Consider the following 72,089-nt stretch of genomic DNA (forward strand, 5'->3'; position numbering starts at 1 on the left):
ACTTTTCTGCCACCAATACTCTAACCGTCTCTTACTTATTTCTATCGCGGGCGTGTTCAGCTTTCCATTGTTGTCCCTAAAACCCAAGGCTTCATGTAGACTCGTGCCCACACGTATACCTGGGTGAATATCGCCACATTCAATCAGTACATGTTCCATCGTTTCCTTAGTTCCCCCGCAGCATGTACATTGTTCTTCTTCGTTACTGAATCTCGCTTTATAACTACGCGTTCTCAGGCAGCCCGACCTTGCCTCAAACAGCAAAGCGCTTCCCCTCGAATTATCATAAAACCTTTCCCTCCTTATTTCGTTTTTTCCTTTTCGGTAGTTACTTAGAGCCGGCTTCTTTTCCATCGCTGTCATCCAATAAGTCTTCTCCGCCTCTCTGACCTTCCGCTTAATGCTCCTTGTTGTCATATCGCCCGCACTGCCAGCCGTATATTTACTGGTGAGCCTCCTAGTTCTTTTTCTCCACTGCGTGTCAACGCTTTTTCTATACAAATACCTAAAAACCTTCTCTGCCCATCTACTCTTCTTCATTTTCCTCAGCCTCTCTTCGAATCTCATTTTGCTCTGCGCTTCCCTCACTTCAAAGCCTGTCCATCCCATATCACCCTTCACCGCCTCATTTGTCGTCTTCCCGTGAGCGCCCAAGGCGAGGCGGCCCACCGTCCTTTGATTTACATCCATTCCTGATTGCACCTCTGACTTCATGCACACCACTGAGTTCCCAAATGTAAGCCCCGGAACCATCACACCCTTCCACAGCCCTCGAAGCACCTCGTACCTATTGTATCCCCATAAAGCTCTGTGCTTCATAATTGCAGCATTCCTCTTTCCCTTTGCTACCGATGCTTTCTCTTGTACCTCCATATATCTATCCCCCTCATTTACCCATACTCCGAGGTACTTGTACTCGCTTACCCTCGGTATTTTTTGGCCCTGTATTAAGACCGTATGGTCTCCGTGATCATTGAATATCATCAATCCACATTTTGTTGCACTAAATCCTAGTCCTAGAGCCTCACACTCCCTTCCGCATATATCTGCCAGTCGCTGTATATCATCTTGACTGTCCGCAAATAAGACAATATCATCAGCATAAAATAGACCTGGAAGCTTCTGCTCAACCATCGCTCCGACCTGTTTGTGTGACAAATTAAATCCAATGTTGCTACCTTCTAGCGCTTTTTCCATCCTCGCCATGTACAGCATGAATAACAGCGGGGACAAAGGGCATCCCTGTCTCAGCCCCTTGCTAATTTCAACGCTGTCCTTGCTACTTATTCCTTCCCATTCTATACAAACTGTATTTTCTCGGTATAATTCTCTCAAAAGCTGTACACAGTCGTCACCTATGCCCACTTCCTTCAATATATCCCACAAAATTTCCTGATTAACGTTGTCATACGCCCCGGTGATATCTAGATAAGCTACGTATAAGGGCCTGTTTTCTATTTTAGATATTTCTATACACTGGGTAAGAACAAACAGATTATCGTCTAACCGCCTGTCGATTCGAAATCCATTCTGAAGTTCTCCCAAAATATCATTTTGTTCTACCCACGCTTCTATTTTTAATTTTACTGCCTGCATCGCCAACCTGTATAGCACCGATGTAATTGTTAGGGGTCTATACGAGCGAATGTTATCTTTTTCTCCCTTGCCTTTATAGATTAAGTTCATTCTACTTTTTCGCCAACTGTCTGGTATTTCCCTCTTCTGCAAGCACTTTTCTACGGCTTTCAGCAGTGCTTCTTTAGTGTTATGTCCGAGTTCGTTAATGAGGCTGACGGGAACCCCATCTAAGCCCGGAGTAGTGCGCTTAGGAATTTTTCCTTCGGCCTTCTTCCAATTGAAATTCTCTAGTACTACATCTTCGTCGGTTGCTCTCCTTTGCGTACTTTTACTCACCGGGGGAATCCCCTGGGGGACCTTTTTAAACGAATCGGCTGTTATCTTTCGAATGTAACCTAGCGCTTCATATCCTTCGAATTTATTTCCTCCTTCATCTACCATATGTTGTTGCATTGTGACAGACTTCCTACCCAGCGCTTTTAGGTGGCTCCAAAATATCCTAGGCGCGGCCTTCTTCTTTTCGCGAATCTCTGTCATCCAGCGTTCACTTTCACCTTTAATTTTTGCCTCGACTAATTTCTGCACAATGGATTTTTGCTCTAAATATATTTCCCATATTTGGTTAACTTCGTCCTGTGGCCGCTTCTCCTTTTTTGCCTGTCTGTGCTCCCGTGATGCCTGACGTCGCATCTCGATCGCTTCCCGGATTTCTTTGTTCCACCAACTTTTTGGCTTTTTCTTTCCTTTCCAACAAATAGTTTTCTTCTCTATTTCCATTTCTTTCGTGATTACATGTAGCAGCTCACTATACTTCCAGTCTTTGCCTGGTAGTTCGTCTACTTTTTCCTCGACTCTTGCGGCTATATTTGTTATTTGTTTGTCATTTAGATACGAGCTGCCAAACTTTGATTCTATGTTCTTATTTTCAGTTTTATATCCCATTTGTAATATTATGCGTTTATGATCACTACCCAAGCTGTTAATGCCTTCTTCGTCTATTCTCATGTCTCTAAGTTTGTCATATATTCCTTCTGTCATGAGACAGTAATCAATGCTCGATTGCCTGTTTCCGACTTCCCACGTGATCTGCCCCTCACACTTAGGCCCCACGTTAACTATCTCAAGACTATGTTGCTCGCAGAGATCTAGCAATAACTTGCCATTGGTGTCTGAATATCCGTCAAGGTCATGAATGTGAGCGTTCATGTCCCCTAGAAGGATTATTTCGGCATCATGACCAAATTCTTTAATATCGGTGCTTATGCATTTCACTATCTCCAGGTTCTTTTCTCTGCAGTTATTCCCCGTCCACAAGTAAGCTACACCTAGCCACGTTTTCTTTCCACCTAATGTGCCCGAAACCCATATGTGCTCTGAACACGTTTGTTTCACTCTCTCCCATTTTGTTCTGCTATGAATTAGCATTCCAACCCCCCCACCTCTCCTTTCTGATGTGATCCTGTTACATCCTTCCCAAACATAATTTTCAATATGTGGTGGCTCTTCCAAGTCTCTAAGGTGTGTTTCTGTAACCGCATAAACACCTATCTGTTCCTTGTTTAACTGTCTCTCAATCTCTAACCATTTTGCCTTTTTTCTGCCACCCTGCATGTTAATGTAACTAATTGCAACACGCGCCTTCTCCCTTCTTTTACCTTTTCTCTGTTTTTTCGCTATACTACCTGTCAAAGAGTCCCCCTGGTTGTTTTCCTCATTACAAGCTACCTTGGGCACCGAAGGGCCCGCGTGCCCCCCAAAAAAGCTACCGCGCGTCCTGCAAGACGCCAACCCACCTCATGGCCAAGCCTCCTATCGAAGTGTATTCCGTCTCTTCGAAAACCACCCCACCTGTGCACCTCTCTGTTTATTTCCACTACCTCGATGCCTTTCTCTCTACTCATCTGCCATATCTCTTTGTTTGCGACGACAACCGCTCTTTGCAAGCTGATATTTCGCACTGGTACTTCCGGTATTGTGCATACCACTATCTGCACCTGAGGGGAAATGGCGCGCATGTCATCGACCCCTTTCGCCAATGTGGTCGCTAGTTCGGCTGATTCTTTACTCAAGACGTCGTTTAGACCTCCCGCGATTATCACGAGGTTACGTCCATTAGACTTAGTTGCGAGTTCTGCGCTAGCTTGTCTCATCACTGATCCCAGCCTATGTCCCGGGAACTTCCCTATTAAAACTCGTTTGTCGCCTCTCACCCTTTCCTCGATTGCTTCTGCGCATGTAGCTAAATTCGAGTCCCCGGCGATTATCACGTGATCCGACTTTTCTGCTGGACTCTCCCGCACCTGGCCACTGCCCCCGTTACTAGCGCGTGCTACTGCTGTTGTTTTGTCCCCTCCCGTTCCCAAGACTACTTCGCGGAAAGTGGGTCCTGTGACCCTTGCACCTGTCTTTTCCAAACCTGTTTCCCCCTTCGCGCCTACTACTGTCGGGGTCGATGCCCCATTGTTGCCGCTGTCGCTTGCTACCTTTGCTGGCATGGCTACCTTTGCTAATCCCTCCTCGGCTGACTTAAGCCTTTCCGCCATAGCCATCGTTTTTTCCCGCTCTGTCGCTACCGCTTTCTCCAGCTCGGAGATTCTCGCCATGAGCTCATTCTGGGCGGCCATCATTATTTCCATTTTCGCCTCTAACTCGCATTGCTTACACTTGGCGTCCGCTGTCTCTGTCGTCTCATCCTCACAAACCTCTATTTTCCGCCCCATTCCGCATCCTGAACACTTTACGGTCTTTTTGACCATGGCTATAGATCGTTCACACGGTGGATTAGATATACTTAAAGCCAAATGATATCACAAAACTCCGCAAGTACGTTACACGTCAAAGCACCTGTGCACCTTTCAGCCACGTGGTGGCCGAACAAACAAATATTAAAAAAAAAAAACACCCGAGGCGACTGTCACACCCCTTTGTACCAACAGTACAAAGTTGTAAGCTCTATTAAGATGCAATCTAGTGGATTAACTAAAAAAACAAGCTCGAATCATGCAAAAAAAAAGACACTTATCTGACGCTGTCATTCCGGAGCCCACGAAAAACACGTCCGTCCTCTAGCAGCACCAAACACGAAAGCCCCAAAAAGAGGAATCTCGAGAGATGACGTCATCGCGCTTGGCCATTTTAGCGCGCCTGACGCCAAATCTGGATCTCCGCAGCTGTCTCAACTTCCATCTCTTCTTAGCGGGCCTTTTCGATTTCTTAGGCCCAACCTGGATCTTGGCGTCTCGACAGATGACGTCATCGCGCCTAGCCACTTTAGTGCGCTTAACGCCACTCGTCGCTCTCGCGTTTGCCTTCACGCGTTTTCGCCTACGCCTTTTCCTTTCGGTACTGCTCGGAATGCCCGCAGCATCGGCACTCGTACTCGCAAGTACGCCGCATTCAATTTGCTTTGCCAAAGCACGAGACGGCTCAACTAACTGATTCTCGGGGCCGCGGCTAGGTGTCTGTGCGTCTGGAGCGAGCGCCATCAACGCCATCTAGTGAGCACATCGCGTACTAGAGGTGGCTGCTACAAACAAACAAACGGAGGATGGACAGACCCACGGCATAAGGAGCTTCGCCCCTAAAATACTTACGCCAATTATTTCGCACAACCAAATTTGTTTAAAGAAGCCGCTGATCTTCCTCTGTTGCCCGTTGCTTTGAAGGAGCTTTACGGCTCGAGCCTCGCAGCTTAATAAGTTTGTTTGTTTGTTTTGCCTTCTGTCCTATGGCACGTACCCACTCTGGGGGATGGGCCAAGAATAAGCTCTGCATAGCTTCGTCGTCGTCGTGGGCGCCGGACTTACTCTTTTTAATAGGAGGCGGCATCTTTCCGAAAGGCCAAACACTGCACGTAAGCAAAGCGCGGGAGATCTGGGCGTGCACACGGAGAGGCGCGCGGCAGCAAGCAGCTACGCAGTCTGCAGAATGTCTGTCGGCATGACGTCACTTTCGTGGGTGTCGTCACTTGAAACATCAAGTGCCAACGTAGCTGCCAAAAGAAGCGTTAGCAAAAAAAAAAAAGAAAAAAAAAACAGTTCTCAGCAAAAGGAAGAAGCCTTGTTGCTATCATCATCATTCGAACGAATGTAAGCAGCAATGGTCGCACGGATTCTGGTTGGCGGAAACGTGAGTGCGACGTATCGAATGAGCGGTGTTGCAATTTTCGAACTTCTGAGTTCTAACCGAACTAGCTCATGGGTTGAAAAAAATGTTGTGGATGACTACCTGAAACTTTCGTTATTTTGGGAGTGTTCTTACAGCTAAGCCGTATATGGCTAGCGAAACGAAATTACGTCTGTCCTCATGTTCCTAGAAACTTCTTCATTTGCTGCGCCGTCAGTGACGTCGTTCTTTCCGTGGTACCCAAGCGCGCGGGCCATTGGAATGACGTCAGTGACGTCGTTCATTCCGCCGCAGCCGTGCCGCCAAGCTCGCGCGCAGCACTTTCCACTTACAACTTCAACATAGGCAGGCCATGGAGCGTACGAACTCCCAAACAGCAGACAGCACCGACAGAACAGCGCCGACAGCAGAACCGTGAAAGAACTGGTGTTCGCTAGGCCAATGCTGCAGTCCGGGCACTAGTACAGACCCGGGTGGCCAAGCGCAAGCAGCGACTGCGCACCGAAGATCCGGCAGCCTGCCAAGCCGCGCTAAATGGTGGGTGGATGCTGCTAACCACGGCGCCAAGCTAACTCGAGAGATCGAACGCAAGCGACAACGGCGAGCCGAGGAGACGGCGGTGCAGGCAGATCAGCGTCGACGGGGCAATGGCGCGAACACGTTCGCCGGAGCCAACGCCAGCTTTCGGCGGGAGTTTCTCGAGCGGTACTTTGGCTCCGTCGGGATTAACCCACTGCTAAACGCCGGGGCCGCCCTTTTCAGCTTCGCTCGTTAACAATCTGTACAGAGTGCTTGGCCGGTTATTTAAAAAAAAAATCTCTTCGCTATCCAGAGGGGGCAAATGCATTGAACTCTATGGACGTTCGCCGGGGACGCCAGGTTTCTTCGTTGCCGCGAGAATTTTGTTCTCGAGGGCATTCGTTATTGAGGGGTTCAAGTGTAACTGAATACGGAAAGCATATCAGAATCACAGATATAAGGAAAACGTTGGTACGCTCATGATACGCTTACATATTAAGCGTATTTTGTTGTACGTTTTATGGGTATACAATTTATTTCAGTGCTTTTAGATAAGAGGTCAATTGTGAAGGTAATTTTATTTCTTGCTGCTTCACTTTTCTGATGAAGGAAGCGGGCACCGAGGGACGTTGAGTGCACTTGCATGAACGTACAGACCGATCTCAAATAACAAGTTAAACTAACACAACTTAGTTTAGCCACGATCATTGCTTATTTACCAAGAACTATTGTGGAAAAGACTAATTTACTGGACTCAACGGAGAGCAGTCTTTTTATTGCATTCCTTTATCACTCCGCACCACAGGATTTTTTTTTTCATTAAAACGGCCGGTTTGAAAGAAAGTTTGATATCATCACCAGTGATTCCTGTGCTTTGTCCATGGGAACCATGTGGCCGGCGCCCTGGAGTGATCAAGCATGTTGTTGTAGGAACAAAGATAACAATGCGATACCATCCAATATTTGCTATTGCCACTTGGTTGCCTTAACCACCACATTGAAATATATCTTTAAATATATCTTTAAAATATATTTTGAAATATATATTTAATGAGGTCCCGCAGGACCTCATTAAAGTTATTTCAATCAATGAATACACTCTTCAACGAAGATGTCAAAAATTGCGTCTCACTATGGGGTTGGGAATCGGTGCTGTCGCAGCTGAATGACATCGGCAAAAATACAGCAAGCGCAGCAGGCTATCAAGACTACGCTTTAATAAGATTGCCGGCAATCTTGCACCTCCAACGGGTATGTACGCCAGCTGTGGTGTACACAAACGTTGTCTTACAAAACCACGAATAACTCTCTTCCTAGAAATTACAATTCGTACCTTCGACAAATATTATCTCTTAAACATTAACTACAATGAAAGAAGGAATGAATGAAAGAAAGTAAAAATACTGAAGATGTCCACCTTTACACACCAAGGTAAAACAAAAACAGTTAACCCATACCTATTTTTTTTTTTTCAGGAATATCGCCTAATGGAGGAAAAGAAGAACGATTTTAACCGTCAAATATGGCAGATGCGGGGAATCACAGGTCGTGCGTGGTAGAAAAATGCAAGAGCATAGAAATGCTCTTGCATTTCTATGCTCACACACTGGACAAGTGACAACTACGTAGCACGAACCACCTACATAACACGAACCACATAAAAACTCACTTTACAAACTCGCCTTTGGTTTTTGTTTGCTTTTGTTGGTTACTGTTAAACCTGGATGTGAATGTGTGTGTGTGTGTGTGGGAGGAGAGAGGGGGAGTAATGGTGTGTATTGAGGTGGTTGGGCAAGACCGCCGATCCTCCTTAATGAGCAAGTTTTTGCTGGCTATAGAAGTTCTGACTGTGGAACGTTAAACCCCAGATATCATTATTATTATCTATAGAAGTTCTGACTGCTGACACAGTACCGCTGGGTATATGATAATTAGGTTTTTTGTTGTTGTTGTTGCTGTTGTTGTGACCAGGTGTGTCCAAAGAGTGCCATGTCTTTTTTTGTGGTCTAACGGGCGAATAATGATTTAAAGGATGGGATGTAATATGGCTGCAAAGAGGCCTAAAATTATGCGCGATATCGAAGCGTAAGATAATATATAGTATAAATTAATGGTAGTGAGACGAGTATGAGACTGTATGTGTTATGTGGTTATCACTGTATATATCATAATCGTCACCCAGCACCTGGAGTAGCATGTCAGGCGAACAGCCAGGCAAACATATCCAGCTTCATTAAAATGTTTATCTCTATCCCTATATGGGTGTTGAATGACAGGCAGGTGATCATGATTTCAACACGTGAAAAAGTGTAAATAGCACGAATGCCTCGTCAAGATGTTTGAGTCCAAAGGCCGGGAAGATGGTGCTACCGCTAGGCATATGCAGCCGCGGATTCTTAACAATCACAGCGATGTCTAAGGTCAGCCATTATATTGTCGTTAACACGCTTGCATACTTCAAGTTGCTTTATACAAATTAATGAATGAAGAGACGTCATTAAGGTAAAGGAAAGAACCACCTTCACGGTGACGAAAGTGATGTTGTTAGCGAAGGTCTGCACGAAACCGGCAATGATTGGTCCAACGTGCCACATCTTGTACTGCGAGGTGGTCTGTCAAGAAAAGTAAGAGATACGACGTATAATTAATAGTTTCAAAATACAATTCAACACGACTTAGTGAGATGAATGATCTTGCTAAGGAATGAATGTCTCGTCAATTGGTTGGCTTCAGCATGAGATCCGCGAGAAAAATCAGGAGCCAACGACCGTCCATGTCTAGCGCATGAAGCTGTCTCCTTTTTTTGCGTGGTACGTTGAGTGACTTCCATAAGATTGCCATAGGTTGCCACATTACGTCATGTTGTCTAACATTTCGTTCTGTCACCCTTGCTGATTTCACAGGTAAGACGTGTGATAAACGATGTGTTCTTGCAGGATCTGTTCATTGCAACGCAATTCCCTAAAGCTTATTAAGCGCCTAGTCCCCTAAGAGGGGGTGGAGTGGCGCAAGGTCTGCTCCATGCTTTGACCAAATAAGGGGGGGGGGGACTGCAATGAATCTTCGCACCCCCCCCCCACCCCTAAAGGGGAACCTTGCCCACGCCTATGAATGCGGGCACCACGTAGGCAGCAGACACCATTCAAAGTATATGTTCCTCTATGATGCTTCGGAAGAGGCTTAAGAAGACCTAATAATAACACTTCCAGAGCGCTGGTCACTGGTGAAGTATATGCTTCGTAGGCCGATTTGAAGGTATGTCCCTCGTTGCTCATATGGTACCAAAGTCTCCGACTAAATTATGAGCACGAAGGCAGCTGAAAACCTCAAAGACAAGATTAGTACAGATTTTGTTTTGTAAGAGCGATATAGTTCACATAAGCAGCGCCGAGAACCACTGTGGCTTTGGAAGTAGGCTACTAAATTTGCAAACGCTTACGTCCGATGAGAGCTGACGTAAACCTATGGAACGCACATCAATACACACCGAATACGGTCGAGATGTTGTAACGTTCCTTATCAAGAAGCTCTTACCTCATATCCCAAGCTGCGAGTGAACCATTCGCCTCCTTGGAATGGACAGGCCATGTCTACGTCACCGTGGTATATCAGGCCTTTGAGATGGCCAGATTCGGCCAGTTGTTGGACTACCTCCCGCATAGTCGTGTGCTGCTGGGTGAAGTTTAGGATTGTTCTGTAACGCAGCACGAAGAAAACTGGTAGTTTTCTTCAAATGACGCCGTTGTCATTTGAAACTTCTTTTTTTTTGTCATACGTATGCAGCCATCGCTGTGCAAGGAATAAAAACATGCATTAAAAAAAATTACGGCAGTTTCTCACTAATGGTGCCAAGCCTGAAGGAAGTGCGGAGCTGCGTGGCTTGCCTTGTTTCTCTTTATTTCTTCCTCTCTTTCTTTTTCTCTCTTTCTCTCTGCCTTGTCTATCACCTTTTCTCTGTGTTTATTTATTTCTCTCTATCTATTTATTTCTATCTCTTTCTCGCTATTTCTACCTTTATCTTTCTTCCCTTTCTTTCTCTGTCTATTTCTTGCTTCATCTTTCTTTCTCTCGCTTTCTTTGAATTCGCCCTGCATTGACGACAAGTTTTCTCAAAATGTCATTTCTCGGCCAGAAACGTTCCCACAGGTTTAATTTTTCGCTTCGTAGGTATTGTCATTCGACAGACTGGCAGTACCAACGTATCCGGATTCCGGACTAGACGCGTCTGCCAACGGCTAAAATAGATTCTCTACTCCGTAGCCGTTTCAGCAACTTCGTATTTTACATATGCTGATTAGGTTGGATTCAGCCGAACATACTTACGAGCACGGCACCCACACATGAGGAGATTGCTCAACGTGCAGTGCTTCGATGACGTCACGTCTATTGTAGTAGAGCAGCAAGTTGTCCTGGTTGTAGCAGTTATGGTCTACGACAGTGTCCTAGGAAGGACAAACCAAGGTGAGGTGTTAGACCATTGTTGCGAATCAATACTGAGATTGGATCAATAAGCACAGCAGTAATACTACCACTGAATTTGCCCGCAGACTGACGCTCGGTCGAGGCGCCTAGCGCCGTGGCTGCAGTAGACTATAAGGCCATGGCACAGTAAACCCAGCTTTAAGAATAGCGGTAAACTTAGCACTATTACAAATGTCAGGAAAGCTTTCCTGTAAATATGTACGGCACGAGTTCGAACTATACATCGTATGCATGCACTTACTATATATGTTAATATTTATTTAGGATAAAGTAAACAACATTACGTTTGATTTAAAAAAACGTGTGCCAAATGTTATCTCCTCTGACGTGTCTTTAGACAGGAGATGCCAAGCCAAACGTTCCTTTAAACACCAGATGCACCCATGTCTCACCGAGGTTTGCAGACCAAGCATCTTGGTCAGAAGCTGCAAAGTTGCGTATTGGCTGGTGATCTCCGGATGACGTCTCGAGAGCAGTTCCCGCGGTAGTGTTTTAATGTCGCATGGCACGTACAGGTTGTACAAGTTCAGCCCTCTCCCGAGAATTATTTCGTACGCGATGTTCACCTTAAAAGTAAAAAAAAAGCAAACCTTGTAGTGCCCATGTCAATGAACTGGGCAGCTTCAAGAAAAAGACAGTAAAGAATACTAACGCAACCTGAGTAACGATGCCTAACAAACGGACGTTTCTGATCCGTTGTTCGAAATGGCGGAATTTAGAAGGACAAGCAAAAAAAAATATGAGTAATACAACAGTGAAGGCAATAAAACGTTGAGCAACGCTGGCGTTGGAAGAATATAACATCCATTCAGCATACACGAGGAGCACACGCGTCAAGGTTACATAATGTTTTTCAGAACATTACCGCGATGGTGAAAGCGACGACACAAACTTGTCTAGAACGATCGTATGATCTCTATTACAATAAAGCAGCTAACGTGGTTGGCCAGTAGACTTAACTTCCTTGACTCCTGTTTTTTTCTATGCGCAGTAACACATAAGCTTTTGGCTGGAAGCGATAACATATTCCTAAGGTGCGCACTGACACATCGGCGCCTACAGTTAAGATAGCACATGAGTGCGGCAGCTGGTCCTTTTTTTTCAATTACGCATTATATATATATATATATATATATATATATATATATATATATATATATATATATATATATATATTGCATAACGCTTAATTACAAAGTTTCTCTTCAAGGAAAAAATGTTTCGTAGGCACGGGATCTGCCGGAGAAAGAAGAAAGGTATAATTACAAACGCATGATTAATTTTTTAAACTTACGACAATCTTTCCGAAATGTAGACGGACCGAATAAAGCTTCCTGTCGAGAGATCCCGTGTTCGCTCCCTTCTCAGGAGTTAGGCAGAGTTAGGCAAACATTAATAATGTGCGCAGTTTTACGTGCAAACCCCGATTTGGTTAGGAGGTCCGTAATTTCGACCATCTGGTGTTCTTTTACGGGGAATGACACCATAGCGCACACGGGAATCGGGCATTTAGCCTCTGTCGAAATGCAACTGCAGTGGCCGGCATCGAACTGGCGATTTTCGAGTCAGCAGTCGAGCACCATAATAACTGTACCACCGTGGCGGATAGACGCAAACATTCAGACTGGGGGCAAAGCACAGAGGAGCATCCAGAGAACGTGGACGATACATTACAGTTCGATAAGTAAATGTCACCAGTAGTCAAGAAGCGAGAATGTACCGGGTCAACACAGGCAGGGTCATGGGTGTACCACGCGAAGTCGCACGTCTCTTTCGAGACAGTACCGTTGCAGCAGTTCGATGTGACTTCGTTCCAAAGGCTGCAAGAAAAGAAAATGCATCGAACATTGCATTTGGGAAAGCTACACCTTAAGGCAATCTCAGAGGGACTGGTTGAATCCCCGTAATCGATAAGGGTGGCGAAACGGAAACCGGAATGATCGAAGGCTTACTCGTCTCCGAATAGGCCGTGGTAGTAGCCGAAAAACATGATCGCCTTGCCGTGAAGCTCGAAATCCACCGCTCCGTTGCCGATGGCGTAACCCTTGGCAAAGAAATGGTATGGGTTAACTCGGCAGCAAATTCGATTAATGGCGTAATGACTCCTGAAGCTTCGTAAAAATAAAATATGTACCAGTATGGTCTGTATCGGTTATGGATCAGTAGATGTATGCAGTATGAAGAGCACGGTGTTGCAATTTTCTCGGACCAAAATATAACAAGACCTGTTTTACCCGCTTCACATTTTACACGTCAATTAGTGATTTCTTCTTATAACCAATGTCAACTTCAATGGGAAGTATTCGAATTTCCTCACACAACTACGTGCTTAGGCAGAAACCTAGCCCATTAAAAGCAATAGAATTGGTCGGTCTTCTTATGTCTCGGATTCCTCGCATGCAATAACGCTGCGCGATGAATCCGAGCAGATGATGTTTTAAATTAATTAGGGACAAGCGGCGCTAATGCGTTTCGAAGCAGATTGGAACGGCCAAGGTTTCAAAAAAGTGCTAGTTTTCGAATGTCCAATCTGAAGACATGGCTTCACCAATGATCGAATGTAATTCCTAAACATCCATGTGTTAGCCAGAGTGATTATCGAGATATTAATTAGTAAATCTTAAATAGGCATTCACATTTCTCGCCACTTTAGAGAAGCAAACCCGCCTGAAAAAACTGTGAAACATTGTACTGGCTAACATGGACAGGATAGGAAGAGACACACCAGACTTCAACGCAGTTGAAGTCTCGTGTTGAAATCTGGGTATGCACCAGAATGAGCTAGGTCAGCTGTGAACGCTTAGTGTAAAGATTGCACTGAACTGAATAGTCTGAACTGAAGGAAATACATGCGGTTTATGCCATAACATTCGTCCGTGTAAAACTACGTATACCTTAAGGTTTATTCCGTGGGGCTGATCGAGAAGGCGTTGAGCTAGCAGAGGAACGAAAACGCCGGCGTAGCTCTCGCCAGTCACGTAAAAATCGTTCTGCCTGAACTGCGGGAAGTTGTCGAAGAACTCCAGTACGGCCCGGTAGTTGTCTTCGGTGGCGTTGTAGTCGTCAGTAGAGTTGCTTCCGGAGGGGTCGTACGAGTAACCCACGCCCGCCGGCGCCTCAAGGAATATCACGTTCGCAATCTGCATGTAGGAAGATTACGCGACCGTAAGAGTTCTCGTTGCGGCAATCGGAATCAAACCCACAGCGGAAATCAGTGGCTAGCGAAGGTTGCCTCTCCGAAATTGAACTAATAGCGCATTTAAGAGTCACCTGTAGAAGGAGTTAAAGGGACACTAAAGTAAAATATAAATCATTTCGGACTGATAAATGCATCTCTAAAAACTCTACAATCGCTACTTTCACCACCACAGGTTTATTACTAACAGATAAAATAAGGGACAAAATTACATATTAACATTACGCGCCGAAATTTCCACGCATGGTTGACAGCTTGACGTCACGGATTTCAAATAGTTTCTTTTTCTTTTTCGTACTTCGGTCACAACGGCTCGGCAACATTTCCTGAAACTTGGGAAGTCTCTGACGACCAGGAAGGACAGTGTGCTTAATTTTTATAGATTAAGAACTAAATGTAGGCCCTAACAGACGTCGCCATCGTCTGTGACGTCACAGCCACTGATGCGGGAACTTCCATGTCGCGTCGCCACTTGCATTTTATTGCGTATTTTCTCGCTTACCAAGCGCCTTCTCGCAGCAAGAATTGTGCTTTTGGTACTGCAAAAGGGCGATTTAGTAATGCGAAATAGAATTGTTTATCTCCTGAGTGTCCATTTAAAGTATAAACTAGTTTGAGAAATACGACGCCTGAAATCTATCGATTGAAGAATGGTGCGCCGTGACATTAGAGCATGCGATCGTCGGCATGAAGTTGTGAAGGCATACAAGCAGCAGATGATCGCTGCTCCTTCGAGGAGAGACTCAAAGTAGCTTTAGATGCCTTTTAGAAGATTAACACGTTGTCGTGTACCGAGTTCATCAGTCAAGCAAAATGCGCACTAGCCTTGTTCCAGCTGTACGGGTTCAACGTTATGTTCACGCCTGAGGGATCGATGCGGAACGGACCCAACTCCATGGCAAGCCCAACTAGTGAGCTACATCCGGGTCCTCCGTTCATCCACAGAATCACGGGATCGTCGGATGGCGAGCGCTGGCTTTCCACAAACCTTCGCGCGAAAGACAAGGATAATGACGTTAGCCTGCATTTCAGGACAGAGCATAGTGAAGCACAGGAATAAAACATGAGAGAAGCATTGAAGCCCATCGCTATGGCTATAGACCAGGGGTCGGCAACCTTTTGAGCCGGAGGGCCGAGTTGCATGAAGCCGACACGGCGGTGGCAAATCAGAGGGGGGAGGGGGTGCTGCAGACAAAGAGAAAAAATTCAGCCAATTGACAATCATGATGTACAAAACTAGAATAGAAATCACGTTTATTTTCAGCACGCATGTTACAAGGTTGCAATTTATTAACGAAGGTTGCAAGCAAAACAAAAATGCGACTTTCTGTGCTGAACATTCTTAGCCAACTCGCAAATATCTACGTCAAGGTTGCTCATCGACAGACGAACAAAGTCATGTAGGTGTTCACTGGTTAGTAAGGGGGGTTGGGGCGGAGGCCACATAACACTGCCCCGCGGGCCGCAGGTTGTTGACACCTGGCCTAGACAGAAGTTGCGGCGTAGAAACACGCCTAGATCGAAAAATGCATGCGTTTAAAATATTGTACTCCAGACCGACTTACGGAAACACCGGCCCTACATTACCGTAAAGGTAGAGCGTACGTTCCTTCCTATATTGTTCGCAATGAATGCCGATAACGTAACGCAGACTGTGTGCGTAGGCATAATTTTGGTTTTGATGGCATCGTTATTCATTCAAATTTTAAGCACGCTGACTAAAACGCGCACACTACAGAAAAATACCGCCTGCAAATAACAATACAACTGATATAATTCATACCGACACAGTTTCACAGTATGCTAGCTACAATAAGTAACCTAACTATCGGCGATGACTGACTCCGACACAGATTGCAACATGTGTCACAGAAGAAGAAAGAAAAATTTCATTAGCTGGAAGTCAGCCCCGACAAATGTCGCTATGAGTAGCACTCTAATGTGTAAATAACACTGCCGGAAGCTTGAAAACAATGAAAAGGTTAGAGTAAAAACCGGAACTTTGAGGTGAGCATTCAACAGCCTGGTTCATGTATCACGACTGTCACCGACAGCCTTCTGTAATGCAATTTATATGGCACTTCTTTTTGCGAGACGCGCATGACGTGCGCTGCCAGGCTATTGAGGAAACCAATTTATGCACCGTTTTGCTGATTTTGTTGAATATATGGTGTCACAAATTGGCGTGTTATAAAGCACGCGCGCGGCCGCTTTCAAGCAGCTGCGCGACAGAACGGCGCGAGTCGCGCGACCAAGAAGCGCGAACGACGAAAAAACAAGCATCAAAAGACGCCGGCGCGCCGCATTCTCCTCACCCACTCGAGCCAGACGCAGTCAACACGATCGAACGCCCGGCAAAGCCTGGATCTTTCTAGAAGGAAAGGGTGACGCATCCGCGAGCGATGCCGCCGCGATTCGAACCTACGAGAAAGCTCTCGCCCTTTCTCTAGCCTCAGCTGTACTGCACGCCGAAGAAACCTCCCGACGCTTCTAGAAACTGGGGAAGAAGGGATAAAAGCGTGCAAACGACGAGGGTAAGGCAGACAGGATACAGTCGACAGTCGAGACAGGAGTCAGTGAGAGAGCGAAGGAGTGAGCGAGTCAGTCGGCCCGGTGATGGTGAAGTTATGCGAAGTGCGGCTCCGTTAGCCAAAGAAGACGTGTTTATGATGGTGTGTGGTCGGCCGATCGTCAATTTGGAAGAATCCGATGACGACACCGTGTGAGCCGTGACAAGTCACGACGACGGTTGAGCTACGACGATCAACGCTGGAGCTGGCGTGAGTGTTTCCTTGAAGAGGAGCATTCGATTACCGTCCAAGTATTGTGGACTGGATACGCCATTGTTTATTCAGGACTTTAACTGTCATTGAATAGTTGTAATGCATGCGATTGCATTTGTAGCGTGTGATCTGTTTGTTTAGCTCCCGTTGTGTAAACACCATCTGAGTAATATTGTGAAGTTGTAACTGGTATCAGCCGAGCGTGCATGTGTTTGGGATATTTGTATTGCCTTAACTGAGAATATATTTCGTTTTCGTTTGTGTTGTCGACTCTCGGCTCTGCCTCGGTCTTTGGACCACAACCGGCGTTCGCTGGCGCACCAAAGGACCAACTTTAAATTGTCCGCGCTTTCGTGGTGCGTTTTCGGAGGGCCGTGACGCCAGCCCTTAGAATCCGCCCGGCGATTGCCACCCCGATTAAAGGGACAAGTGACATATGGGAATAAATATGCTAATTCATGGAGCCCCGTATTATTCCAATCAATATATGTCATAAAGTGTTAAATGTCTTTCGGCGCCGACAACAATCGAAAAATTCTTCGTTTTTCCCCGAATGGGGTAGGTGTTGTAGACGTTATATTACTTAATCAATTAACCATTTTAAACATGCAGCCACGCCGGTTGCAAAGGTGCACAATGGAATACTGTAGTAAATGTCGTGATAGCGCTTAAGTTTCGTGGCGTTTGATCTCTTTTTAGGAGCGAAGCTCCTTAGGCCCGCACCCCGCCGTCGCCCTCGAAGCTCCCTTCTCTTAAGCATTGCTTTAGGTTACAGTGACGGGTGATTTAAGAGGAAATGTTTAGGCCTTGAGCGGTTCGGTTCTAGAGCACCAAAAATTCGAGGTTAAAAGAAATAAGCTCTGTGCACGACTGGTTATAATGGTCTTCACTTTCACCACCTTTATCGTGGATTGTGAAATGACAACCATCATTCTAGCGCACGACGGGCGCTTTGTCGAAAGTAGTAGCAGATGGTGTCCCTACCCGGCTCCGGCGCAAAGAGACAATGAAACGCTGCGCGCCTTAAAGGGACACTAAAGAGAAACAATGAATTGGTTTAGATTGATAAAGTGTGCTCGGAGAACTCTTGTGTAGTCCATTTCACCTTCATATGTTTATTATTAGAGGAGAAAACCAAGTTCAAAGTTTCATTTTTAAATTTCGCGCCGTACTTTGTAATTTGTGACGTAAAAGACTTCAAAGAGCATTTAATGTATTTTGGCACCACTGGCTCGACGAAATTTCCACAAACTCGTTATGCCAAGTCTCTGGCCCCCTCAAAGGACAATGTACTTCGATTTAACCGATTAGGAACTACGTAGGCCCAAGCAGGCGCCGTCAAAAATATGTGACGTCACGGGCAAATGGTGCGGGAATTCTAATGTGGCGTCGCCACCTGTAATGTCTTTTTGAGCGTTTTCTCGCTTATTAAGCGTCTTCGCGCAGAAAGCGTGGTGTTTTTGGTATCGTGGAAGACTACTTAACCAATGCGAGAAAAATCGTTTTGTTCTTTAGTGTCCCCTTAAAATTTTAGCCATGTCTATTTTTTATCAGCATGATTCATGAGTAATGGAGTATGGGAGGAGGCAACAAAGTAGAAAATAGCTCTTAATGGGGGAGGCGGGTTGCCTGTGGTCTATCGGCCGTATTGCAAAACAAGTGCCAGGAGAAGGTGAGCGCACTCTAGAACGGGAGAGGATTAAGTGACCTGCTGAAGTTGCGAAATTTTGAAAGGTTTCGATTTTCGAGATTTTTTTTTTCAAGGACGAGGTACTTTGAGATTGGCAAGTGAAGGCTTTGATCCTGCAGTACACTTTGCTGATGATGACGTTGACGACGCCGACGGTGAATATGGTGGTGGTATGATGATTTCGACTGTGATAATGATGACGACAGTGGCAATGTCAGTAGCGAGAACAGCAGAGGCGCGTACATAAAGCACGTAAGCGGGCGTGCACACATACCAGTAGTGAAGCATTCGGCCTTCGGCACCGTGAAGGAACCCCGAGTAATGCCTGAAGTTGATGGGTTCGATGAGTCCCGGCAGGTTGGTGACCTCCGCGGCGGACGGGTCAAAGGCCGCGCTCAGCAGTGGTAGTGCCGAGACCACAAGCACAATTTTGGTCAGCATCATGGCTGCCAATAGGTGTGTCGCGCACCTTGGGCGTAGATGTAGAACCACATAACATCACGACATACGCATGATGGGAGGACACAGTCAATGTGAAGCATTCCTCACAACGTCTTTGTGCCGTCTTAGGTTTTTTTGAAGAAATGGGGCGAAAGCGTAGTTCGGGTTGCGCTAACTCTACAAACGTTTTGTATTATAGCATGTAATAATTTGTTTTTATTCGAAGTACTGCTTCACTGCATGTCTAAACTCAATTACGACGTGCAATCGTATAGCTGATGGGGGGGGGGGGGGGGGGAGCAAAGTTCTTCCTCGGTTGCAATTTCTTGTGCAAAATAACGTACTGATATCAGCAACAGACTGCACGAAAACTGCAGAAAGTAAACTTCATTAGCTATCGCTGTCAAGCTCGTATGACAACTTTTTTGGTGTGCACCAGTTGGTTCGGTGTACAAGACGGTTTTTAAGTATACAACGTTTCGTCGAAGCTGCAGTTTGATTTCGTTGCCACGTAATTAATGGCTGGGGAAGAGAAGGGCGAAAAGAAATTTAAAGTTACATTACACTTGGTTTACACTTGGTTACACAGCTGGTATGCAGTACGCAACTAATCTTTTCCTGGTCTCGTATTCGCCAAGTGTGGGCCATAAATTCAGCAACTTATTCAGGTTTCGCACTGGCGTGAGCATCAACTGCAGGTGTTGCTCCGTTAGGTATAGGTCATATCGGTCGGCCTTCGGCACCGTGCAGGAACCTTACCGCCATTTCCGGCATGAGATTGCAGTGGCAGAAATACGAGCAGATCATTGTCACTGAGAGTCGACGCAAAAGGGTATAAAATTCAGGCGTTAGGCCCATGGGAGCTGTTATGACGTTAACGCTTTATATAGATCCATATATAGCTATAACTTCAAATAGCATGTATTTATATACGCAGTCTCGCTGCAAGCAGAGTCTTATCTATACAGTTCAGCTGTTTCACAAGCCAATTTCATTTGGCTATATTGACTCGAAAGAGAAGGCAGACTTACTTTAGTGCAGGAAGTTCAGGGCCGTTTGGTGGCCGGTGTCCTACGAATTCCCGTTCGTCGGGACCAATGGCAAAGCGAGTGTCGCTTTCAGTTGCTGTTACAGCAGCAACGTGCCCGTCAGTGAGATAGTGACTCGCTTAGGGAGACAGCAGGGATCACGTTTCACTGCCGGCCGCAGCACCGATAACAACCTCGCAGTTCACCGACACGGACGCCGTAGGTGCCCGATGCCAGCAGGCACCCGTTCTGTCCGGGTATCTCACGATGAGCCACCTGATATCACTGACAAAACTGTTGGCGTCATTCGACTCCACATAAATGTTTCAAGCCATTCGTGTCCTCTGGCCTCTGATCCCGCCCAGAAGCGATCGATTCGCAAATGTCACAAACCGGAGAACGTTTCTGAGTGCGCAAGAAAGCGTTCGGACACACTTTGCAGCCTAACGGGCTGCAGATTAGCCCGTGCCTGTGGAGTAATAGTTTGCGGTGGAGCTATTCAACGTGCAAAGACGCCCTTAATCAGCGCCAAAGATCACAAAACAGGAACATCTAATCATACAGATAAGGTGATGTACCAAGATAATATCCGATTGTAGAATAAGCTCCCGCGAAGGCGACTCCTCGCCACAATGTACAGAGATGACTCGCGTCGGTGCTGTTCAGGTGATGGGAAAAAATACCGTGCGTGGGGAGCTGTACTTTTAATGAATATTTTATCGGAACCGTTGTAATTAACGTACGAATCCCTAAACCAAGGAACTGCAGTGGCGAATAGGAAAGCAAGTTGACGGAAGATCATAAGATACATGAAGGCTAGCTCAGCAGTGGTGGGTACGGCTACTTTCATTTAAAGCAACGTTGTTGCATCAGTTCAATAAAATGAAAGTTTACGACCGCGCACAAACAAACAGACACTCCTATGATGCAAATCAAAAAGCCGTGACGACACCTATTTTGTAAACACATGAAGTGTGTTTATTATGGATGTTGGTGGCGAAGATCCATGTTTTTATTACAAAAACGGGGCGGAGGTACAGGTAACTTCTGCAGAATAAATTTTCTTGAGAACTCAAGTACACGTGTTTTTAAATCTTTGATGATTATGAAACGTTGGGGTTTCTTTAGATGACTTTCCTATGTGCTGTAGAAAAAGAAAGAAACAAAGAACAACGCATAAATAGTAATATCTGCAACATTCGATTGCTAAGCAAACTCATATGTAAAGTTCCACGGATTTAAACGCGTCACTTTAGGGTTAAGTAATGCAGCTATACATTATTTTCCGCCGTCTTCACATCGTATTACATGGGCGTAATAGTGGCTCGCACGGTTACGTCAGAGTCACCATCAAATTTAGTGACCACACTCGTAGCGACATGAGGTGCTTATCCAAAGGAGCTACACATACCAGTTTTCGTTGATGCTTTTAGTCTGCGTTTCAATGCGTGATCACTGTACAGAGATATGCATTTCCTCACTTATGCCTGCACGAATTCAAAGAAAAAACATTTTTCTACACTTAAAGCCGCCTGTACACTCGCAAGTGTTTCAAGTGCATCTCCAGCAACGCAAGAAACGATTATTACATCGGTACTCCTGCATGCCATCGGACTGTGGAACTAGATGTCCTGACCACACTGCCGTCATCCTCGACTCTGTGAAGTTTGAATAAGAGGTAACTCCTACACTTTCATAATAATTTTGTCCCTTTGCTAACTTTACAGTTGGCGTTGCTAACTGTTGCACGCCTGTCGTTTTCTACGTTTCCCTGATGATCGACTTCTAAGCTCGCGTGCGATCTGTTTTTTTTTATCGAGACCATTGCTTATCCCGAATAGGTAACTTATTTACCCTTCACTAAAGCAGGAACTGTATACCTTAAGCCTGAGTAGTTGAGAAATGCGTCAGTTTTCAATCAATTTATCGTGAGACATCCGCCTTGCCCATAAAGGAGCCTTGTAACTTGGCGCCGCTGTTATTAAACGTTGTCTTTGTCAAGGTACAATATGTTTTCTCTCAAAACACGCCACATGATCGCATATTACTACTGTAATGACCCATGTACGTCATCTGCGTAGGAAGGTCAACCCAACGCTCCCTGCGTAAGTATTTCACTGTTATCGAATATCTCTTCATCATAACAACGCCATAATGAACGCACAATTACATCGGATGAACTTACGGTGGGTGGTGCCGCTCGAGGCACCTTAGTTAGGTAATGTAGTCCGGGAACGTGGGCAAGAAAATGAGAACATGAACGTGTACAGCTTTGAGCGTAACGAAGCCAACACAGTGTTTGTCAGGCCGTTCCCTTGAGGTAAAACTGAAAAGCATGTGCACAAATCAAGTTAACTCTCGTAAACAGTTCACTGATATCTGATATTTAGCACGAAACACATACATGTAAATAACATTTCTAGCTTAAAAAGTGGGCAAGAGAATGAAAACGCGACGAGCAGTGGGGATAATGAATAATTGAATCAGTACAATCTATGTAAATTACGGCTTTCGTTGCGGTTCAGAAAGCGAAGGAGCAACGGCATTCAAGGAAGCCACCGGAAGTGACGTAATCAACGGTGCTGCCACGTTACGTCATCCGCCCAGCGTACCCGCTTCGACGCAGTACCGCAAGAGCAGGCGGCGCCGATTTCACGTTTAATTTGTTTTACTTATTGCCTTATCATTAAGGGCGTCGCAGAGAGGAAGAAGGTGCATTAGCTTACGCGAAGGCTACCGTATTCTTTCGCATAGTACCAGCGTAGTACCAAGCAACCACTTTTACTCGCATAATCTCATCTCAGATGGTATCGTCCTGCTTTGGCAACTGTTGTGTGGCAACTCACTGATGTTAGCTATATCGTTGGTTAGTGCTAGCTGTTATAGTAAGTGAACATAATTAAAAAGTACCTAAATGCGATGATAATGCATTTCCCCCGCATTTACCGCTAAAACGCAGAACTTCTTCAAAAGTGAAGAGCTATTGTGGCACTCGACTGTTTACCGAGATGCCGCCTGTCTCCAGTGGTGGTGGCGCCACTTGTGCACGAGGAAGGCGCGGGCGGTGTGGTTGGGTATGGGCAGAGGTCGGCAAACTCGCTCATGAGTCGACTCACTCAGACTCACTCGGACTCATACCGAGCCGTGATTCTGAGTCTGAGTCAGTCCGAGTGTGCAATACCTTGGTGAGTTTGAGTCCGAGTGAGTCTGACTGAGAAAAATTTCAGTGAGTCTGAGCCCGAGTGAGTCGGGTTGAGAAAAATTTTGGTGAGTCTGAGCCCGAGTGAGCAATATGCTCAAAATTGATTTCTTTAGTGAGTCTGAGTGAGGTCCACATTTTTGTGCCGTCCTGTGTTCCTATAACACTCAACTTCAGCATTACCATCAGCGTTATGTCAGCCCACATTTATACTCACTTCTACTCACACATACTTCACTACACTCGCATTCACACGCCAGCTCAGTATTTATTGATCAGAGGCGGGAGTTACATCGAAGGGGAAGTGAAGCCCCTCCCCCCTCCCCCCTCGCATACTTTTTCACGGGGAAGAGGAGGAGGAGAAAGACTTTATTTATCCCAAGAGGGAAGGGTGCGGTGGTGGAGGGAGCAGAGGAGCCTACCCGGCGTAGGTCTCCACTACCCTCTTGGCCCAATCCAGGATCTGGTCCTGGACCTTGGGCGCCGAGCTGCACATAGCAGCCTCCCACTGCTCCTTACTACTAATGTTTAGTGAGTTAGGTGGTGGGTTCAGAGTACAACCCCGCTTGATATGATCGAGATTGGGTCTTTGTTGGCAGAAAATGCATAAAGGGGAGGGATATATCGCAGGATGTATATGATGGCGAAAAGAGGGGGTAGGGAACGTACGGTTCTGTAACTGGCGCCAAAGTACTTCGTGGTGGCGAGTAGCTCCCCGGTGTAAGGGGGGGTATACTGTGCGCTGAAGGCGGTAGTGGTTTGTTATGTCGTGGAAGGTCAAAAGACGATCCCTCGCACTGAAGGGTGCCGCGTGGTCTAAGGCGTCGTCGGTGGCCTGCGCCCGGCCTGTCATTCCTCGAGCACAGGCATGAGCCTCCTCATTGCCACACAGCCCCGCATGCGCGGGCGTCCATACGAGTTCTCGATAAAAATATCTTTGGGTAGCAGTGTCGCTCAATAAAAGTGTCCTCACTGGATTGCAACCGTTGACAACTTGTATTTGAAGATACGACATGAAAAGGCGCAACGTAGATCATCGGTTACGTGAGATATCAGTGTTAGAGAGCATTGACGTTATGTTCGAAAACAAGCTATTTACACGCTTGCAGGCTCATGAGTCTACTCACCCAGACTCAAATCGAACCGTGAGTCTGAGACTGAGGGCATTCGGCTGAGCAATACTTTGGTGATGCTGAGTCCGAGTGAGTCCGCTTGAGGAAGCTTTTATTGAGTATGAGTCCGAGTGAGCCCTATGGGCAAAATTTATTTCTAGAGTGAGTCTGAGTGAGCTCCACATGTTTTGCTGACCTATCGGTATGGGTGACCAGGAATCCAGCCCACGACATCCCTCCCCACATCAGTGCTACTGCCACCGTAGCAGTTAGATGTTCACCACAGCCGACAGGGTTTCCGGATGTAATTCTCGCACTCCGGAACTTATCGGGAACTTTTAGCAACGAACCGATTCCGAGTGCCCTACTCAAATAAGTGTAAAACTGAGTAAAACAATCACAAACCATCTAGAACTATTGGAACTAATTATGTTGCAGGTAGGAACGAAATCGGAATTATCGCGACTGTAACAAACAATATTTGGCTGAGGGCGTCGTTAATCACTCTTACGAAAATAACAGAATGTCAGGAAGGTAGGAAAAAAAAAAGCAATGTCAGAAAATTCGTCATCCTGCACCAAAAACATGTTTTCGGGATAGGCGTCGTTAGCTGTCAGCGAAAAATCGGCGTTGTCCGCGAGCGAGAAATCACGATGGATGCAAATGGTAAAAATCACGATACAGGTGTTATACAGTGCGAGGAGTCGCGTTGACGCGTGCAATTGATATTGCATGTCAGAAGCGTAGAATCCTAGCAGGCGTCACAGCAAGTGGATTGCGTTATGAGTGGTGGCTTCAAGACCCACCAATTACAGAGGGTTCAGGCATAATTATTTATTATCATCAGCAAGAGCATCAACAAAGTGTGCAGCTGCGTAGGTGCGTTTATGGACGCGTCGTGGTTACGTCGCTAATTCGCAGAACGATCAGTTATGGCGTAGTGGGCAGTTCACAAGTTCACTCGCAGTATGACTTAGAACAGAGCGTTGGGCGAGCTGGTAATGCATTGCGAAGGGCATTTCGCGCTAAAAAAACAGAGACAAGAAAAGAACCAAAAACACGAGACAAGCGCGGACCATCAACTAGTTGATGGTCTTCGCTTGTCTCGTGTTTTTTATTCCTTTCTTGTCCCTGTTTTTTTTTTTTTTTTGCGCAAAATGCCCTTCACTTGCAGTAGGCATTCTAGAAGAGCTTGAAATGCTAAATGTTACGCGCACAGACGTTCGCTTAAACGCGGAACGGTTGAGGTGACTAGCGAGAAGCAAAAGCCTACTTAGTGAATGAGAAGGCGATGCAAACGCGGTCCAATTATGATATCGCGTTCTACTCTTGAAGGCGATACTCCAGCTTTCTCTAAGTTTCTTTTTCGTCCTATAATATTTAACGGATCTATAACGATTATCACTAGGTACTCACCGTTGGCCTCTGGTGCAAGTGCAAAGCTCAAAGCATGAAAAAAGGGGGATCTGGAAGCGTGTCGCTCCTTGGAACTCCACAAAAGAACTGAGATAGAAGTGGAGGCTTCCGCAGGGCATGGAAGCACCACCCCTTTATTTATCGCGCCATTGAACGATACGTGAAATGTTGCGGATGGTTTCGCAGACCGATCTTCCGAACAATGCAGGCACACCTAGAAAGGCCTTTACGAATGACTCCCGTCAGCGCTTCCACACACTGGCAGTATAATTATCCAGTTCTAATACTATCGGTCGTATATCAGGCAGATAACCACGCGAAGGAAAACTGTGCATCTACTGCGGAGGATAATCTCTCCTCACTTACAGAAACGCTCAAAGAAATGACGCCACTTAAAATGATTTAATGACTTTGCAACCGGTGCCGATTAAAGAATCCTTAGCATCAGGCCCATAGCAGGGAATTTTTTTTCGGGGGGGCACTTGCTGAAAACCTTAACTATTTCAGAAAAACACCTATTTTTATCATTTATTTTTGGTAAAAACACGTACTTCACCAAAATTTCGGGGGAAAGGGGGGGAGGGCAAGCGCCCTCCCCCTTCCTCCTGTCTACGGGCCGCCCTAGCATATTCCCCGCAAGTGGCGTTCGGACCATAAGAAAGTGAGAAAATTACTTTGGTATTCCACTGGCGAGACCAACAATAACGATATCTGTGGTTTTCCGTCTCTGAACCACGATATGATTATGAGGCACGCCGTAGATGAGAGCTACGGATATTTCGACCACCTGGGGTTCTTTAACATGCACCTAAATCTAAGTACACGGGCCTCTGCCATTTCGCCTCCATCAAAATGGGACCTCATTTCGATGGAGGCGCGACCTTCGGGTCAGCGACCGAGCACCGTAACCAGTCACCAGTGTAACACTGCGACAGTCGAGCGCAACGAGTGGTGCGTTCGAACTATATCGTCAAACGATTTCACGCAGATATTGAAATGAAACATTGTTCACGTTACTCAACTGCTCTGTTCAAGAAGGGTTACAAGTAGATTTGTTGGTGCGCCAGATACCTATTTCAGCTAACGTATAGCGATGCATTTGAAAGATTAGAAGATAGTGCGGATAACAAAGCGCGGGAAAATCACATCTAAGTTGAGGTAAAAAGGCAAACAGAGAGGCAGAAGGCAGGCAGGTTAACCAGGAACATGTCTGGTTGGCTACCCTGAGCTGGGAGAATGGGAAAGTGCAATAGAAAGATGAGAGAGAGAGAAGGAAGTGATCAATACCTGAGCCGAGGCGTATGTGTCGGTTGCGCTTTGCAATAGTCAAAGTCGTTGACACAGGCCCGTAGTCAGGGGCCTGTGTCTAGGGGGGGGGGGTTCAACCATACTTTATGTATGTTCATGCGTGTGTTTGTATGTGTGCGTGTATATATACGCAAGCAAAACTGAAAAATTTCGGGGGGGGGGGTTTGAACCCCCCAACCCCCTCACCCCCCCCCTGGCTACGCCGCTGCCCATAGTCCTCAAAAAGCACAAAAGTGATTTAACTGCCACGTGGGTCGGCAAGCGATGGGGACGGTGCTCCAGCACATACTGCACGGAGAGCGGCCGATCGTACAATCGTCGCAACGCATCAGAAAGTGTTCGTCTTTCAGAGGCAAATCTAGGGCAGTGGCATAGCTCGATGCCTTCTTGGCGCTCCAGACCTTCGATTATTAAATGGAGAGAGAGAGAGAGAGAAAGAAATTTAATGAAATGCTGGAGATGGTAGAACGGCTGTTTGTCTGACATGCTACTCCTGGTGCTGGGTGAGGGAATACGAAAGGGAGAAGGCAGAGAGGTTAACCAGACAGCAGTCCGGTTGGCTACCCTACGCCGGGGGAAAGGAAAGGGGAGTGGAAAGATGGGAGAGACAGAGAGAGAGGGGGGAGCGAAAAAAATGGAAATGATGATTATGATTTATACGCTTATAGCCACATAATAGCACACACACACACACACACACACACACACACACACACACACACACACAGGAGAGATTATTAAGTAAATAAATAAATAAATAAATAAATAAATAAATAAATAAATAAATAAATAAATAAATAAATAAATTGTTAAGACGTTTATTGACGGCGAGATTGACGGCGACGATGCACAACGACAGAGCGCAGACTCGCAGACTCTCACGAGCACGAGCACGAGGGGCGCGCTCTCCGAGGATAGGCGAAGAGGGTGACCCACTAGGAGGCGCTTGAGAGGACGACCCATTAGAGCGTTCCAATGCTTCTCTACAATTACCCCGGGTACGAAAAGGGAGCCGCCTGGCGACCTAACAGCTGGTCACTATGAGCGGGTCATGGTAGGGCTTGAGGCGCTCCACGTTGACAATGTCGCGCCCTCGACGGCGCATGTCGGAAGATGGTTCAATAGGTTCAATCAGGTAGTTGACCGGGGATGTGCGTTCGACGACACGGTAGGGGCCTTCGTATTTGGGTAGTAGTTTGGAAGAGAGGCCAGTTGCGAGGGGCGCGCTCTCCGAGGATAGGCGAAGAGGGTGACCCACTAGGAGGCGCTTGAGAGGACGACCCATTAGAGCGTTCCAATGCTTCTCTACAAAATAAATAAATAAATAAATAAATAAATAAATAAATAAATAAATAAGCTTTCAGGGATGCGAGGAGGTTGTTGACGCCTTGTGTAAATAGCTAGTGATTGCGGTAAAGGCAGTTTACTTCGCATATGACGTGCAGTCATGTATGATTGAAATACGAACAAAATATATGGTTGACCAGAACGCGTTCTTTCCTTCTTGTTTACGCCGGCGCACCCCCACCGCAAGTCAAGAACCTCCGAATACCCGGAGCTTCTCCGCAGAAATTCTGTTAATAAATGTTTTCGCCACCACCACCGGTACACAATTAGCGGTCCGAGACAGCGCTCTAGAGTTATCGTTGGGAAACTCATCCTACTTCGTAGTTTATCGATCGCGTTTAATTTGTCCTCCACGGTACGCACAGAGTCCATTGGCTGTAGTACGAATAACCATCCCTCGAGGCCATCATCATGTCGTCGTTGTTATTGCCGGCTTATCTTATGCCCACTGCCAGAACAATGGCCCCTCTCGGTGACAGCCAAACCACGCTGCACTGCGCGGCCTGATTCCATTTTGTGCCGGCGACCTTCCTGAGGTCGTCGCTCCACCTAACCTTTGCCGCCCTGGCCGCACCTCCGATCTCTTGATAACCATGTCGTCGCTCTAACTGACAACCGGTCATCTGTTCACATGAAATGTCGTGCGCAGGTCCATTTTATAGCGATGCTGGCCCTGTGCCGTCGAAGTCGTCGTCGTAATAGTAGTAGTCGTAGTAGTAGTAGTAGTAGTAGTAGTAGTAGACTTCAGGGCTGGGCAAAGATACTTTGAAACTGTATCGCGAATTACGGCACAAGATCTATCTATCTATCTATCTATCTATCTATCTATCTATCTATCTATCTATCTATCTATCTATCTATCTATCTATCTATCTATCTATCTATCTATCTATCTATCTATCTATCTATCTATCTATCTATCTATCTATCTATCTATCTATCTATCTATCTATCATCTATCTATCTATCTATCTATCTATCTATCTATCTATCTATCTATCTATCTATCTATCTATCTATCTATCTATCTATCTATCTATCTATCTATCTATCTAGCCGCCTACGTCTGGGCGCTCTCCCGGTCGTCTCCATAACTTCTAATATATACCAAAATTGGCATAGCAGGGGATCAGTGTACGACGAACACAATTCGCTGGTCATGACAAGAATAACGCAAAATACCGGTCGCGTACGTCATGAAACCCTTTCTCTCAGTCACTCGTGGCACATACCCGCATACCAGAGTTCATGTTATGCGGGTATGTGCCACAGGTAATACAAAGTCTCAACCATCACAGTAACAGCGAACACACATATTGACACGCAAGTAAAGTGATAATAATTGTTCGGGTTTTATGCCCCAAAACCACGATATAATTATGAGAGACTAAAGTGCGTTGGCGGGCTAGTTGGTTGTTCATGCTTAGTTTCTACAGCGCGACTGGACGCGGACGGAGAAGGTACACGCAAACACACACACAGCGCTGACTTTCAACTGGAATATTTATTTTTCATATGCACGTGACGCTTATATAGACACACGCGAGCAGGTGCACACAAAACAAGAAACAAAAGCAGGACCCAAACGCGCATGATCTGCCACAATCACAACCAGTTGCCACCAACCTAGAGTGACGGATCCAGATATCTCTTTTCCTTATCTGTTAGTGACAAGGATGGCATGCTGACACATGTATCATTCATTTTATCTATTTCATACGCTTCAATAATTTCTCTTGTCAATCGATCTCTTGCCCTGTTGAGAATACTAGTTTTATCAAAAATGGGAAAACAGCCACATCTTTGGCAGTGAATGGCAAGGTGTCCGGAAATAACTTTCGTGACATTGTACTTATGCTCGCGCAACCTTTGATTCACACAACGGCCGGTATGGCCAATGTACACACGGGAACATGTGTGTAGAACATGTGTGAGAGACGACGTAACGAAGGGCTCCGGAATTTCGACCATCTGGTATTCCAGATCTGGTGCACCGAGATCGCACAGTACACCGGCATCTAGCATTTTGCCTCCATCGAAATGCGACCGCCGTGGCGGGGATGGAACCCGCGACCTTCGGGTCAGCAGCCGAGCACCGTAACCGCTACACCACTGCGGCGAACGCCAGGAAAGTGAGGAAGCTGAAGACAGAACACCCCTGGAAGACGCTCAACTACCATGCACTCGTTCACGTGGTCCGTAACGTGGACTGCGTCGATAGCGAAAAAAGTGAGCTCAGTGAATCCTACAATTAATCTGCCGAGAGAACCAGGCCTCTCATCATTACCGGTCACTTCAATATTGATTTATCAAGACCCAACAACGCCTGGTCTTTATACTGCGTGAAAGGCGGCTTGAATGTGGACAGGACATCAAAAGACCTCGCTGCCACGTCCAGGACAAGAGGCGTCATAGATCATTGCATCGTAAGAGGCATCCAGGATTTCCACCAGCTGCGCTATACCTCGCACTTCGCCACACTTAGACCCCTCGTAGCCGCGACCACGAACCGATCCGATTAACAAGTCCGGTCCAGCTGCTGGCGCTCACTGATCACGGTGATGATGACCTTGTTAAAGAACTGTCAAGAACTTCTTCTACACATACACACGGGTTCGTGAAGCGTGCGTGCGTTCTCCGTCATAACAGACATGTATAAGCATAACAACTGTAACCCAACTGCAATAACTGCCACTGTGACTGTAACGTACATGCAGTGCGCCTGCGCGTGCCACTAGACTGGGTGTATTCTAGGGGAACTTTCCTGATTTAAGCTTAGTTGCGAGTAACGCCTGTCCTGTGCATTTGTGTTTCTTCTTTGTGTTGTTCGGATTCGCGCTATCCAGTATTGAAGGATATATGCACTACGTATCAGCTTACCGCGTCTGGTGTTGGTAACACCCATGTTGCTGTTGGCATCGTTGCGCAACTGTAAACAACTGGTTATATAATACATATGCGACTCTTCAGAATATGAGTGTGTGTATACCACTTCCACATTTCTCTAGCGCCATTCCGTAACGTTTCACTCAATGTGAAAAATTACGCCGCAGTCACCATCCCGCGCATGCTTTTCATAACATCGATTCCCACGGTACGTGGGATCTGTCGAATTTTTTAAGAATACTTATCAGAACCATTGTAATGCGGAGATCCCTAAACTAAGGAAATACACTTGCGTATAGAGCTACAGCTTGGCGCAGGAGCGTGAGACATATGAAGCCTATTGTTTTCGCAGCTCACCCATGCTTGGCACGGGTATACTTTATCATTTACGGGAAACTTGTTGCTTAAGTTAGAAAGGTTTGCGACGGCGCACAAAGGAACGTTGACAGTCAAAGAGACACGAAGACTTGTACCCACATTAAGTACCTTTATTGCGGGTATTGGCAGCGAAGGAAAAGAACCATGGTTTTATTACAAAACCATGGCGCAGGTATACGCAGCTTCGACGTAACAACTTTCCACGTCAACTTGAGTAAAAGTGCTTATAAATTCTTGAACATTATAAACCGTTGGGGTTTAGCTTCGACGACTTTCCTATGTGCTATAAAAAGAGGAAGGAACAAGGAAGAATGTATAAACAGCAATACGTGCAACGTTCGATTATTAAGCAAACGTATATGTAGAGTGCTCAAGAATGGAACGCGCCAACTTAGAGTTAAGCAATGCAAGTTATGCTTTCCTTTCTACCGTCTTCGGTTCGAGCAACACCGACGCGACATTGGCTCGTACACTTCCATCGGAGCGCAGATCGGCTTTAGCAGCCAGGTTCGCAGCGACATGACGTTGTTATTACAAGCAGTTACGCGCACCAGTTGCAGCTCATGTTCTTGATGTCGCGTTTCATTCTGTGAGCACTGTATACCCAGGTATGCGTTTCGTCAAGAATGCATGCGCGTAATTAAGAAAACGCACCTTCCTATGCTTTGTGCCGCCCGCGCAATCACATGCGTTTAACGTGCATCTCCAGAAACTCAAAAATGATTAATTTATCAGTACTCCCTCACGCCGTCGGGCTTTGGAACCGGCCATTTTGACCACACTGTGGTAATCTGCGATCCGGCGAAGTTTGAATCGGTGGTGACGCCTACATTTTCGCGATAATATTTTGTCCACATGCATGCTTTATAGCAGCCCTTCCTAACTGCTGCATGGCTGTCGTTTTCTTGTTTTCCCAGTGATCGACCTGTAAAGCTCACGTACGATCTGTTTTGTATCGGGACTATTGCTTCCCACGAATATATACGTATATTGTCTTCCCTTCGTTAAAGCAGAAACCGTATGCTTAAAATCTGGGAAGTTGAGAAATGCGTCAATGTTTAATCAATATATCGTGAGACAGCCTTCTTCACCATGAAGGAGCTCTGTAACTTGGCGCCGTTGTTGTTGGATGTTGTCTTTGTCAAGATATAGGATGTTTTCTCACAAAACATGTCACTGATCGCATATATTACTACTGAAATGAGCCATGTACGACATGCGACATGCGAACGTCAGTGAACCCGACGCTTTCTGCGGAAGTATTGTACACTATTCCCGAATATATTTCCGTCATGAACGCTCTATAATGAATGCACAATTACATGAGATGCACTTACTGTGGGTGGTGCCGCTCGGGGCCCTTTAGTTAGGTAATACAGGTTCCGGGAACGTGGGTCAGATAATGAGAATGTGAATGTCTGCAGCTTTGAGCGTAATGAAGCCAACACAGTGTTTGTGAGACCGTTCCCTTGAAGCAAAACTGAAAAGCATGTACGGGTATCAAGTTAACTCTCGCAAGCAGGTCACTGATCTGATAGTTTGCACGCAAAACACACATTCAAAAGAATGAATATGAAGGAACACTTATAACAGTGGTTCTCAAATGGGGGTCGGCGACGCCACCGCTAGCGAAAAAAGAAAAAGTTTTTGGAGGCCAGTTTTGACCTATTCCCAATTCCATGTCCTGCTCCAGGAACTGCTGCAACATTCTGAACAAGGACATCAGCCGCAATAGCGCTGCATTTCCTTCACCTGTTCTGTCTTCACCACTCCCCTAGTGCTTACTAATGCTAGGTAGTGCTGGTTAGCATTAGCTCTCATAATAAGTTAACATAGTTAAGAGGTAGTTAAACGCAACGGTAGCGGACTTCCTCCACATTTATACCGCTAAAGCTAAGAACTTCTCTAAAAGCTAAGAGCTTTTCGTGGCCCCCCACTGTTTACCGACGTGCTGTCTGTGCCCAGTGGTGGGGGCACTAGTTATGTACGAGCAAGACGCGGGTAGTGTGGATCGAGATGGGTGACCAGGAATGGAACCCACGTCCATGTGCGCCGCATCAGAGCTACTGCCACCGTGACAGCTAGATTTTCACCACAGCTGACAGCGTTTGCTGATAAGAAAGCTCGTCCTCACGACATTCGTGTTATCAGGAACTTTTACCTACGAACCGATTCCGAGTTTTCTGTTCAAATAAATCACTGAGAAACCACGCTAGAATTACTCAAATGAATTTTGTTGCACTCAGGAACGAAGTCTGGATTATCTCGACCGTGGGAAACGATATTTTGGTTGAGGGCCTGCGAAAATAACAGAATGTCAGAGAGCTAGAAAAAAAAAACACGATAAAAAGTTCGTCACCCTGTGCCAAGAACATTTTCAGGCAAACGTTATTCAGTTATGCACGATAATGGAGAACTGATCGAGTGCTTTCGTAAAACGCCATTCCTTAACCTTTTGAGACTCTTTGTGCACAACTGTGTAGACCACTTGTTTTTGCTAGTTGTATCGATTAGTAGCTAATAAATAGAACAGGATGCATTGAGGTGTGAATGAGTTGAACTTCCGACGTGATAGATGTCTCTACATTTAACTTCATTTTGCAGTGTACTGTTGTATATGATCACTTTGCTAAAGGCACTACCATGGTCGACGAGTCCTTCGACGTGCCTCTTTCGCGAGCCACGTCAAAAGCGTAATTTTTCTTTACTCGAACTGAAGATAACCGAGAACAAATTTGATGTATATTTCTAGTCATATTTGATTCTATTTGTGCAAGAAGCAGAATATCAATGACTTCAGAAGAAATAGATATGTGAGTACATTTTAGTTACGATCAATTACTATAAACCACATAGATCAGCGTATTAGGACATTGTTTTTTTGTCGCAGTAAAATATCGAGTGTCTCGAAATAGTCTTGTAACTGAAGGCATTTACAGACAATTAGTTATAGGCGGCTTACGAAAGGGTTAAGGCGGCAGTTTTTTTTTCTTCATATCTAACGGAGCGATAACGAGTATCACTACTAGGTACTCACCGTTGGCCTCTGGTGCAAGTCGAAAGCTCGAAGCCTGAAAAAAGGGGGATCTGGAAGCGTGTCGCTTTTTGGAACTCTTGAAGCGGACTGAGATAGCAGCGGAGGCTTCCGCAGGGCATACAAGCACCACCCCTTTATTTATCGCACCATTGAACGAAACGTGAAATATTGCGGCCGGTTTCGCAGACCGATCTTCGGAACAATGCAGCGACGCTTTGCAAGGCCTTTACGAATGACCCCCGTCAGCGCTTCCACGACGCACTGGCAATATGTCCCGTTCTAATACTATCCGTCGTATATTAGGCGGTAACCAGGCGCAGAAAAACTGCGCACCCATCACTTTGGAAGCTAATCTCTCGTCAATTACGGAGACGCTCAATAAATGACGTCACTTAAAAGCGATTTAATGAACTTACAACCGGTGCCGATTAAAGCAACCTTAGCATATTCACCAAAAAGTTGCGTTGAAAACATAATGAACTGAGAAAATTACTTCGGTGCTCCACCGACGAGCACAACAATAATGATATCTGGGGTTTTCCGTCCCGAAACCACGATATAATTATGAGGCAAGCCGTAGCGGAGGGCTCGGGACACCAACTGGTGTTCTTTAACGTGCACCTAAATCTATATACACGGGCCTTTAGCAGCGGCGTAGCCAGAAATATCTTTCTTTTTGGGAGGTGGGAGGGGGGGGGGTTCAACCATACTTTATGCATGTTCGTGCCTGCGTATGTATGTGTGCGTGTATACATACATATACGCAAGCAAAACAGAAAACTTTTGGGGTGTGGGGGTTGAACCCCCCCCCCCCTGGCTACGCCCCTAGCCTTTAGCATTTCGCCTCCAACGAAATGCGGTCGCATTTCGATGGAGGCGCGACCTTCGAGTCAGCAAACCGAGCCCCGTATACCCAGTCACCGGTGTACCACTGCCGCAGTCGAGCGCAACAACGGTGCGTTTAAATTCGGTGCGTTCGAATTATATCGTGGAACAATTTCACACAGATATTAAAATGCGACATTCTAGATGTCACTCAACTGTTCTGTTCAAGAATGGGTTACGAGTAGATTTGTTGGTGTGCAGTATATCTGTTTCAGCCAACGTATAGCGAAGTGGTTGAAAGATTAAAAGACAGTGCGGATAACAAAGCGCGGGAAAATCACACCTAAGTTGAGTTTTTAAAAAAAGACTGGAGTTTAAGAAGGGAGAGAGCAAAAGGGAGACCGCAGGGAGGTTAACCAGACACATTTCTGGTTGGCTACCCTATGCTGGGCGAATGGGAAAGGGTAATAGAAGGGGTAGGGAGTGAAAGGGAAGAAAAGAAGGAAATCAGCAATAAACGCGCCGACGCGTATGTGTGTAGGCTGCACTACAGAATACTCAAAAGGCGTTCACATAGGCCCGTAGTCCTCAAAAAAAAAAAAAATCACACCATCTCCCGCTAAAGGGAACCATGAGGCGATGCGTAGCGTTTCGAATGTAGAGCCCGCGTTTGAGAGGGGGAGTGGAGAAGGGGATTGAAGGGAGGGAAATGGGAGAGGGGAAGTGGAGAGGGGTAGGGGAGATGGGTAGGGGAGAGGGGAGTGGAGAGGGAGAGGAGGTGTGTGGAGAGGGCTTGCGCATGCGCATGCCCAGTAAGGGTGGTCGCGCCGCACACCACCACCACTACCGAATTGAACTCCACTATAAGATGCTTCACATCTAAAAGCACAAAAGTGCTTTAACTGCCTTGTGGGCCGACGAACGATGGGGACGGTGCTCCAGAAGCACCTGCACGGAAAGCAGCTGATCGTCCAATCGTCGCCACGTGGGATAGTGTTCGGCTTTCAGAGGCAAATCGGGGGCAGTGGCATAGCAAATGGTCGATGTCTTCTTCGGCGCTGCAGACCTTAGATTATTGATTAGAGAGAGAGGGAAATGATTTAATGAAATACTGGAGATGTTAGCCTGGCTATTTGCCTGACATGTTACGCCAGGTGCTGGGTAATGGTTATGATATATACATAGAAAACGTTCGCGCGCGCGTGCGCGCACACAAACACACAAACACACGCACGCACACACGCACACATACACGCACACATACACGCACGCACACACACGCACGCCCACACGCACACACACACGCACGCGCATACACAGGGCAGATTATACATAGGTCTTACAATTTTAGATTAACTTTTTAAAATTGGTACCGCGGGAAAAGAAACGCAGTAAGTGGCGGCAGATAATTAAATTGACGGGTGCACAAAATAAATAAATAAATAAATAAATAAATAAATAAATAAATAAATAAATAAATAAATAAATAAATAAATGAAAAGCTTTCAGCCAAGAGGATGTGAGGAGGTTGTTAAGGCTGTGTGTAAATAGTGATCGCGGTACAGGCCATTTATCTCGCATATGACGTGTAGTCATGGATGATTGAATTACGAACAAGCTATAGAGTTGATTGGAACGCGTTCTTTCGTTTCGGCACACCGATACACAATTAGCGATCCGAGACAGTGCTCTAGAGTTAGCGTTCGCGAAGCTCATCCTACTTCGTAATTTATCGTTCGCGTTTAATTTGTCCTCAACTGTACGTACAGAGTCCATTCGCTGTCATACGAATAACCATCCCTCGAGGACACCATCATCATAGTCGTCGTTGCTGTTGCCAGCCCATATTAAGTCCACTGCAGAACAACGGCATTTCTCGATGACATCTAACCCACACTGCACTGCACGGCCTGACTCCATTTTGAGCCAGCTACTTTCCTAAGGTCGTCGCTCCACCTAACCTTCCGCCGCCCTGGCCGCGCTATCTCCTGGTAACCATATCGTCTCTCTAACTGACCACCGGTCATCTGTTCTCATGATTTTCCTTTTTTTATTGTTATTCTCGCAAAATTAACTTGTAAGAAATCTTTTTGTTATACAAAATAAGAAATTATTCTCATTTCTAGATTTTAAATATTTTTTCTAAGCTACCCGATTCTTGGCCAATCCCCCTGAGTGGGTGGGAGCCAGCAGTACAGTATCTACATCTACATCTACATATATATGACCTGCCCAGGTAAACTTTACAGCGAAGTTGTCTTTGTTTTGTTTTGTCGCCTAGGAGAAACTGGCTCATACCCGCAAGGGGGATTGGCCACAATGTCAATTATATGGGGAAATGTAAACGCTATGCAACAATAAAAATGAAAGAGAAGGACGAAACGCGATGTAAATAAAAAGGGAAAGAGGTAAAAGGATTCAAAAAGCCATAGATAAAATGTGGAAAAAAAATTGGCCGCGTATCTGCGTGCTTCGCTGCAAATGTCGTGTAAAGACGATAGAAGAGGCGCTGTGTGAGATATGGACGCCATCTGGCAATACGTCGGGAAACATGAGTGCTGTGTTGCGTGCTGGTAGTCCCGGCGCAGCAGCAGGCGAAGACCGGCGGTGACCAACGCGACCGGCGGGGACGCCAGCCAGCCCGAAAACGCGGTTTGGCGCGAAGCGCTGAGGCAGAGAAACGTCCGCACTCAACGAGTACTCTCCACACACACTTTTATTTACACGTCGCCTGGGTAAAACAGGAACGCCAGAGCGGCGCCCACAACCGGCAGCCTGAAGGCCGTCCACAACGCTGCTTTTTAATTTTTTAAATATTTTTTTCACCTTCTTGGCCTTCTCAAAACTAAAGTTTTTCAACACCAACCCATGGCATTCGTACAGTGCAATACAGAACCGAAACCGAAACACAACAATGAGCTCGTGCGAAGGGCACGGAGGAAGGCAAATTTCAGCGCAGTCGCATTTTCAGCTTTGTTGAAACAGCGCTCACTAGACGACGACGAAGTAAAATAAGGCACTGCCTTCTTTTACTTCGTCGTCGTCTAGTGAGCGCTGTTTCAACAAAGATGAACGCATACCAACTCGCTCAAGCTTCCATTCTTATGCATTTTCAGCGCAGCTTAAGAAACTAGGGTCCTTAAAATTACGTATGTATGCATTTTCTATTAAAGGAACACGCCACCTAATACTTACCTAGTGATGTTGCACCTCAGATATGCATGATATTTACTTTTTGATCGACAACGTTCACAAGTATGAACAGCCGTACCAGTTCAAGACGGCTGGCCCTTGGGCAAGTGGTTCAACTTTGGCCGAGTGGCTGAATCGAGGGACGTGCCGACAAACAGAAAGACAGACAGAAAGACAGACAGACAGACCAAAATTTCTGCGTCTAAGTTCCCCAAGAAAGACTATCGTCTATAAAAATAGTTTCGAACGGTCGGTAGCACTAGCACCGTAACTTTCCGGTTGCTTGAATGAGCTAATGTAGCTCATTTAGAATAGCACTGCGGCCTGCACCGAACTGCGGGTTAGAAGTAGTAAATGTTAATCCCGGTATACCAGTCGGCATTTCAAGAAACATTCGGCGGAGTGAGGCAAAACGGCGGCATGAGAGAAAAAGTTATCTATCGTTTCCGGTTCATTGCAAACTGGACAGAGGTTAGTTAATGAGAAGCCAGATTTTTGAAGGTAATAATGTAGTCTACCCTCTACCATCGTCGTTGTCGTCGCCGTAGTAGTAGTAGTAGTAGTAGTAGTAGTAGTAGTAGTAGCAGTAGTAGTAGCAGTAATAGTAGCAGTAATAGTAGTAGTAGTAGCAGTGGTAAGCGTCACGCAGGTACGAGAGCTGGAGTAAACAAAGGAATGAATAAAACGAAAACATCGTGATGTTGACTTTCGGCACAAAATACCGGGGAACCAATTCGCAGTTTCATTGATTACGTTAATTAGAAACTTACATTAATTGTAATAAACCAAGGCAACGCACCTGGGTGCGTACGCGGCGACAAATCACGTGAGGCGAGACGTTCGCTGAAACGCCATTTCATGAACCCGCAGGCCACGTGATCACGCCTCGCCCAATCAAGTGTAAGCACGCGTACTAAAAATCTAGCGGCGGATTTACGACACCCCGTGGTCTCGCTAGCCAATCACATACACTCGCTGTTCAGCGGTTTTTGACGGCGTGGAACCGGGGTCGTCGCCAAGAAGGGGGGGGAAGGGGGTTGGGGGAGGTTCAACCCCCCCCCCCCCAGATTTTTTCAGTTTTGCTTGCGTATATATACACGCACACGTACAAACGCACGCACGAGCATACATAAAGTATGGTTGAACCCCCCCCCCCCCCCCCCCCCCCGAAAAAAAATTTCTGGCTACGCCCCTGCGTGGAACTGTCTGAACTTTTTTCGCCTCTTAATAAGTACTACCGAAGTTTATCTTCTGATCCACTGTGCTGTTTAATATCGATAGAATGTCAATCCGGTCACGCGGAACAGCTGCTGACCACGCAAGCCAGGTCACAACCGTCATGCTGCAACACCGCGACAACGCACAACTCCTCTGTGTTTTGCTCACGATGCGTGTCCATGTAGAACCTACCATCGAAGTGGACGATAACGGCCATCTCTAGACTGGAAACGAAGCCAGGCAGAGTTGCCAGCTAATTGCTTGTCAGCCGCTCGGCCGTCAAAATTGAATTGAATGAAGCCAGCTGCAGTTATCGGCCCAGTTCATGTTTCACCTTGTTTTTCTGAGCCATACGGCAGTAACCGCCGACGCACAGTGAAAAACGCACTTTTATGTTCCGTTCTATCGTAAACTGCCTGCTACGGTTACTAATTTTTAGATGCGAAGTATCTTATGGCGGAGTTCAATCCGGTGGTGGTGGTGTGCGGCGTGACCACCCTTACTGCGCCTGCGCATACCCTATCCAATCTCTCTCCCCTTCCCCTCTCCACATCCCCTCTCCCCTTTCTCCCTATCCACTTCCCATCTCCACTTTCCCTCTCCTCTCCCGCTCTCCCCTCCCCCTCTCCACTTCCCCTCTCCCCTCCCCCTTTCCACTCTTCCTCTGAAACGCGGGCTAGACATGCCGAAATTCTGCGCAACGCCGCGATTAGCACCAGCGCATGCGCGTCCCCTCCTCCTCTCTCTCCTCTCCTACGCTGTCCCCCTCTCGCACTCCTGCCGACTGCGTTCCCCGCTCGCCCTGTGAGAATTAACGGCCAGGCTAGAGGGAAGACAAGACGCACGTAGCGTTCCTCTTCGCGTTCCACGACGCGAGGTCGGTAGTATGCCCGAAGAACGCCAACGGGACGCGATCGTGCAAGTGCTCCGGCTTCGCATCGCCTCATGGTCCCTTTTAGCGGGAAATGGTGTTTTTTCTGCTTATAACTCCTTTTAACCTGTTTGTTCAGCGTATGTATCTGAGCTGAGCTTATTTCTTGTGGGTTAGGTTGCCCTTTCTATGAGAACAGAAGAGGAGTGGGTTAAGCGACTGTTTTCTTTTTTATACCGAACCTAATAAAAATTTCAGACTTTATGATCCGCCTTGGGCGACCCAGCACGCCCGTGAGGCGGCGTCGAGGCAAGCCCTTGACGTCCCCTCATGGGAGACCTAGGCCCGGCCACTTAAACCTGCTGTTTCTCCCAATAAAGTTGATTCCTCCTCTTCCTATGATCCGCCCGACTCTTGGCCGATTCCTCGGAGTGGGTAAGTGCCAATCATCCCAGGAGCATCATCATCATCATCATCATCAGGTAATGAAACCAACAGACAATGAAGCCAAGGAAGGCACAGGGGTCATTATTTGCAGCCTTTTACATATAGTGCAGTAATTAATAATAAACGCGCAATATATAAGCCTTTCGCCTGGTTTCCAGCTTGACTGACTTTCATGGATCTAACAAAGAGAGCCTATTTGGTGATGTTGATGAAGAACTGACGGTGAAGCAGACTTAGCGATGTAAAGAAAGGCAGTAAACAAAGAAAGAAAAAGCGCCTTAGACGTGGCGCTTCAGGTATCGGTACTGGGGTATCCCCGCGTTAAATTTTCACCGCCCAAAGGAACATTCTTCTTTATGTTAATCTGGTCTATGTACGCGCTGCGCTACTTCGTATGTGCGTGCGTGCGTGTGTGTGTGTGTGTGTGTGTGTGTGTGTGTGTGTGTGTGTGTGTGTGTGTGTGTGTGTGTGTGTGTGTGTGTGTGTGTGTGTGTGTGTGTGTGTGTGTGTGTGTGTGTGTGTGTGTGTGTGTGTGTGTGTGTGTGTGTGTGTGTGTGTGTGTGTGTGTGGAGGAGAACAAGATCAGGTTTGCACGCTTCTGCTCTTTCCTTTCAGAGCGGTATGTAGCCCACAAGAATACTTTGCTGGGCGAGTTGGTTCATTGTCTTAAAATGATAGCATAGCGCAAAAAAGACAGGACAAGAGAGGCAAGAAGACGGGACAGGTTTTTCGCAATAGACCAGTTGCTAGTGAGGGCCCGTCGCGTCTTCTCTGTCTTCTCCTGCCTATTTTGCGCTCTGCTTTTATTTTAAGACATAGCCCACTCCTTGGCTACCGCTTTGTAGAGGCTGGATACCTTTACCCTAGGCTCCAATGTTACCAGAAGGGAGAGCTTTTTCGTAAACGCACCTCGACATTGAAATATTGAGCCTCCGTTTAAGATCAAGGAGTAGTGATTAGAACGTCGAAGATCACGCGCTTCTCAGCACATCCTCGTTTTCTGTAAACGCACATCGAGTACACAATGGGCACTGTTCATTCGAAATCGTGGAGTAATGGTCGCTAATAATAAAACAGAACCAGGTACATGTGTCAATACAGCAGGGAAAAATAGAAAAACAGATGTGGAATTTTACCCAGGAAAAGTGCTATCGTGAATATCCCCATTTTGAAAAAAAAAAAAAACACATCCGCATCGCAGCGCGACCTTCGTCGCATACGTCAGTGCCGTGCATGCCCCTGCAGCGACAGCTGCTGAAGAATGACGCCGTACTGTGGCCGGATTCTCGTCGCGATGTCACAATAAAAGGCGCGAAGCGAAAACAACAAGGTCCGCGTCCGATAGCGAGCACCTGCAGTGTAATGCTCTGCTATGCCCAGCATTAAGCCGAAGGCTGTACACAGACTCAACAAAATTAAGCGCAGCAACGTTTCGCGTAGGATGTTCGTCTAGCGCTTCCTTCTTCAGCGCCTATAGCAGCAATCGGAAAAGCCAAGAGCCTCGTCCGCACGCATAGTCCAAACGTCCGGAGATGTCGTCCGCAGAGACAACGCTGCCCACCGTGCCCTTCCACGACTATGCCATCTTTTTTTGCTTGACGGCCCTCAGTCTGGGTGAGTGCATTCTATTTAACCGTGAAAACGCAATCTCTTACGCAATCAGCTCAAGATAGCATCCTGTGTTTACGAGTCAGATTACTGATATGATACGGGAAAAATTTTCCGTTTGATTACATCAGTGTGTCAATATAGCGTAGGAGATGTCTGCAGGAAAAATTAAAAAATTGAATCTGGGCTTTCACGCGGCACAAACCACTGTGTAATTATGAGGCGCGCGTATATTGGGGGTCGCCGGATCAAATCTGGCTACCTGGCATTCCTTGACGTGCACCAAAATGTAAGTGCACAGATGTTCTTGCATACGCGTTCATACTCGCCGGCAGCGCACTCAAAAATTATAATTAGATTGCTTCTATAGACTTCCTGGCTTGCCTCCCTGTTCTATGCACCGGGCTTTTGTTATAAAAAAATCTATATAGTCTATGTGCACCTGACTTTATAGACGTACTACAGACAACGACCACTGATAAGCGCAAGACTATGACCATGCACACCGTCTAAAGACAATTTATAAAACGTTACGAAGAAAGTCCATATTACATATGTTCCTGGTCTATGAAGTCTATATCTACATGCAGAAAGTGTATACATATATTCACTGCTCTCACTGACCACTGTTACTCTCGCCCCTACGATATGGTGCATCACATGAATCAACGCACGAATCAATCAATCAGTTCTGCTCTCTTTCTTTCCTTATAAATGAAGAAGTTTACAAGAAATAAAAGCAGTTTCAACGAGACTTGGCTAGTTTGATTATATCATGCCATTACAGGAACCGGACTGTACCTGTCCCTGCGAAAGCACGGACGCGTCAGTACCAGGGACGAAGCATTCCTGGGAAGCCGGACCCTGCACGCTATCCCACTGGCCCTGTCCATGGTGGCGTCGAGCGTCAGCGCGGTGGGCATGATCGGGTTCGTGGCCTACTACTACCAGTACGGCTTCCATACGCTCTGGTGCATTCCGACGTTCGTGCCAGCAGGGCTCCTCGTCAGTTACCTCATCCTGCCCGTCTTGTACGAGCTCAAGGTCACCTCCATATTCGAGGTAAAAAACGAGATCGCCAGCGGCCGCGCTTCGCCTGTAAATGTATCGGTGATGTCGGAGCGGGCGATACTACAGGCCACCTCATGTCATCTAGCAGGCCGCACTCACGAAATTTAGTCTCTCGCGAGGGCCGGGACAGTGAAGAAGATGGGAGGAGGGGGAGCGGAGAGTTTGAACAAAATGCCAGCCAACGTTAGCCTTTGAAAGAAAGAAGGAAGGAATAGGAGAGAAAGGAAAGGCAGGGATGTTAACCAGTCTAGAAGTACCTGTATGCTACCCTGCACTGGGAGAAGGATGGGGGATATATAAAGATCGAGAGAGAGAGAGAAGGAGAGCGCGCACGCACAAAAAGTCACACACATCTCAAAGTCATGCTAACGTCGTTAGTCCATAACCGCCGGTGCAAGTCTGATGCCTTCAATAAGTTGAGCACTGCCTTCGTCGCATTCCCCCGCGATTACCTCTCAGGACGACATTCCAGAATGGTTTCTGCCGTCATCGGTCTGGGTTCTATACGAGCAAGAGCGAATGCGAGTGATTTTCCCTGCGCATTGTAGCGAGGACAGTCGCAGGTGAGCTGTAGTGTCTCCTCGCTACCGCAGTTGTCACATAACGGGTTGTCCGCCATTTCGATTCGAAACGAGAATGACTGTGAAAGCCAATCTTAGCCATGAACAGCAAAGCAGAGTGGCATCATTTCGGCGTAGTCCCGTAGGTGTCTGAAGAAGTAAAGTGGTCGGCCAGTGGCGGTGGTGGTTGTGCAGTGTGCTTGCTGTATTACAAGTGGAGGAAGTCATTTCTTGTACGGCCACTCGAAGTTGGCTAGCAGCATCGGTCCTTGATAGAGGTATTGTCTCGAGCCTGCCACCTTGAAGAGCAGATCGAGTGGCATTGTCGGCATGTTCATTGCCTATCAGGCCACAGTCACTTGGCAGCCACTGAAATGTCGCGTGGTGTCCTTTCTATAACGAAGTATGGAGGAGATACCTAACCTCGAAGACCAACTGCTCGAATGGTCTCTGCCGCAGGGCTTATAGCAAAGATTGCAGGGCTGCATGCCTTCGAATCTCAGAAGATTAATCATCGTTAAAGTTGTTCGTGGTTGCCTACACAAAGTGCAGCGCGAAGAGCGGCAAGTTCTGCAGCCGTCGATGTCGCTGGGTGGTCTGTCTTGAAGCTGAAGGTAATAGCCTTCGCTGGGACGACCACTGCTCCGGACGAACACTGGAGAGTAGTTGACTCATCGGTATAAACATACACGTGATCAGCGTACTCCTCGTGCAAAAGAATCAAAGATAGCTGTTGCAGCACTGGAGATGAGAGCTCAGATTTTTTTCTGATTTCCGGCACGCTCAGCTGCACTTCAGGTCCAATGAAGCACCATGGAGGTATCGCTGGCTTAGATGCGGTGCTGAAGCCTGACGGAAGGTGGGCAGAATGGTTTGCAATTTTTGCACAAACAATACGATGCCCGTGGTCTTTCTGAAGGCAATGTTGTAAGATGGTGGCAATGGGCCCGGAAAAAATGACTGATATGAGCTCTCAAGGCTTCCACCACAACGTGCGTTTGCATAGGTTGGTCCCGTGCGATGGAAATAGTCGCTTCAGTCGACGCGCATTTTGACAAGCCAAGGCAAACTCTGAGAGCCTGAGCTTGTACAGCCTGCAGAGTGCGAATATTTGTCTTGCATGTATTAGTCAGTACAGGCTGACTACATCTCAGAAAACCGAGAAACAGTGATCTGTACAGTTCCAGCATTCCTGGGGGATGTCTACCGACATCCCCCAGGTTTTTCCACCCAGGAACTTGAACAGCTGGGAGATTGCTGTCAGGCGCTGTTTCATGTAAGTCACATGCGGGCTCCAACAAAGGTCTCTATCTATGATTATACCCAGAAATTTGTGGTTTCGGGCATAAGCAATGGTCCGTCCTTCAATAGAAATGGCAAGTGCGTCATTGGTTTGCGTGTGAAGGCCACTAATGCACATTTTTCCGGGGATATCTTGAGGCCTTGCTTCCCGAGATAGCTCGCTGTCAAACTTTCAGCTTTTTGAAGCCTCGCTCGTATCTGGAGGCGTGTGACGGCTGATGTCCAGACACATATGTCATCTGCGTATATAGATGTCTCGATTGTACATGGCAGGAGTTCGGTAAATTTCTCATTTCTCATATGTGATCACTTCCGAAGGGAACTTGATGTCAGGACTCGAAAAATATATCGATACTGACCTCCACAACGAAGGAAATCTGCACGCCGATTCCGAAATATAGAGCATTTGTTCCATGGTTATGTTTCAACACATGGCGACCGCATAGCATGCCTCGCGAAAAAAATAAAATCAGCTTGAGACTACACCGACCAGTCACGTCTGTGTAGCTCATGAACATACCTATTAAGAAAGTAAAAAAACTTTCTTCTGTCTCTTGTCTTGTTTGCGCACACCGTGATGAGTATATTCCAACTAGCCTAATTTGCCACATTAATACAGTTGACGTCACCACATAGAAAATCGAGAAGCCATTCGTTTAAAAAGCGCGAGATCGCGGTGACCATCGATCAATAATAAAATCGCATATTGTGGACGGCGACAAAGTTCTGTTTCAATGTCAGTAGTTCGGAGTATGATCGAAAAAGAATTAACATGAAGAAGATGGTGGAAAACCTATGTTTTTCTGTTTTCTTTTTGAAAATGTCTTTATGCTTGAGCAACGCGCTGCAAGTGTCGACAATGTTTGTTTGTTTGTTTGTTTGTTTGTTTGTTTCTTCAAAATTACGGCACATACCCACTCGGGGGATTGACCAAGACTGCGTGTCGACGATGGAGAATCAGACGCTCTTAGATATTTCTTTTTCTTTTCAACTGCGGTGCGTGGAGTGACCCCTCTGCGTCTCCTGCCACGCGGGGTCGTCTGACGCAGGGTGTGCCCGGTGTTATTATTTTTTTTTCGTTCCACATCACGAGTGGGTACAAAAGGGGCCACATTGTCGTGCGCGTCTCAATGGCAGTCTTCAAACTGAAAGAAAATGTAGGAGCGCTGCGTGATAGAGAACACGCTCAAGCTCCTCCGAAATGTGCGTACTACCAGCGGTAAATGGTGAACATAAATAGTTCGCCGTTATTTCGCCGGCGTATACATGACGTGTGGTGGAGTTGTCTAACGCAGCGCGCTGGGGAGCGAGGGGCCGCTGATTCGAATCCCCGATCGCGTACTTGAGAATTTTTTTCTTCTTCTTTATTTTCCTTTGTGGTTATTATATATATATATATATATATACGTACATATGCATATCCGGGACATGACGGCAACGGTGACGGCAAAAATCCGCCGAGAGTGTCCTTATAATGGCTGTCGGAATAAAAAATTTTTGGTGACGGGGTAGCCTTCCGAATTTCGCAGATTATCATCTGAGTGTTGTTTGCCAGAAAAATTATTCTGAGAGTACAGTTTCTTGTTTCAATACCAAATGTGGTTTAGATACTAAGCAAAGGAATTTCAGTTAGGTCTTCGAAACTCAATAATGTTACTGCTATTTTCCAGTCATACACGCGTACAGAAAATTGGCCGAAATGTTCCATGTTTTTATTCCTTATAATATTTCGCGATGTATGAATATCTGAGTAATGAATACTTACCTACAGAAGGTATATTTTGTGTTAAAATATTTTCAAACTACTGAGGTTTCTAAATTTTACAAAAAAAGCACGAAATTCGAAAAAATCATCATTTTGGTCCGCACTGAGACGCGATTTTCACCACGTGGTGCTCCAATTAAAAATCAGCTTTATAGCTCAATCGATAGCAAATAAATAGTTATTGTTATATTACAACTTTTATTATTACAATTTTTACTTTAAGGAAGAAAGTAATTTTTGAAGTTCCCCATTGACGGCTATCTTCCATTTTTGGTTATACGGCAGCTTCGTCGTTGAAGTTCCCAAGTGCCTCCTGTTTAATTTGAGGCGTTTAACGGTCTCGCCTTGAAAAACAGACAAAGCTAGGGCTAAAAATAACGCAGCAGCCATTGACACTGACAGACGAAAAAGCAGCGCTGTTACAACTACTGGACGCAGGTCATTTATGAGTCGGTGTTTACGAGCTGAACCAAACAGCAGCTGCGCAATCCGTACTCGTTTTTCGCTCAACCCACTGGCACAAGTGAACCGATTTACGTCACATTATGAACGAGAAGTGAATTTGCGCTTTCGAGGCTTCGTGTATGAAACGCCTTGCTAATTACGTGCGGCGTTTTTTCCCCCAGCTCAGATCTTCTCGTAATGAACAAAGATTGCAGATTCATAAAAGTGTTGGTTTTTATTATTTTTTGTCATCTTGACGTACATTTATTTTTCGTCGTTTACGTTGTACTTCACGACATAACAGAAAATTGGCCGCTTTGTTTACAATAAGCACGTATTCATATAATAATAATTATTGGAGTTTTACGCCCCAAAACATCGACAGATTGTGAAGACTCCGGAAGTTTCGACCAGCTGGGGCGAAATTTCCGGAGCCCTAACTTTAACGTGCACCTAAATTTAGGCACACGGGCCTCTAGCATTTCGCCTCTATCGAAATGCGGCCGCCGCGGCCGGGATTCGATCCCGCGACCGTCGGGTCAGCAGTGAAGCACCACAACCACTCGGCCACCACGGCGGGTTAAGCACGCATTCAGTAGCGCTGCTTAAGCCAATATATTAACTCACGTTACTTACACGTTCCGTAAGTAGTAGCGTAGCTCCATATCGCAGCTTGTAAACGCCGAGTTTTCGGAAACTATATGCAACAACGTGCTGCAGTGAACTACGTGCTGTAGTGACAGTGCAAACAAATGATCTCGGAGAAAGGTTGAAGTGTGGGTCAGTTGGCACATAACGCTACAATAATAAAACCAGTCAATAGGACAAAGGAGATACTAAGTGGCACACTCAACGGGAGGACTGTCAACTGTGACTGGACTATCTCGGCGAGCGTGTTATAAACACGCCGCAACATTAACTGGGACGAAACGAGGGTCATTATCTCGGGAAAAAAGTTTACAAGACTATGTATTAGCAATGGTCAGGTGTTTCTAAATTACACAAAACACGCTGCACAGAACTCATCAACGCTGTTTCTTTTTTTCACACAGTACCTGCGAATGCGATACGGAAACGGCGTCGGGATCGCATCGTCCCTCATATACTTCGTGCTGAGCGTAAGTACTGCACACAGCCGCAGGTCTTCGTAAAACAGTTTTAGATGCCTGTCTCTTCAAACCGGAAGGCATGCTTAGCACATAGCATTGGTAACGTCACCTTTAGTAAATGCGTCCACAAGACAATCCACCTGACATTACTGTTTCTTGATATTCTACGATCCAGGCCTGACAGTGCATGTGCTTTATTTGTTCTGCGTGTTGTGACGCTTCTGTTTACTACGGTATAGGTCCTAATTGGTCATGTGACTGTGAGGGTTTGTATAATTTTTCCGTAATCGTTTGCACAGTGTTGGCTTTCGCGATGCTGTGTGTAGGCACATTGCAATATACGTGGACGCATCGAACATTTATCATCACTTACTCCGAGGCCGACGCCTCGCGAAGTCTCTGGTCTTAATTCCGAGCGCCTTCGAGACAGTGTCCGAGAAGCGCAACAAAACAAAACAAAACAAAACAAAAACGCCACTGTACATCACAATAATCATCAGCGTATTTCGCTGCCTCTGTCTGGAACGTACAGACGGCCTCTCCCTGGAAATGACATTTACGCTATGCGCTGGTTTATGCGCCGCCCAGAACTTCGGCCCTAGAAACATGTTTCATGTAAATTCCAGGTCAGGAATATTAGTGATATGCAGACAAGACATTGTGTTGTTCCCAATATTGAATTCCGAGACAATGCGACACGGGATAAGCGCAACGTAGATGAACACACAGGGCGCTGTATGCCTCATTTATTTTGCCCTTGCCCACTCTTGTCCTGTTTAGAATCTACGATTACAGAACGAAAAACACAAATTCTGACTTTAGAAGGTGTTGATTGACGCGAGTGTGAAACAATGTGTCTGATTCACTTTAAAACTGGTTATTCTTCTTGAACCTTGACAAATGTCGACCAGCACGTGCCTTGCAAAGTCACACAAGTGTTATCCATCGTTTGTTACGCGTGCCGCAGAATAATCACTCGCAAGGTTACTCAGATTTGTAGTAACCAATTATCAGCTTCCGTTCTCAGTGTCACGTCCATCTCTGCGTAATCCTGGCTCTGGGAATAGAATTGTGCTCTCTGCCACTTACTGTTCTGCAATATAAAAAGAAACTCAGTACACGAAATAATGCTCATAACAATTTTAGTTATCGCAAATTTATTTCCTATCTTCTAAGCCTCAATTTATTGAGTGTGTAATTTAATCATCTTGACTTTACAGCAAACGATTGGAGCTGCCGGCCTCTACAGTGCAGCGATCGCCTTGTACACAAGTAAGCGCGCAAAACCTTGCAATAATGTGACCATGCGTCAACATAAAGTTTTAGCTGATTGTTATTTTGCTAGAGCGTAAACAGATCATCTCCTTATCGACTAAGAAGTCGTTTCTACGAGCCGAAACCATTTGTTCCAATTACCCAGCTGTCAATATTGTTCCCCTGAATATTCTCATGTCAACATACTCAGCTAAATGCGCGCAATAAGGGCGGCTGAAAAAACTCTGTCACGAAGACACCCACAAAAAAATTACGCCATCTCCCGCTAAAGAGAACTATGCGGGGATGCGAAGCAGCGCATGGGTCGACATAAAGTTCCGTTCATCACGGGCATCTTGCCCGATGTTAACGCGTCTTGCAAGTGGAGCACACCATGAATCCACTGTAGTTGCTGTTGCTGTTACTCGTCCGGAAGTCTCGTTAGAGCACGCCACACGGGTTCACCGCGCGTCTACAGAATCTCCTTCCCCGACGCCATCACGTGATTGCTGAGAGAGTGTAAGGCGGAGAGGCCACGGCGTCTTACCCAGCCCCTTACCCAGGCCCGAACGCGCTAGCGCGTGCCAACACACGTGGTTTTGTCTGCGTTACGTTAAGCTAGGACAGCATACGGCAGCCCGGACCCCTAAGGGCTCTGCACGTATCATCATCAAGGCGGTCGAAGAACAAGAAGAAGCAGACTTCTCATTGGCGCGAGCGCGCGCTCGGGTGGCTATGCTAGGACGGGATAAAGCGGACGGTGGCCAGTGGAACTACGGACACAGTCCAGAGCAAAAAACTGCTACGCATTTAAGAGTGCAACGTGGTAGCGTTATCAGGCCTTGTTCGCATCGCCTTCTCATTGGCTTGCCATGCTTCGGTTCTCCAATTAAAAAAAAAAATCAGCAATTAAAAAAAATCACCATTAAAAAAATCAATTTCGCTCCATGTAGTGCTAATGCGCACGTTGTTACCGCTTCCGGTTGTGACGTCATAATTTATTTTTAATTTATTTTTTGCTGTCAGTTGTCCCCGCGATACGCAGATGGCGACGGTGGCAACGAGGCGCCAACTACTTGAAACATGAGCTTCTATGCAAGTGTCGCTACCAAGGCTGCTATTCTGGACATTGTCAAATTCGGCCATTTGTCGAATTCCGCCATTGATCAACACTGATTGGCCCAGAGGGCTGCTCCGGCCTCACTGATTGGCTTAGAATGCCACCATTATGAAATTTGACAATATGGCGGAATTTGACAGCATCCTGAATAGCACCCAAGTTTACATATACCTTGGGGCTTCAGCGGAACTAGTGCGGCGCGTTCGCGAAAGCGAATGGCGGCTCAAGGTCAGTCTTTCGTGGTATAGCTGGCTGTATCCAAGTTCAGGGCGCTTTTGCGCCGAGAGCGCCGACTGCGCTGAGCAGCGTGTGCGAGTAGTCTTGTTGGCTAATTGTACATGCGGTAGCCGCTGCTACAAGAGCGGCTGTCTGGCAGCCGTTTCGTAAGAACATATCCTGGTGGAAGAAGAAGGAGGGACGGGGCCGTCGATCCTTGAGGCTCACAATCACTGTAAAACTAAGTCTCTGGAATCCAATGGCCTTTGCCCTTCCGCAAAGCAAGCGAAACCGAGCTATCGCTCGACGAACTTGGTTTAACTGCGTTGAAACTCGACAATTTTCTCCGCTCACGAACAACGCCGATTTCTTTTTGCTCACAATCAACGCCGCCGGCACCAACGCCGGATTTCCTGCGATACGGGCTCTTTAGCGCTATCCTGTTAAAAATGCCTTGTTTAGAAGAGTTGTATCATTTCAGCAGACTAAAATTAAGAGCTATCCGCCACGGCGGTCTAGTGGTTAAGGTGCTCGACTGCTGACCCGCATGTCGCGGGATCGAATCCCGGCCGCGGCGGCCGTATTTCCGTGAAGGCGAAAATACTAAAGGCCCGTGTACTTAGGTTTAGGTGCACGTTAAAGAACCCCAGGTGGTCAAAATGTCCAGAGGCCTCCACTGCGGCGTCTCTCGTAATCACAGCGTGGTTTTGGGACGTTAAACCACAAGAAATATATAAAAAAAATTAAAAGCTGTTTTCGTAGTCGCATTGTGCATATAAATATCTGCGCCATAAATTTCGAGCTGTGCCATAATATGAAACAGTTAAAGGAAATGCAATATACGAAGCTAACATTTTAAGCTATAGCCTGTTTTAGTTGCATTTTTGCTTGAATTTTATACTGTAGAACTGTACACGTTCTGGTAGGGTAAATGGTGCCAGTATAGCGTTATACAGTTGGAGCATGTCACATAAACGTTGAGATATATGATATATATCGGAATGGCCATAATACAAACTAGATCTCATGCGAGCTCACTAATTCCCACTTCATTTTTCTTTTCGCAGTATTCGGAATATCGTTGTCGGTTTCCACTGTTCTGATAGGCGTCGCTGGGACCATCTACACAGCTCTGGTGAGTGTCGCATCAACACCTCCTAGATAGTTGTTGCTTTGAGACAGTCGCATAACGTGAACCCGTACTCCGTGATTGTAAGAGATAGCCGCCATCGAAGGACGGAATGCATGCATGCCAACACTAACGTACACCATGTTTACGAAACCTTGGACAAAACGAGCAAGCATCGAAACTAGAGTGGCAAAAAGTCACATGATCCTTTGCACATTTGCCTACGACGATTCGAAGGCAAAAGTGCCTCCGGTAACGGCCACGGCCCACCCTTATGCAAGAGACGGTGTCATGCAATGACGTCATCATGTGACAAAATAGTGACGTGATGACGTCACAGGTCACCGAAGTTTGTGACGTCATCACAAGATGCTGATTTTTTTCGCATCAATCTCGCTGACTCCGACGGTCACTTTTCGCGTTTTATGAGTCATTTAAGCCTTTCGCCTAAATGTATGTAACGCAGTCTTGTCAAGTGTCGACGAATCAGCCCGCAAAATATTACATTAAAACTAGAAAGGTCACTTCATCAAAGTTACGACCTTCCAATGGTGATAGTGCCATATTTTTCGCGCATGATACTCTTCATGAACGAACGTGATGCGTACAAACGCGGAGAACACAAACGACTTTCAACTGAAAGGGCGCACTCTGGCGGAAACGAAAATAGACACAAAACTTGTCTCATGTCCTCTGAGACTGCCGCGCGCTAAAATGCTTGCCGGCTTTTCCAATCTTGGAGGCCATCCTTATCTCCTCATGCTCGCGGGTAATGAGATAATGGAACGGATGATCCTTAGCCGCCTCGAGTGGTATCTCGAACATTACAAGGTTTATCCAGACTCCATGGCTGGCTTTCGACGTGATTGCTCATCTATTGATAATGTCATTGATCTCGTAACGTATGTCCAACAGCAGAAATCACGCAAGCGTTTGTCTGCAGCCTTGTTCCTAAATGTAAAAGGCGCATACGATAACGTGCTACATGAGGCCATTCTCGACGCCCTTGAGATGGTTGGCCTGGGTGGTCGAGTTTTTCGATGGATTGCTAGCTACCTGACAGCTAGATCTTTCTTTGTGTCAACCGACGACGGCCCAACCACACGACGCTATACCTGCAGGGGCGTTCCTCGGGGCGGAGTACTAAGTCCTACTCTGTTCAATCTCGCTCTCATTGATCTTGCCGAATCCCTACCATGCACGATCGAGACATCTATATACTCAGACGACATATGTGTCTGGACATCAGCCGTCACACGCCTCCAGATACGAGCGAGGCTTCAAAAAGCTGCAAGTTTGACAGCGAGCTATCTCGGGAAGCAAAGCCTTCAAATATCCCCGGAAAAATGTGCGTTAGTGGCCTTCACACGTAAACCAATGACGCACTATGCCATTTCTATCGAAGGACGGACCATTGCTTATGCCCGAAACCACAAATTTCTGGGTATAATCATAGATAGAGACCTTCGTTGGAGCCCGCATGTGTCTTACATGAAACAGCGCCTGACAGCAATCTCCCAGCTGTTCAAGTTCCTGAGTGGAAAAACCTGGGGGATGTCGGTCGACGCAATGCTGGAACTGTACAGATCACTGTTTCTCGTTTTTGTTGAGATATAGTCTGCCTGTATTGACTAATACATGCAAGACAAATATTCGCACTCTGCAGGCTGTACAAGCTCAGGCTCTCAGAGTTTGCCTTGGCTTGCCAAAATGCGCGTCGACTGAAGCGACTATTTCCATAGCACGGTACCACCCTATGCAAACGCACATTGCGGTTGAAGCCTTGCGAGCTCATATTAGGCATTTTTCCCGGGCCGATTGCCACCACCTTGCAACATTGCCTTCAGGAAGACCACGGGCATCGTATTGTGCAACGATTGCGAACCATTCTGCCCACCTTCCGTCAGCCTTCAGCCCCGCATCTAAGCCAGCGATACCTCCTTGGTGCTTCATTAAACCTGAAGTGCACCTCAACGTCCCGGGAATCAGAAAAAAATCTGAGCTCTCATCTCCTGTGCTGAAACAGCTGTCTATGATTCTTTTACACGAGAAGTACGCTGACCATGCGCATGTTTATACTGATGGGTCAACTACCCTCCAGTGTTCGTCCGGAGCAGTGGTCGTCCCAGCGAGAGCTATCAGCGTCACTTTAAAGACAGACCACCCAACGACATCAACAGCAGCAGAACTTGCCGCTCTTCGCGCTGCACTTTGTGTAGTCAACCGCGAACAGCCTTAACGAGGGTCAATCTTCTGCGATTCGAAGGCAGCTCTGCAATCTTTGCTATCAGCCCTGCGGCACGGACCATACGAGCAGTTGGTCTTTGAGGTTAGATATCTCCTCTATACTTCGTTAGAGAAAGGGCACCACGTGACATTTCAGTGGCTGCCAAGTCACTGCGGCCAGATAGGCAATGAACATGCCGACAATGCTGCTCGATCAGCTCTTCCGGGTGGCAGGCTCGAGACAATACCCCTATCAAGGACCGACGCTGCTAGCCAACTTCGAGTGGCCGCACAAGAAATGACTTCCTCCACTTGTAATACAGCAAGCAGACTGCGCAACCACCACCGCCACTGGCCGACCATTTTACGTCTTCAGACACCTACTGGACTACGCCGAAATGATGCCACTCTGCTTTGCCGTGTATGGCTAAGAGTGGCTTTCACAAAGTCATTCTCCTTTCGAATCCAGATGGCTGACAACCCGTTTTGTGACAACTGTGGTAGCGAGGAGACACTATAGCACATCTTCTGCGACTGTCCTCGCTACAATGCGCTGAGAAAATCCCCCGCAGTCGCTCTTGCTCGCATAGATCCCAGACCGATGACGGCAGGAACCATTCTGGAATGTCGTCCTGATAGGTCATCGCGGGTGAAGGCGACGAAGGCAGTGCTCAACTTCTTGAAGGCATCAGACCTGCACCGTCGGTTATAGACTAACGTCGTTATGATGACCGTGAGATGTGTGTGACATTTTGTGCGTGCGTGCTCTCCTCTCTCTCTCTATCTTTATATCTCCCCCATCCCTTCCCCCAGTGTAGGGTAGCATACCGGTCCTTCTAGACTGGTTAACATCCCTGCCTTTCCTTTCTCTCCTTCTCTTTCCTTCCTTCCTTGCAGCTAAAACGGCAAGAATAGCTTTTGTCTTGTATAACAGGTCAATTCGTATGGCGCAGTGCAAGTACCTTTGCGCTACATCTCTTCGCCTATTAGAGGTGAGTAAGATCGTGGGATAGCCGGGCGGGCGACACGCTCCGCCACGCCTGTAACGGACCTCAATAAGGTTGCTCTCTCTCTCGTCATGTGTTAACTTCATAGTATACCCGCGTTAGGTGAAGGATCCTTCCTGATCACTAACGGCGCGCAGCTGAGTAAAGCGACGACAGCGCGCAGCGCTTAAAATGGTAAAGCAACGTTGTTTGAATAAACGCAACCGGCTGGTAGGACACATATGCGACGTTTCTTAGCAACACGGAGGTCCGCAACTGACTTTTTTAGGGTGCCTTCGCACCCCGGCCGAAACGTTCGAATAGAAAAGTTTTTTGGTAATTTCGTCCGTTATTGTGTATACATATACCGCACCGTGTGCGCGACGTATTTGTATGCCTCATTTTCACCTGCAGGGAGGTTTGCGTAGTGTCGTGTGGGCCGACTGCGTGCAAGCGATCATCATGACAGCCTCACCATTCACAATAATCGGGAAGATCCTCTACGATTCAGCGCACAGCACCACACCGCCGAGGCCTCTCGCTGACTGGAACTACTCCACGAGTATTTTACGGTTAAGTGTGTTTCATGTATGACACGTTGCATTTTCTTTTTATCGCGGCAGCAAATATATGGACACTCTTGACGGGTTCTTGCCGTCGCCCTCGCCGTCATGTTCCCTATAAAGTCCAAATTAATAACATTCCCCGCGCATAGTATGTTCTACCGCGGGTAAAAGCGCGCGAGCGGGGGCGACGAACGCGGCTGAAGCAGAGATCAAACGAGCCGGCCCATCTCCGTCGCTCGCAGGGCGCATGCGATAACATCACCCTAAATCCCCAGAAACTTCGTAAAGTAGCGACACTCTCCTCCTCCGCTCTCGTTCCTCCTCGGTCTCCTCTCCTTCTCAGTCTCTTTTCGAACGTGGCGCCACCTACCTTGCTCTTGCATAGCAGACGGCCTTTCATGGAGATAGCGCTTGCTTGCCAGGCAGCGCGCTGTAAGCATTCACACCAGCCGTCTAGCTCTTAATTAATTTTTGTTTAGGAGATGTTAGAGCTTTATATAGCACAGGCTACTGCTTTTTGCGAATTCGGGAAAACCACAGCAATGAAAAAAAATTGCGTAAAAGAGCCCCAAGGGAGAGTTCGTGTATCTTCTTCTAGAGCACAAAATTTCTCTCCGGTGTCTTATGCACATTTATTAACTGCACATTTTCCTGTTTGACACCTTACTGTAATATTATCTGAACGAGCGTAACGGTGGCCCATGGCAGCCCTGTGTAGTACCGCGTAGGGTATACAATATGTGCAGAGAGCATGCGCTTGCCTTTCATTGGTACTATTAGTATCAATGAAGCCCTCCGTCACACTACTTGCTGCGGAGATAAATTTTCTGGAAGCGCGTCAGTGAGACAATCGCTGTGTGTATACGCGTTTTTAACACGGGGTCATCTAACCGCATATATATATGTTTGGTGTTTCAATAAATTTTCAGTTGATAGTTTGCGCTGTGTTTCATCTGCCTTCCTTCGTGTTTTCGTTCTTTTGCGCACCACAGCTTTAGGACTATTAGTAACTTTTTCGTTAGTAAGGCAGTTTTTTCATTTGTAAATTTCAACTCACGAGACGCTCTGCAGTCCCTGAAGTCACCGCGCGCGCAAGATCAACTAGTCCTGGAGATCAGGCGCTTAGGCAGAACTCATCGGGTCCCTTATGTATTCGAATAAGACGACTCGAAGGTGAAAGCCATCTTATTGTTCGTCTTCAGTTGACGTACTGATCCTACCCCGCACCCCCATAGGCACCCCTCCGAAAGCTTGGTTTCGCATTGCCTCCGTGGTCGGCCCAACGATCACGGAGGCAATACAAAGCGACGATGTCATCTGATGTCATCGTGTGATGTCACGTTATGTGACGCCATGATGACGTCACCAGTTTTGGCGATCTATGACGTCAAGACGACGTCATTTGGTGACGTCTTCGCGGGACGATATTTTGGATCACTCGTGTTGACGCCGCCGACGCGGGACGCCGACGTCGCCGACGGTCAGTTTTAGCGTTCAATGAAGCATCTAAAGCTTTCGCAATAATATTGCGCCAGAAGGCGTACATCAATTATGGTTGATATATTTGGACGGCGTTGGTTGTTTCGTTAAGTGATTGTGTAAATGTATCTGATAAACGAACTATATCGCTGAATGAACTAGAAAGTGAATGTAAAAACTAGCGCGTCACCGTAAACGTTTTCTTCGCGAGAGCTCCACTCGCGGATATAAACCTTCACACGAAATAGCACGTAAACCTAGGCGCGAAATGGCACGTATACGTGACGTTCGTAAACGATGAACGCACCCTAAGACTCGGTTGGGAACACACGCTTTGCATAGCTACCTTCGCATCGCAAGTCCACCGGCTGATCGGTGAACGTAGAAGTGCCAGAGATAGCTGTTTCCTCTTAATTAAACGAGCATGCAACAAAAGCACAATGACATTTCAAATGTCATTGTGCTTTTGTTTAACTATGCAGAAAACGACGCATTGGTACTTGCAGAATCTGCTAGATGGCGCAACTAGTTGATAGGAGCACCCGTACTTTTAAATTATCACTCGGTGCGTTCGGGTCACCGGTGAGCCATGTTCTACAGGCGCGGTTACGAAAGAGTTAACGTGTTTTGCTGCGTGGATGTGTGCAGCAGGTATAAGCGTGTTTTCACATTCTCTTGCGCATTCCAGTTTGTTTAGAAAAGTGTCCGAGTCCCTAAGTTTGAGCTCATTCTCCTCGGTGCCTTCATTTCGCTCGCGTGGAGACTGTGCAAATGTCTGGAATATTTGACAGTCTCCCGCACTTATTTTTTTTTTAATGCGAAGCATTTCTTAGCGAACTTCTGCGACTTTGAGTCTATCTATCTATCTATCTATCTATCTATCTATCTATCTATCTATCTATCTATCTATCTATCTATCTATCTATCTATCTATCTATCTATCTATCTATCTATCTATCTATCTATCTATCTATCTATCTATCTATCTATCTATCTAGCCGCCTACGACTTTGTGCTCTCCTGGCCGTTTCGTTAATCGGATGTATACCAAAATTGGTGTATCATAACGTGGCCTTATTACGAACATAAATGACAGGTCACATCATGAAAATCATGACACGCATGTCATTACCAGCATGATTTACATTCCACGACCTTAGGCTCTTGCGGCCGTTCCGTTAATTTCATATACAGCAAATTTGGTACGGCGTGACAAGAATTCATGACGAACATAATGACAGGTCCTAACATGCAAATCATGACGCGCATGTCATGTGCAGCATGATTTACATGATATGGTCTCTGGGCGCTCGCGGCCGTTTAAATGAAGGGTTATATACGAAAACTGGTATGACGAGACATTTCTGTATGACGAACATAACTGACACGTGGTAACATAAAAATAATGACATGCATGTCATGTATGATATGATTTACATGCCACGCTCATGGCGCACTCGCGGTCGTTTCGCTAGATTAATATACACCAAAATTGGTATTGTGCTATGTGACCGTATGAAGAGCATGAATAACAGGTGGTAGCATGAAAATCATGACATCCATGACATGTATGTCATGATTTACATGCCACGCTCATGGTGCATTTGCGGCCGTTTCGCTTGCATGATGTACACCAAAATTGGTATTGCGCGACACGACCGTATGACGAACGTTAGTGAGAGGTGGTAACATGAAAATCATGACATGCAAGTCATGTACAACCTGATTTACATGCCACGCTCATGGTGCGCTAGCGGCCGTTACAGTAGATTGATATACACCAAAATTGGTATTGCGCGAAGTGACTGTATGAAGAATATGAATGACAGATGGTAAGATGAAAACCATGCCATGTATGTCATGTATGTCATGATTTACATGCCACGCTCGTGAGACATTCGCGGCCGCTTCGCTAGCTTGATGTACACCAAAATTGGTATTGCGCGCAGCGACTGTATGACGAACGTAAATGAGACGTGGTAACATGAAAATCATGACATGCATGCCATGTGCGACATGATTTACATGTCATGCTCATGGCGCATTCGTGACCGTTTCGCTTGCATGATATACACCAAAATTGGTATTGCGCGACGCGACTGCATGACGAACGTAAATGAGAGGTGGTAACATGGAAATCATGACATGCAGGTCATGTACGACATGATTTGCAAGCCACGCTCGTGATACATTCGCGGCCGTTTTCCTAGCTTGATATATACCAAAATTGGTATTGCGCGACGCGACTGTATGACGAACACGAATAACAGGTGGTAACATGAAAACCGTGACATGATGTCATGTATGTCATGATTTACATGCCGCGCTCATGGTGCATTCGCGGCCGTTTCGCTAGCTTGATATACACCAAAATTCGTATTGCGCGAAACGACTGTATGGCGAACGTAAATGAAAAGTGTTAACATGAAAATCATGCCATGCATGTCATGTATGGCATGATTTACATGCTACACTCCTGGTGCACTCGCGGCCATTTCGCTCGTTTGATATACACCAAAATTGGTATTGCGCGATGTGACTGTATGACGAACATAAATGAGAGGTCTTAACATGCGAATCATGTTGTGCATGTCATGTACGGTTGATTTACATGTCACTGTCATAGTGTGCTTCCCGCCGTTTTGTTAACTGGATATATACAAAAATTGGTATGGCACGACACGAGTGCGTGATGAACATAAACGACAGCTCATGCATTGTATATACCAGAATATGCGTTTCATTGGCATGGTGTATACTAGATTGTGCATGCATGCGTGCATGGCAAACATGCCATATATGGTGGACTAGATGCCATGGCATTAATGATTTCATTTGGCTCAAGGATAAACAAGGCGATGTATGCAGCTCTTTGCTGGCTGCTTCGCATTACATCGATTCCCACAGTGCGTGGGATCTGCCGAATTTTTTTTTAGTCGGGAATCTTCAGAATATTAGTAGACCTTTTGTCATGCGCAAAGGAGCAGCCTGTGCCATTGAATGCACTAACATGTGTTGCAGAACATACCAATAAAAAGTCACAAGGTGCCTTATACATTTTTATCAGACCACTGGAGGGCGAAAGCTATCTTCTTTTTCTTCTCTGTCGATCGTATTGATACCGCCGGTAAGCTTTCCGCCCTCAGCGAGGTTTTACGCTGCCTCCGGGATCTGGGGAATTGGAAGCTTTTTGCAACTCACGTGGTTTTGCAGTGCCTCCTTGATCGGCCAGCATCACGTTCACGTGATGTGACGTCCCAGTGACGTCGCGATTACGTAATAGGATGACGTCATCACATTATGATGATTCTTTTGCATCACTCGCGTTAACCCCGCCGATGCCGACGCTGACTTTTTGCGTTTGATTACGCAACTAAGGCTTTCGCTTGCAATATTTAGCTCGCAGTATTTCACGTGACATGGCTATTACCAACCTGCATTGCTAGTTGTTCGTAAAGCAAGTGTCAGCATCTTATTCGTGGTTAAACCTAAAAACATGGCGAAGTTTCCACAGTGTAAGACCTGCCCTATAAGCAAGCTATAGGGACAAGGAAATTTCCGATGTCCCAGGATCTTTTCTTTTTTTTTTTCACGACAGAACAACGTTTGATTTCACTACTGACGAAACCGTGTGGGCTGCCTCTATAGGGGCATTTCCCGTTCAACTCATGCGACTTGGCTTGGATCAAGTGATCACACAAAGATTCCTGGCAGCAAGGTCGCTAACACAGGCCAGGACGTAAGTTTGTTCTCGTCGCTCATTTTAGCAATATGGAAAATTCGTTGACACAGTGCCGTCATCGACATAAATCCGAGAGCTACTTTTTATAATGGACAATAATAGACGTACTGAAGAAGAAAAACGTTATTCAATGCCCGCATTTGCATGTTCGCTTACTCTGTTTTCTTTATTTTTAATCAGAAGGCCACATACTACGATGCCTCTCATTACTAAGTTCAATGTATGTTCATTCATTCATTAATGCGATACCATTACATCCAATAGTCTCGTAGAGTTCGAACTTTATCATCATCATCGTTTATTTCACCCTTAAGGGCCTCTGCCCGCATGCTATACATAAGAGCGTTGTTACAGCAATAAAGAAACAGAACAATGGCAATGTTAAACATTTTACGTGAAGTAGTCAGGCTGTAGACTCCTTCGAAAAGTTATTTACCAGGCATACCGCGTGTACAATGCATTCTGTGCACAAAGATAAACACACATCAGAACACCGACCACGGAAAGAGCTCAACTGACTGTGGCGTTTCTTTTGCGAAAATTTGGTAACACTCACCGATATTAAACCAACAGGTGAAACCTCCTATTAACTTCACAGAGATTTATGAAAGTCGACTGCTGCGTTACAGTTACTTCCTGGCTCATAGGGGAATTCGTTTAATTTTCGTAGTTCTTAGCGAGCCTAACCAACTATCGCTTTTCTGGCAGTTTCTTAACATTGTTTGTAGAAAGCATTCGATAAGCTTTCTGCAGCTCTTCGTTCTTTCTTGCACTCACGAGGGATGTCAATTGCAATGCAAAGCAATTGCAATGCACCGTGTCCGCAAAGACGTTTCGACATTATTACAAAGGGAAAGAAGAGAAAGTGCGTAAATAAACTGCGATACGGTACATAGCGTGCAAAACTTTCCGTTAGTTACATCTCATGGCTTAACTATTTGTTTTCACCATAAGGCCAGCGAGCCAAATGGTACAACATTGTGCTACTGCGTACACTGTGTAGTGCATTGTGCTATTTAAAACAATATAGTATGTTACCATCTATGAATAAAAACAAGCTCCACCTACAGCCGGCACTGTCCCACCCAGAGATAATTTGCATAGGCATTCTATCCAATCACCATTGCTCATCTTCGTGACGTCAGGTACTTCAGTGTGTTTCAGATAGTTTGTGCTGCCATAAACACACGTGTTCTTTTCGCCGATTTTACACCGAAAATTTAACGTGCTGGCAAGTTTCACCGAATATGATGATGTCACTGCTTAGCCAAAGATCATATTTTAGGTAAGAACGACCAGTCTTTAGTTTTCGATTTGCGTAGCGTTTACATTAGGTCGGGTAACGTACTTATTGTCCGAAAGGAACCCAGCTTTCACGACTCTCTTACATAGGTGATCGACAAACGTACCGCAGTTTTGCAGGCGGAGCTCGTACCTATTTTCGAGTTGTAACCGACTGTAAATATGCCTTAAGTGCTCCATATCCTGTCATACCCTTTTCCTTTTCTTTCAGAGCAGCGCTCGGAGGCGTCAGTCTGCTGTCGTTCTGCTACATTCTGCATGGTCTAACGGGCCTTGCCATGGTCTACTGGTACAGGGACTGTGATCCGGTCGTTTCTGGCTCCATAATCCGATACGACCAGGTAAAGAAACGTTTTCTGTCAACTGCCACACCTGCACAGAAACAATACAACTTCGCACAACGTAAAAAATAAACAAACGCAAGTTTCATTCTGAGGACGCGGCAATGACAGCGATATATACTAAGGCTAAGCACGTCACTTCAGCTCCTCGGACGGGGTTCTAACAATGCACCCTTAAAGAAGAGGGCGTACTTAGCGTGTTCAATAAAACCCACTGGTCGGCTTGTTGGTACTGCATATCGTAAGGTTTAGGGCAAGGAAACACGATGACGCAGAGGACATAGCGCTGCGTCTGTCTGTCTTCATCTGCGCATTCGTGTTTATCTGCGAAAAGAATTAGAGTATTTAGGATTATTAAACAGTCACCCGGCTTGGCTGCACTTGCTTGTTTGAAAACTGGATGCTTACGACTTTCATATCAAGAATGATATGGAACGTTCATAAGGCGCTATGGTGATATATATGGCGATGTGTATGACGATAAGGAGATATGAAAGGTTGATAAGCTCGTGGCCTAAAAGTACCGGGAGTGCGGCGATAACGCGACAGCGAAGGCGCGAGAAATGTAAGGTGTCTTTTCAGGAAATTACAAGTTTTTTTTTATGGAAAATTCTTTTGATAGTCGGGCTCCTGTCGTTTTTACTCACGAACTCGTCGAGGCAATATACTCCGCCGCAGCTAAAGTTACACCGGAGTCACTACCAAACGCAATCTCGTTATTTAGACTTTTTTTTTTTCATTATTGACTTCGGGGCAGTTGTTTATATAGGAAAGTTGAGGGCCATCACATTTACTGGCATACCCATTTCTTAGAAATCACGAAAGTTGCACCTGATTTCAGATATTCATCGTCTAACTTTAATAGCGATATCAAAACTGAGCGCACCCGGCGCGCAGGGAACGTGGCCGCTCTGTTGTCCTTGTTGTTGTTGTCATCGTCGTCGTCGTCGTCGTTGTTGTTGTTGTTGTTGTTGTTCCCTCTCGTATGTCTCGAACCTACTCTGACACGACAAATTGGAACTACTGGTGACGAGGAAGTCATGACATTTGTATCAATGCGCATCGAAGCAGAATCAAGCAAGAAAACACGGCAAGTCGCCTGAAATACACAAGTAGACTGCTTATTATTTGCGTGTGATGTGTGGGGTTTACCTGTTTCATTCTTAAACTATAAACGTGCGTTAAAAAAAAACAAACTCGACGGACCTGCAAGAAAGAGGCGCCGCAGTAGCTGCTCGCGTTTTTTTACTGTACAGAGAAAGAAAAGGTGCGTATTGCGGCTTTCTTGCACACAGTACGAAAAGTTATAGATAAGCAAGAAATATCACATGCGTTGGTAAAGGCGATCTTCTGGTGCAAGTGAGATGACATGCCGCCTTATACGACAAGATACTGCGGCGGCGCGCCTTAATTCGAATTTCGTCACTTCCTCGGCATAAGAACATCCGGTCTGACGTAACATAGCCGCCGCGTTTCCTGCGCGTCGGGCGCTGTCAGATTCGATATCGCCATTAAAATTCCAGTATAAGTATCTCAAAGTACATGAAGCTTTAGTCATTTCTAAAAAAATAAGTCACCGTTTCACCGCGAGGGCGAAGCAATGAATGCGATAGCAACAAATTGTAGTGTTATACGAAGTGATGCTGGCAGCTAACTGTTTTTTATCCGATCTCGCGTAACTACAAAACGCTGGTGTAAGAGAATACGGCCGCTCCAAGGAGAGATGCTCTCCGCATAGTCATTTCGCGTTGAAAGCGCAGCACGCAGAAGGGTGTACGAACCACCCGCTATGATGGCTGTCGAGATAGCGCGCGCGCCAGCGATCGCGACCGCGCCGTTAGATTCAAAGTTCAAAGTTGCTGCTCGCGCGACTCCCCCTCCCTCGCGTCTTTTCATGGTCGTTAAAGACGGGCGGGGCGTCTCCTGTCTGCTTCGACGGCAGGCCTCCCCAGCGGGGTGATTTAGCGCATGCGCCCTCCGAGAAACGGAAATGGGCCGGCTCGTTTGATCTCTGCTTCGGCCGCGTTCGTCGCCTCCGCTCGCGCGCTTTTACCCGTGGTAGAACATACGATGTGCGGGAGGATCTTATAAATTTTAAAGACGATAGTCTTTGTTGGGGAACTTAAACGCAGAAATTTTGGTGTTTAGAAAAAATTTATTCCATCAAAAGACGCTATGAACACTTGGAAACAGTCTCTATAAAACAACAACATTAACATACACAAATGACTAAACACAATATACATGAAACGTTTTAACAGAAATGTCCAAGTCCACAGGGGTCCTTAACACATGCTACTAAGGACTAACATACACACACTTTTCACAAAATACACAATGTAGATGGCGATGTATATACACAAAGTCACATGTCAGCATATACACATGTCAGCATATATGTACAGCAGATGATATGGTACATGAAATTTACATAAATTTACAGTGTTAGCATGAAATTTGTATATACAAGAACTCACACACCTACGGGAACATGCACACACAGAAATAATCAATACAAACAGTCCGTACAGTCGAGTTTTCCAGTGCGACTGCAGCGCCAGAGCGCAAAGCCTAGCGGATAAAAAAAGCAATAATGAGACGGGGTCCGTCAAAACTGAACGCGATGCGCGCGTCTCCCTCCCTGCGCGAGTGCGCGGATTGTGGCCGGGCTACACGGGGGACGCGTGAGCGCGTCTACTTTCTGCGTGCCCCTAACGGCCAATGTCAGCGGACTTGGGACGGGCCAGTGCGAGGAACGCAGCTCCCTCTGGCCATTGTACGGTGCCTATAGATCAGTGCTTGTTGACCTGGTTAAAATAACCAGGCCAGGTCAAAAACTAGCCGCACACGTCTATTTACTACCGACGGGAAGCGGCACGACCACTGTCGCAGCATTTTGGTCTGTCTTTCTGTTTGTCGGCACGTCACTCGATTCAGCCACCCGGCCAAAGTTGAACCACTTGACCAAGGGCCAGCCATCTTGAACGGCTGACTAGGTTCATACTTGTGTACATTGTTGATCAAAAAGCAAACATTACGCATATCTGAGGCGCAACATCACTAGGTAAGTATTAGGTGGTGTGTTCCTTTAATAGAAAATACATAGATACGTAATTCTAGAGACCCTAGTTTCTTAAGCTGCGCTGAAAATGCGACTGCGCTAAAACTTGCCTTCCTCCGCGCACTCTGCACGAGCTCATTGTTGTGTTTCGGTTTCGGTTCAGTATTGCACCGTACGAATGCCATGGGGCGCCGCTCTGGCATTCCTGTTTTACCCAGGAGACGTGTAAATAAAAGAGTGTGTGGAGAGTACTCGGTGAGTGCGGACGTTTCTTCTGCTTCGGCGCTTGGCGCCAAACCGCGTGTTCGGGCTGGCTGGCGTCCCCGCCGGTCGCGTTGGTCACCGCCGGTCTTCGCCTGCTGCTGCGCCGGGACTACCAGCCCGCAACACAACACTCATGTTTCCCGACGTATTGCCAGATGGCGTCCATATCTCACGCAGCGCCTCTTCTGTCGTCTTTAGACATTTGCAGCGAAGCACGCAGATACGTGGCCAATTTTTGAAGGGCTTTTGCCGGCGACGGCAAACACCCGTCGAGACTGTCCATATAATTGATATTGGAATAAAACAGGTGTGCCATAGATCGTGACCGCCTATAACTTTGTCATATCAACAAGTGCCTATGAGTGAATAAGTAGAAAATTGATCAACTATAGTTTTCGTTGACTGGTCGCGTCAATGTCGTTTTAACGGCAGTAATGTATTTCCGCCTCCACAAAGAACTCGTGGGCGAATATAACAGGAGCCTAACTGCCATAGGATTTTCATTAAAAAAATATATCGTCTAAGAAAAAAATCACAGCATATCCACGGAGTGAATGATGATGAGTGGGCGAAGCTGCGGAGGTTCATCGGTAAACCGTGAATCTTCCGTGAATTCTGCCCAGTACATCATCACCGACGTGAGATTGGGCGCGTTTATACTAAAGGTTCGATGAGTTATGACGACTTGCAGCTCACTTTAATTTTACATGTACGCTGTGAATTTTCATTGTTTAGAAAACCATTGCTTTAGAAAACATCTGGCGTCTTTCGTTAAGCAGCTGGCGTCTTTTCGTTTTGCTTTAGAAACATCTGGCGTTCTTTCGTTTCGCTTTTAGAAAACATCTGGCGTCTTTCGTTGGTTTATTTCATCAATCAACGGCGTTTTGAACAAAATTTTTATTGTTTAATCACGCACAGGAGAAATCTCACCAGGCACTACCTTGGAGGTACACAATGGCTGCTAATGGAAATGAGAGACAGAAAAAGTCGGCTTTTAGCTAACACTTACACTTCTGCTTCTACTAACGTTTCCTACTGGAACATGCCAATGGCTGCTAATGGGGAATGAGAGACAGAAGAATTCGGCTTTTAGTTGACGCGCACGCTGCGAATTTTTTATTGTTCAACAACGCACAGGAAATATCTCCCACCGGCACCACCTTGGAGGTTAAGATCTGGTACTAGCGTTACGACTGGTTACGCACTACTACGAGGGACGAACGGGTGCCGCTTTAAGGAGCTTCGCCCCTAAAACACCCCATATAGATCAGGATAACTTGTTGTGGGACAGAAAGACGGCCTAAATACGCCCTTTGTTTTTGAGGTTGCACAAATTTCGTTCGCTGCGCCATTACTGGCTTCATCTCGTAACCAGTGGCCTACGACGGCAGCTGAAAACGCAAAAAAACAAAATTTCTCGTCTAGTGTCTTTTATGACTCATCATCAAGAAATTGCGCTAAAGGGCACATACGGCCTATGAAATTCTGCATATGCTAGAGATATCTTAGGTGTTGCTAAATTTTTACCACGATACCTAATCAATAACATCCGAACTTACTGAGGCCTATGTTGAGGTTTCCGAGAGTAAGGAAGCACGGGTACTCGCAAGCCTACGTCTTTTGGCACAGCAATAACGTCACTAAGCAGACTTGTGCTACTAAAGGCATAAGCTACCCGTTAGTTATTTCGCCAGTTATGGTGAATGTATTACGAACAGCTGGGTAGAACCATCCCGTAGCACCTTAAATCGTCAACCTTTATAGCGCTACCCCAGTGACATTATGTCTTTCCACAAACATACAATTCACACCCAGCGACTGTAAGTGGAGCTTTGGCTCTACACTCTAAGAAAAAAAAGAGTATACGTGACTCTTTTCGGAGAGTTCTGACTTGCCACGTATACGACTCTCTTTAAATAGTCATGGTGACTCTCTTGGTGGGTCAGGGTCGGCTCGCTCTAGGAGAGTCCCCTGATCCTCTAGGAAGAGTGCAAAGACTCTCATCGGGAGGATCACGTTACCACTTATAGGGAGTCAGACGACTCTTGCCGGTAACGCTTCTAGGGGGGTCAAGGGACCCACACCGAAGCATCAAGCGACTCCACAAGTATTTTAAGCTACTCATTTGATCCTTGCTCTACTTTTGCGCGATTACTGTTGAAAATAGTGGAGTATTCATTTTAAGCAAGTCCAATAATACTTGCCGTTCTGTTCATCGATTTTAAAAAAGGAATAGTTCAGTTTTAGGATTATTTTAATAAAACTCGTCAAAACAACACATATTTTCCAGCAAAGTTATATAGAAAGCGCGAAAAAATGGTCTGTGATTTCCATTTAAGAAGTTTGGGTATTGCTCATTTACATGCTTCTATGAGTATAACCAACTAAAATGTGTGACTGTGATGTGCACAGTGTCATATGGTGCTAAATGAACAGCAGAAATCGCCATCAGGTTTCCATATTTATTCCTTGTGATTAAAAATAAATCAAAAAGTGGTGACGGCTTGAGGCATCAGACTTGTGGCTTGCCAGGTTGTCGCTCCTGTCCAACGTGAGCACCATGAAAAACGGTATCTGAAAAGAAGAACGTGATATTATGATGAGAAAATGAAATTGCAGTAAAGGTTTGCAAAACCTACACAATAAGTGGTTCACACAGACATAATAAAGGCTAACAACAAAACAACAAAGCACATCCTCCGGCAGCCAGGGGCATGCCGTGAGCGGTTATTGACCGCATGTTTTACAAACGTAAACCATCCTTAAATACTCAGATAAACAGATGCGAGTACTAGGGCCCGAACGACACCCAGCGCGTGCGTACGCCGTCTACGTCGAGGTCAGACATGTCATATGCTAGAATTAGCGCACATAACTCCCACAATCACGTACACTCACTCGATTATGTTATAGCGCCCAACGTCATCGCAATGCAAACCACGAACACAGCAAACAGAAACGAGGGAAAAGAGTGCACGCCGGCGGCAGCAACAACGCGCGCCGTCGAAAGTCTGGAGCTTTTTCACTTTACCGACGAGGCGTGTCCAACTTGAATGACTACCGCGTACGTTCTGGAAGCCACCGTACTATATCTGCACCTCAAACTACCGTCTTTAAGCCAACGAAAACCATTACATATAGTGCGTCTGAGCGTTCTGTACACAGGCTTTTTTTTCTTCACGTTCCCACGCGTGGAAGCACGCTGCACACTGAAGGTCGATGGAAATGTTATTATGAAGTAGACTAAAGTGCATCTCAAAACGACATCTTGCACCTTCAGTAGTGCAGACACGACGTGCGATCAGCAAGAAATGACCCTCGATTATTGTTTCCATCGCTCACTTTATGGGAGCTTGTACAGCAACGCAACGGTGGCAACTCGTTAACTGACAGCTTTAGTTGGGCATCCGCAACAGCCCCGCGGATACAGGCTACTGTTGGAAATGGCTGGCAGGTTCCGCAGAGCTGCTGCAGACGCCCAGCTAAAGCTGTATAATTAGTACCTACGAAAGCAGTACACTCACCGTTAACTGGCGCCCGTTGTCGTCCGCAGCTCCATGAATATTCCGCCCTCCAAGCGTCACTTCGTGCACGGCTCGAGCCGGCGTCAACACCACCGAAGACGCGCAACCTACGCAACCACGCAATGCATTCCAATAGACTGAGACGACTGAGAGAGGAGAGCGGCGCGCCACCGCGGCACCAACCCCATCTGCGTGGCCGAGCAACGCGCCACAACGGCGCCAAAGGGCAAGCGCGCGATATGTATGGCGTATACGGCGGCTCTTCTGTACACCGAAGCCAATCGAAACGCGCTTCAGGAGGGTCCAGTGACTCCTTCCCAAATGCGAACTCTTTTTCTCTGCCTGTACCTTCCAAAAGGGGTCAGAGGGACACCCGAAGGGAGTCACGGTTCCATGACCCTCTTTTGACTCTCTTTTTTCTTAGAGTGTAATGGGACGAAACCCCAATAAAAACATAAAAACTAGTCTAAAAAGAAGGTAAAGTTTCAAGTTAGGAGCTGCGTAGGATACATATGATGTCGGCCAATGAAATGTCAGGATAATTATTGAACGTTGACTTAATGAGTCCGTTGAAAGAGCCGACGGTTTTCTTTTGAACAGCTGGGATGGTTGCGGCATCTAGCGGAGCAGAACCCAACCACGCGCTCCTTTTTACGTGGCCTACGCGATCCGTTTCGGCAGCACGACTGCGCACTGCCGGAGTTGATCGCGAAGGCCATGCATAATTAGGTGCAGCTTAACTCGCCGAGTGGGCTTAAACTGCTTTCTTGTGGGTATATGCGATCAAGATGGCACATACTGCGGGCCTCGCTTTTGCACCTCATTCCCCAGTTAGCGCGTGTGCCGGCCCCGCGCGGCTCGAGCGCCGGGATCCGCCGTTAAACGGCAACATGGCGTCCGTGGCTACCGTGCCAGGCCTCTTTGTCTGGGGCGAACCATGCGTCCGCCTTTCCCGGCGCGGAGACACGCGGCCGGACACCGATCGTCCCACGTCACGCTAGCACACGCCACTGTGATACGCCTGTCCTCATTGGCCGCCAGTGTGAGCACTCTCTCCACCTGAGCTCACTTCTGCCTGGCGCTTACTCGTCGCAAGCAGTGATGTTCCGTGCAGAAAATTTTCTCCTTTTCAGAAAATTTTTGACCCTCATTTTAGACAAAAGGGAAAAAGGGAATCTTCGCGATATTGCAGGGAATTTCAGGGACGGAAAAAATTATTTGCAATATACAAAACACTTTGTTACGAGGCGCCTTCGGATTCTCCAATCGTTTCCGGCGCATGTAGCACGCAAAATCATAGCCTTTGAGATTCGTTCTGTTTAATTACACGGAGCATCTTTTTGTTCACTCCGGGCGTTAGACTCAAAACCCCCGTGGGCACAATGCATTTACAGCACATCTACGATGTCGGAGCTCATGTGCTGTTATAACATTATATATATAATGTTATATTACTGTCTTTGTGCAGAGAAATACGCGGGCATTTTTGGCGATGCATGAGGGGGGAAATGCCTGAAAATGGGAATTTTCGTGCCTCGGAAAGGGAATTCGGTGCGGGACGGAACATCACTGGTCGCGAGAGATGCTTGCACTCCTGCAACGAGGGAGTTACGCGATGCCTTTGCAGGCCACTTCTCGTTCGCGCAGCGGTGGTCCCCCTTTGTGTGGTAGCGCCGCAGGCAAGCGTACTCGATCGGTCTTGCAGAGTTTCCCTGTACGTCCTGCTAGCCCATGATTGTCGCGCTGTGCTGCATCTCGGGTTAATAAACCCGTGTTTGCTAACGACCTGCCTCGAGTGCCTTTTCTGCGTTGCGTAGGAGAGTCGACGAACCCGGTCGTAGCGTCCTTGTGCGCTACGGGGGTGGAAGAGCGTTGCGTCGCGTCCCGGTCGCACTCGTAGGGTAAGCTTCGTGCAAACCTATTTCCAGAATACCTACTACAG

At 46.4% G+C, this 72,089-nt stretch overlaps 1 protein-coding gene across 1 annotated transcript; it reads right to left on the reverse strand.

The window, feature by feature from the left end:
* Positions 1-6,976: 6,976 nt before the first annotated feature.
* Positions 6,977-19,936, reverse strand: LOC119405002 (lysosomal protective protein). Its single transcript, XM_037671750.2, has 11 exons — positions 19,846-19,936; positions 18,648-18,842; positions 14,726-14,888; positions 13,599-13,844; positions 12,657-12,748; positions 12,425-12,524; positions 11,097-11,270; positions 10,546-10,664; positions 9,757-9,916; positions 8,742-8,834; positions 6,977-7,125 (listed from the first exon to the last, which is right to left on the reverse strand). The coding sequence occupies exons 2-11, from the start codon at positions 18,815-18,817 to the stop codon at positions 7,042-7,044; spliced, it is 1,401 nt and encodes a 466-aa protein (XP_037527678.1). The 5' UTR covers positions 18,818-18,842; positions 19,846-19,936; the 3' UTR covers positions 6,977-7,041.
* Positions 19,937-72,089: the final 52,153 nt, after the last annotated feature.

Source organism: Rhipicephalus sanguineus, chromosome 9 (assembly GCF_013339695.2).
Source record: "Rhipicephalus sanguineus isolate Rsan-2018 chromosome 9, BIME_Rsan_1.4, whole genome shotgun sequence".
Lineage (NCBI taxonomy): Eukaryota > Metazoa > Arthropoda > Arachnida > Ixodida > Ixodidae > Rhipicephalus > Rhipicephalus sanguineus.

Bases quoted from the DNA above. Each gene is read 5' to 3' on its own strand.
- LOC119405002 (XM_037671750.2), bottom strand. From the start codon at position 18,817: ATGATGCTGACCAAAATTGTGCTTGTGGTCTCGGCACTACCACTGCTG. The intron at 14,889-18,647 runs GTATGTGTGCAC...TTTCGCGCGAAG, and splicing joins GGCCGAATGCTTCACTACTG to GTTTGTGGAAAGCCAGCGCT. The intron at 13,845-14,725 runs GCTAGTGCGCAT...TCCTACATGCAG, and splicing joins ACCCGTACAGCTGGAACAAG to ATTGCGAACGTGATATTCCT.